The 72089-nt window shown below is 41.8% G+C and overlaps 1 protein-coding gene across 7 annotated transcripts; it reads right to left on the reverse strand.

Annotated features, from left to right (window-relative positions):
- Positions 1-2038: 2038 nt before the first annotated feature.
- WDR89 (WD repeat domain 89) lies at positions 2039-54449 on the reverse strand. Of its 7 annotated transcripts, XM_069856848.1 has the most exons (3): positions 53784-54449; positions 41967-42056; positions 33362-39683 (listed from the first exon to the last, which is right to left on the reverse strand). In XM_069856848.1, exons 1-3 carry the CDS (start codon positions 54330-54332, stop codon positions 39132-39134), a joined length of 1191 nt encoding a protein of 396 aa, XP_069712949.1. In that variant the 5' UTR covers positions 54333-54449; the 3' UTR covers positions 33362-39131. The 7 variants fall into 7 exon arrangements, with proteins under 7 accessions (XP_069712947.1, XP_069712953.1, XP_069712950.1 ...); XM_069856846.1 differs by lacking the exons at positions 33362-39683; positions 41967-42056 and adding an exon at positions 2039-3598 and having other exon boundaries at positions 53784-54436; XM_069856852.1 differs by lacking the exons at positions 33362-39683; positions 41967-42056; positions 53784-54449 and adding exons at positions 2039-3598; positions 21076-21097.
- Positions 54450-72089: the final 17640 nt, after the last annotated feature.

Genomic DNA, 72089 nt, shown 5'->3' on the forward strand with positions numbered 1-72089 from the left:
TCTTTCCATTGCTATTTATGCTACGTATATAAAAGGAGGAAATCAACTACTTGGGGAAGAGCATGGCTTTAACCATGATAGATATTGATTTGTTATGCATCAGTCTAATTCAGAAGCATGATAACAGAGGTTGAATACTTCGAACACCTCAGTACTCCCATCTCTGTTGCTTTAGTTTGCAGATAGCTGGCAAAACACAACAGAATCTTGCTGAACAGACACTTTGAGAGCAAACGGAGGCAACCAAAAGCTCCTTCACTTTGTGTTTTATACGCAGCACACAAAACTGCCTTCAAGAAATCAAGTGTCAGACAGGCCCACTGACTTAACTGAGTGTGTCAAGATATCAGGAAAAAGAGTGAGTTAACACCTAAAAATCAAATATCCAATGAAACAGGTTTCAGAATCATCCTCTAGTTCCCCATCCCCATCTACTGGTACTGGAGCAAGTCAGGCCCATGAGGGCATCACGGTGAATTCAGAGGAGTCTGGAGCTTTTGGTCAACTCAGTTGCAATCTTGAATTCCACAGAAACACACAGTAACTAGTGAATTTAGAATAAATCTTGAAAGGGCACAGGATCCAGATGCACCATAGTCCTAACACTCACTGCTGTTGTCTCAATATAGCATAAAGTAATTTGAAAAGCAACAGCTAAGGATTTTGGATGTTACTTGGATTTAACACAAGTAGTAAAAAGAAAGAGAGAAATGCGATTTTTAAATTGAAGCTGCAGTTTTAAATACCCAGCAGCAACAAGAGCAAATGAATCATCTTATTATCGCTAACAGGCAGACCCCAAACAACTGTGGATGCATAGTTATGGCTGAAGGACACAAACAGTTTGTAAAACATGCCACGTGGAAACTTGATACTTCTGGTTAAATAGGATTCATTTATTGAGATGATGAGGATATCTCCAGCACAGCTGTGACCATACACCAGAGGTAGCTCCTGTATTGCCTAAACAGTTCCTGAACTTTAGGCTAATCCTCTAAACCTGACATTCAAAACTTGTTTTTAAGGAATTAGCTGTCTACCCTCGTGTGAAAAAATAAAGCCAGCCTCTCCTAACTCCTTTGACAACAACTCTATAAAAAGGTGATTCTTAAATACCCTTGTCCGGTTTTCAGTTGTAGTCCACATATGTTAACTACAGCATCACCACCAGCCATCACTTGTCTGCAATGGTCCTCAGAATGCTGGAGGTAATTGTGTGTGCAGAGCCAGACAAGAGCGTCGTCTGGAGCAGAGCAGAATAAGCATAAAGACCCAATAGTTTCAGAAATGCAGGGTGATTTTTGCACCACTGAACAGATATTTGACTGAACACTAAAATAAAGCTGTCCTAGGGAAACATCTAAGGATAAAACCTCTCTGCAGAGAGAAAGAGTTCTTAAAGGACACACACTGACCTGTAAAACATTTTGCTAAAGTCTCCCCATATCGAACTGTTACTCCGTAACTCCAGTCTCAGAAGGCAGTGTTCATTTCTGGGTTTAGCACTGCCACTTAGCATATGAATCATAGAATCACCAGGTTGGAAAAGACCCATCGGATCATCAAGTCCAACCATGATACCAGCTTATTTCAAATGCAGGATTTGGGATTTTCAGCACTGACAGTATTACTATACCTATCGACTTTAACTCATCAAAGGTCTCCCCAGTCTTCCAGGCACACCTCCCAGGATGCACTTACCAAGAGAGAAAGAAGCTGCTTGCTAGATTCTTGGATGTTTTCATGCAGGAAACGTGCCCTAAATAATGCCAGTTTAACAGTTCTCATACACCTAAAAATTAGCTGCTTGGAATCACAGCTTCCTGTTTGGTTGCATGCATATCTTTGCTATAAAATATACGGCTCTACCAACTGCTTCTTTATGAGCTTGTAATAAACCAGTGACAAGACAGTGCAAAACAGGACTTATTTTCACTTTCATCAAGAAGCAATTCCTCGGGCATTAAAATGTGACATAAAATCTTTTAATATATGGAGCAATCTCATTAAGTTCTCTGTAAAGAAAGGAAAATACAGCAAGAGATACAAAAGCTTTTAAAACATGCCAGGGAATTTCAGTGGGAAGGCAACAAATTATGCAAACCACAGGCATATATAACACATTAAAGATGTTGGCCGAGACATGAAGCAACCACAGAAACGTTTTTTTATAATATGATTTAACACCTATTGTTCATGAACTAGAAAGCAAACATTTGCTCCTTTCTGATTAATATTAGCAACTCAAAAAAAGGGCATTCTTCCAGTGACTGAAATACATTCCCAAGCAGCATAGTTCTTTCTGCAGAAAAGCTTCAACTAAAGCACAGCCAAGTATTGCCTGAGAGATTGAACACCAGGAAAACTCTACACAGCAGAGATTCCCACTGTCAGATTTTTACTTTTTCCTGCTTTTGAGGGAGCTGTTGTGAACTCTTACTCTCTTCTGTACTGAAGAAGCAATCTTCATAGATGCTTTCTTTGCAAGGGACTGTTCCACAGCTCCGGGTTTCCATAGCAACAGCTGAGCATCCTCTCCACCCGTCAACAGAGACTCATCCATCAGGTTCCAGCAGAATGAGCGAACAGTGGCCGAGTGTCCTCCGCAAAGGGTACTCACCAGGCTTAGTCCGTCAGTGCCACAGCCAATTAGGTGAATGTTTCCTGTGGATGTTCCCCCAATAAGGAAGAGTTTGTCTGCTTTTTCATGGTACAAGCCACCTACCAGGTAATGCAAGCTGTCGTTTTCAATGCAGACTGCATCTCTGACATCCAGAACATGTAACAGTGTTATGGGTTCCTCGGTATCTAACTGAGCAATGTCCCACCAGCAAAAGCTCTCATCATGTGTCGTGCAGTAGACCTGCCTATAGTCTTTCCCAGACCAGCCAATAAAACTTACCGATGAATCTGAATTGCAAGTTGATATCAAAGCATCATCTTCATTATCCTTGTTAATGTCGAACACGTTAACCAAGCCATCAGTTGAACCAGAAACCACCAAATTGGGTTTGACAGGATGAAAACTAATTTTAGTGACATCATCATTGTGACTTTCAGAATAGACTCCCAAGGGTTCTTTCGTTGCCCTGGCACAGTCTGTAACGCCTCTCGCATCCCAAAACACCAGAAACGTGTCCTTTTCAACTTCTTCTGTTCCAGCACAAAGTATGAGATCACTGCAGTTGATATCAAAACTGATGAAAACGTTGGAAGGATAGCCACTAAATACCTGCACAGCTTTCTCAGTTGCTAAACGAATATCCCAACATTTCACTGTCCCATCGCTGCATGCTGAGAACACTAAGCTGTCACAAGCATGTGCAAATCTGACTCCACTAAGTATCCCAGGACAGCTACTGTACTCTCGCAGGAAGTTTAATGTATCCCTGTTATAAACTCTAATTGACTTATTGGAACATGAAACCGCCACAAAGTGACTGCCTTCAGATTGAGCAGGTGTGGAAACATCTATATCCAGTAAGTAAGCAGGTTCCTCACTTAGTGTAGAGCGTTTTGCTATGCGCAGACTAGCAAGCTGCTCCTCTATCTTCTCCACTGCAGTCATCTCAAATGCTGATCCTAATGTTGCAGAAACCTGTAATAAATAAAACCCAAGGTAAGTTTTAATGATGACATTTTGAAATAACATTAACTTTAAAAATATGTATGAAAAAACAACTTGCACAGAGATGACAAATGAAGTCAAAATTTAATTATCCTGATGTCCTACCCACTACAAGCTCATTTACAGAAAGAGAGAACTGGAAAGGGCTCCCTGAGTTAAGAAACTCAAGTCTCTTGTGACTGTAAGCTACACATCATATAATCCCCCTTAAAAGATTAAATAGTCTGTCTGTGAACCGTGTGAAAGTCACTTAGCTATATTTGCTTTATTATTTTTATAAAGCAAATAGTAGAGTGACGTTCTCCAAAAGTGGAAAGAAAATCAAGTCATCGCCACTACCTGAAGAGGAATAATTTTTGTTCTGAAAAGTTGCTAGCAGGCACAGCCCACAAATAGTTGCACCAGTACAACTGCAGGAGACTTCTCAGGTGAACTCTTCTGCTGGGAGACGCACAAGAGGCAGCCAGAAAACAAGACCAAAGTTATGTAGAACTCCAGCCCAAAATGGCCAGATGAGATAAATTTTACAAGTATTTATGTGCCCAATGATGCACGTAAACACCTGCCAGCACAGCACAGACCACTGAGACAGGCTATGTGACACCAGTGGAATCCACTGGAATTCAGCACCTTTGGCTTTTTCATCAATTCTCCAAAGAACCTTAAAGGTTTTTGAGGCTCCCATAAAACCACATACCTCTGGCTCTTAATACAACTAATGAAAATCTTCCCTTCACAGGTAATTCCTCTCTGGCACTACTGAACCCTCCTAGAAACCCACACAATTTCAGTGATGCACACAAATTCAAATTCTACCAAGCAAAACCAAAATTTTAAAATATTTGAAATACATTTTAAAATCTTCTCATACATGGATTCTCTTCTAAAGAAATGGTGTGCCCTTAAAAAAAAAAGAAAAAGAATTCTTTTGCAGTAAAGGTTTTCATCAACTTACAGTCAGAAAAACTACTGAAGCATTTAAACTTAAATGAGATCTTTGCCACCATGAACAATAGGTGGGTTTAGTGAGTTTGCAAATTACAATAATTTTTAAAAGACAGATGTAGGTGGGGTATGTTGAGTAAGCAGAACCATCCACATGAATGACTTCTGTTAAAATTACAGGTCCAATTAGCCCATTCTTCTATATTAAAAAAAAAAACAACAGTGAGGGAATCCCAGCAGGTTCTAACGGGTCAGCACTCCAGTGATTTGTCCCTAGTACAGATTCTTCAGGTTAAGTGTTCAAAAATTGCCTTATTTCCTTAAGGACTAGGCCAGCACCCAATCCTAGTCACCACATGCATGACAGGAGGCTTTTTGAAATAATCCAAAGGGAGTACAAATCAGGCAGACTCAGAATGCAAAACAACCTTCTCATGCCTTCCCAGCTGTCCCATCATACTTTTATCTGCAAATTCTTCCTGCTGGATTTTTAGAGATGGAATGAGGAAGTTCCTATGTATTCCTTGTTTTTGAGTAATTATTTTAATGGTCCACAAGAGACCAGCAACAAAGGAAAAGTCACTATGACAAAACTGCATTCTGCATTTCTTTCTTCCTGGTGGTGTTTGTAGTTTCAGGGTTTTGCTTTCCCTCCTCCTGTTTAGTGCACAGAAGTATTCATGATGCCATACGACAAACGAGCAAATTCTTAAAAAACAGCTTAAGTAGGCACATTCATAAAAGCTTAATTCCTAAATCACAAATAATCTCACTAAGCTATTTGCCTCAGTAATATCCTGACAATGAGGTCCCCAGGTTAATCTTCTCCATCAAAGCAACCTTTCAGAGCACATCTCCAAGTAATTTCTGCCATAAAACACAGACATCCTGTGGAAACTCCTTTACCCTCTGAGGAGGAGAAGTTCAACGTGTTTTCTGGCATTAGCCTGTGCACAACCCAACCCACAGAGCTTGCTCCTTACTCACTTTTCTGGGTATGCCTTCAAATAGAACAAGCTTTTACTAGAGCTATTACATAAAGCAGACTGCTCTCAAATACCACTTGCTATGTTGCTCAAGCAGAGAGCTATTTAAACTCCGGTGCAAATTACTGATTTAAATTTAAGATCTAAAATATTTTAATATTATTAATTGGGACAACTTCTACTTAATTCAATTTATGGAAGAATTATAATGGAAGATCCCATTTAAATACTATTTCATAAAAAATGTTTAAAGGTGGAGAAAGGAGTTTTCATAAACAGCTACCCTGTAGTGTTCTAGTTATAAAAAAACACTAGGTTCTCTCTGTAAATTCTTTGTAAGAAAAATGGGGTTTACCAGACTGACTTGAATTTCAAGCTCCAAATATTCAGACTTTTTGCACTCAAAAGGACAAGTAAACTCAAACAGATACGTTCCTGACAAATACAATCCATTTGGAAAGCAAAATGCAGTTGTTTAAATATTACTTTGATAGAGAATAGTGTTCATCGAGCAGTTTCTACAAGACTCGTGCCAGAGCTCTTCCTGCTGCGGAGGGGAGGGAACTCTTCAGGTACCCATAAGGTGTAAAAAGCCCGAGTCTGCAAAAGCATGTTCATTCAGATTTAATAACATTTTCTGGGAAATAAAGTTAGTCCAAGATAGCTCTGGAGCTTTCACCCCCCAAGTGACACAGGTACAGCTATTCTGAAATACCAGAAAATGCTGGTCATGCTCCCAGACAGATGTGCAGTTTCTAGCATCAGGAAGCTGGAAGGTACAGTTTCCAATTCTATTTCCACTGCAACAGCTAAGAAGCCTTAGAATTCCATTTGATGGCAGCCAGTTTTTTTGCTAAAGATTCAGTAAAACATCTACCATAGCAAGAAAGTCTTCAGACTCTTATGAAATTGTGACTGAAAGTTATATAAACAATTCTTGCTCAGACTTCAGGGTGTAGCTGCCAGCCCTTCCTTTTCAGAAGGGGAAGTCACTGTTGTATTTTGATGGGAAAGTTTAAATGGCAGGAATTGGATCTGTGTTAAATTTACGAGACAAATAGGAAACAATGGTCTTCCAAACACAATAGAAGATAACTAAGCGTTGGACTGCAGCCACCTACAAAGCACACGCTGCTCTGTTCTGCAGAAGTGAAAAACTTCTAGTTTAGCACTCCTTAACTTACAACACAGGCATCAGTTTTGTGATGGTCACCAAGAATCCTTTGGCAAAGTAAAGATCTCTGAAAGCTGACACAATTTGGAGATGTATATGTACTTGGCACAACAGCCAGTTGCGATGATCAGCGAGGGGAATTACTCACACCAATGTGACAACTGTGACACAGAGCCTTCGCGGGGGACAGACAGCTTGCTCTCCAACTGTTCCAGTCTCAGAAGGAAGGGCAGAGAGAGCACTAGCAAAACCTCTTGTTTCCCCAAGGTACCTCTTGCTCAGAACATGAGGTAGTTAAATTCAGGTCTTACTTATTCCAGCTCACAATTGCTCATTGACTGGATCTGCAGCCTCAACACAGACAAAATCCAGGTGATGTTAAAGTGTCAGGCAAACACCACCATGTGGATGACACACGAGTATCTGGCTGAAAGTGCCTGGCTACGGTTGGTCACTTGTGTTTGAAACAGAAGCCCAGTCCCATCCTCAGTGCCACCTTTCCTTGTATGTAACAGCTGCCCCTCTCACCTGCATTCACATCTGCATCCCAGACAAGGTAAAGTCCCTTCTCCAAGTTAACTCTGGCACTCCTGTGCTGCTGCATCTAGTCCTCCAGATGACACCCATGTCATCTGCTCCATAAATTAACTTCACAGATAAATGCAACCCTGCACGCCTCCTTGATACCACAGCTACCAGAAACAAAAAGCTTCTTGAAGGATACTTGAAACTCATTGCATCTTGGAAATCACAATATTCTGAAACAACCTAAAATATTTTGACCTCCAGGGCATCCCATAACGCTCCTCTAAAAACGAAATAAGCTTGATTTTTTAGAACAGAAGTCATGAAGCAGAAGGGACACCAAAGAGAAGGCTGGATGAGGCTTTGAGCAACCTGATCCAGTGAGAGGTGTCAATGCCCATGACAGGGGGTTGGAACTAGATGATCTTTAAGGTGCCATCCAATCCAAACCATTCTATGATTTTCAGAAGCCTTTGTTATGTATTTCTCACTAATCTAGAGTGGAAACAACCATACAGCCAGACTTAAAGCAGCCAGGCAGGCATGCCAAAAGCAGAAAGGTGAGCATCCATCCACACAAGCTAAACATTTAGTATTGCCTCAGCATACACTGCTGTGCTCTTTCTGCAGTACTCTAAACATCACAGTCTTTACGCAGCCAAGAGGCCCACGTGTCCTCTTTAATACAGAAAGTTTTTTAAAAAATAAACCAGCAAATCACAAGTTATTTTCCTTCTCCTTTCAGTTGTGTACACAAGATGCTGCCAAATTGCATAGTTCTCATTTCCAAAAGGGAACGTTAGCTCACCAACGTATCGAAACATAAAATTACCTCTCTGACAAATGCCATGGAAAATGTGGGAGAAACAGAACTTTGCCTCAAAGATTTAATCAGTAACGTAAGAGTAACTTATGAGTAGGAGGGTAAAACACACATAAAAATGAAAACAACCTGTAGTATTGGCAATCTTCTCTGCAGAGGTCAAATACCAAAAATAGCAAGGGATTTGAACGGCAGCAGATGAAATCTTGCACCGTTCTTTCCTATTATAAACAATACAAATTGACCCTACCTTTATTTTCACAACTATCAAAAGTTCAAGAACAAAATGAGAACCAACCTGGAGCTCTGGGCAGAGGAAAGCAATTCATGCATGCAACATGACATGTGGTTTGCATTTTAAAACAGAAATGCAAAGTACAAGGTTGGCTGAGGAGAACACATTAGTACGCTGCACTTCACTAATGCAAAACGTCTTTAGAGACCTCTCCTCACTGGCACCACTTCACAATAGAAGATGGATCAGCCAAACGATCTAAGTGCTGAGGGGAAGCACAAAACACCCATCAGGCATGCATAATTTCTGCAGGATACAAACTCCTATAGTTCATTTTGTTATTTTATCAAAGCAGAGAGATAAGGTGCTTTTCCAGCATTCCCACAAAGCCATTTTAAGGCAAAAAGAAAAGGATTTAGTCTATCAGGTAGGTAGGGAATAAGATGCATAAGAGGCTATGCTAAAGTGCGGAGACAAGATATAAACTGCCATGAGAATTATTTCATCTTTCTGAATCGGCTACATCTAGTTTCCAAATGTAACGCACAGCAAGAAAAAACTCCACATAATTTCATATTTGCACTACAGAGAAAAATATTACATCAGGAAAGCAGAAAGGAGGAAAATGATAAAACACTACCACAACAAAGTCTATGGGAAGAGCAAAAAAAAATGAGGTCTACTGAACTAGCTGCATTCCATGAAATCAATCCCATCCCACCCTCCCACCCATTACAGACCTCAGGGTTTCAAACCTTCTCAGTAATGGAGAGAAGAGCTGTACGTAGGACAGATCACTGAGGAAATAGCCTTAAACAACAATATTGGATAGAGGAAAAATGACGAGTCAGAACAAGGAGAGATGGAAAAAGTCACAGGTACTCAACACTCTGGGGTTCAATAACGCAAAAGAAAGGAAATCAACTTTTGCGTACTCATCTTTTGGGGGCATAGGCGGGTTTTCCTGTCAACACAGAAACAAAGCCACTTTTTGAATATTATACCATATATCTGCAGAGAGAGAACACAAACCCAACTTTTTAATTTGAGCAGGTGTAGGTTTAAATGCATAAATAGTAAAAGTCACACATTGAATATTTTCAGCAGAAGAAAACTTCTAAAATTAGGGGGGGTTTGGTATTGTATTTCAACTAGAAAGACCTATTCTGATTTTGTATCCAACACTGAGAAATATAGTGGCGGCAGGCAAGGTTTGGAAAATATAGGGATGTCTTCAGGTCCAAATGGCAACGAACTGACACTCAAACTTGAGTAAGTGAAAGCCTTTTCATATAAAGTCATGAACCAAAAGAGTCAGTAAAGAGCTGCAAAGGACCCACAAAACAAGTCATCGTAAGAAAAAAACTAAGTGTAGAACAATCCAATGTACAACTGAAAAAAAAACCCAAAAATAAGCCAGGAAACACCATATATTAAAAAAAATAAATAAATTTGCCTTCAACTTTAAGCAAAATCTATTAAAAGTTGATGCTCAGCTAAACTACCTTCTCTAGAAAAAATCTGAGGCCAGCATAAAACACAAGAAACACTTTCTAAATACTCTAAGAAGCTGCGTCAAACATTGTTTCAAACATGTTGGAGAATTTTCCCTTTTCAGCTTTCCTTTTAGATCCAACTCCACGCTAGCGACACAGACCTACCGACAGAGGAGCAGCACAGTTAGCTCTCTGTCACCGAAATCATGCTGCCTTGAGCAACTGGATCCAGCGGAGAACTTTCTGGTGAGGGGGCCAGTTCCTAACTGTGGCCTCAGCAGGTAGAGGATGTTACTGCATCCAGGCGTTGATGAGGCATCCATCCAATGAAGGAGACTGCAAAGTCATTTGAGCATAAGAGATGTTCTGTTTTACTCCTATGGCTGTTCTCAGATCAAGCTGACAGAAGCTGCTGCAGAAACAATCCTATCTTATTAAGGCAGATCCAAGAGATTCACAGATAAAAGTTAAATTACAGAAAGAGACACTGTAATTGGGACATTTACCTCCTACATATTCTCCTTTATTTTTTGTGAAGAATACTGTATTTTAAAACCCTCTGTGAAAGCTTACCTAAGCCTAAACTGCACACTCACAGCCTCTGAAGAGGTAAGGGACAAACTCTGCATCCTCAGGTGGATCCTACAGAACAGGCAAGAGCTGTCAGGCAAGCTGTCCTAGTGCTGGACCTTGCTGTTTGCATCAGAGCAAGTCTGACGTGGGGGTCAAATACCAGGTTTGTGCTTCTGCTCCTCCCAGGAACACAGTTCTGAACCTCACTGCAGCCCCACAGGCTGACAACACATGGGGTGAGGCATCCACACCACCTCCTAAAAGAAGGATAACCATCTAACAGGGAATTCGTGGTCAGCTCTGTGACGCTCTAACAACCACCTCCTCCTTCTGACAGGACCCAAGATATTGGTTAACACTCCCACAGGGAACAGAAGGTGGATGTGTGCACCCAGCAACTCCACAAGACTTCATTGTCCTAGGCAAACATCAAGGCTCCCAACTCCAGCAGATGCTGGATCACTCACAGCTTCAGAACACAGCACCTTTGTGTCCTGGTGTTCATCTGTAACGTCACCACGGCTATCCAGACAACCCACTGCAAAACTTGAAGAGAATCCCAAGTCTCAGCCTTCTGCATTTGTGTTTATCTCAACAGACCACAGTGACCACAGAAGAGTAATTTCCTTTCTCTGCGAGTACCTCCCACCGTAGACACCACATTGACATTACTTTTGGTAACCACAAGCATAGGAAAGAAGATACAAAACTACTCAGTCTCTCAATTATGTACAGTCAGCAACTACTGGAAATCATACATGTAAGTTCCAACGTTCTCCTGTGCGTAATATTTTTTCTCCGCTCCCTTTTGCACAATATAACCATGAGCAGATAAGAAAAGGTCCATAGCTTTCTCTGAAGCACTCCTCATACATCTCATTGCTGACACCATTTTCTTTTGTTAAAAAGGTGAAAGAGCTTGCTGTTTGACTCAGAACTAGATCTATGCACCAAGATCATCATCTCACAGGAAAGGAAGACAGAAATAAAGATATCTGTCTAAGCGGATCCGTACAAGACCCTAGCTTACACTTACTAGTCCTGGCTCTGGAAGAACAGCTTACTAAGTAATTCCCAGCAAGCTGAAATGTTCACTCTTTACTTTCTTAACCAGTGAAATAAAGACAGTATTTGCCTAACTCATAATACCTACGTAAACAAACACTCGTCAGCATCAGCCTTTTGAGAAAAAAAGCCTTTTTTTACAGCATCACACTGAACATCTACAATACAACATAAAATGCGAAAGTCACAGTAATGCTGCAATGCACCTGCAAATTCCACAATCAAAAAGTGTTTTGATATCCTTTCAAGTTTGGGATTACATGAAAGAACTCCAAGAGTGATGATTTTCAGGGCCATTTTAAGCTGGACCACCACACAAATGGGCAACTCCAATGATCTACCCTACTGATAAAGGTAAAAGGAAAAAAATACTTATGCACCTGCATAAGAGTCTGAAATAATATTTATTTTCTTTGATTTAGACATCACCACTTGGTACCAACGTCATCATATTAAAAATACTGGAAATAAGTCAGAAGAATATCAGTATCAGTAAATGTTGCTGAAATTCTTCCAAAGAAATTGTTTGTGCACGACAGGAAACATGGGAAATTTCAGCCTAAATTTAAAAGCAACTGGAATAAAAAGATATAAAGAAACTTAGCTACAGCAGGAAAAACAGCTCCCACTACCCCATACCGGTGCCAAAATACCTATAATGAGATAAAATGTTTTATTTACCAGAATATTTTGGAAGTTCCTTCACAACAGTAATTTAGCTTAAGTACGCTTCATTACCAGAGCTCATTCTTCAAAACAAAGACCATTATGTTTTCAAGACTCTTTTCTTGAAAAACCACGCTTCAATCAGCTACTACGATTATCATCTTCATGATGGATGCTGCTGGTGAACCGATAAGGTGTTCTTCTACACGTGCAGATTTTCCAATCATGACACTTGTGTGCCCAGCAGTTTTTAACACGATGCTAACGTCACTGCCTAAGCAGTTCTCTGCAGTTCCAGATGTATCGTGTGAGCACAAACACCAAGCAAGCCTCAGCACAGGAAACAGCTTCTCATTTTCCTCATCTGCTTCCCCAGGAATATGCAGATCACTACGATACCTTCGCCAGCCACATCCTATAGTATCCATTTTTGATAATTAGCTAACTCAGAATATCACCGCATCAAGGTAATTTGTCAGACTCTTTCCAGTATCAAAGCAACAGGAGAAATTGGAGGTCCGTGTGTGCCTGTGACAGTTCACAGACTATCAATTTCCAAAACATGCTCTGTGTGCACAGCCTGACAGCTGGAGGCTCTGCTGAAGCCCTATCATAGAATCATAGGATCATAGAATAACCAGGTTGGAAGAGACCCACCGGATCATCGAGTCCAACCATTCCTATCAAACACTAAACCATGTCCCTTAGCACCTCGTCCACCCGTCCCTTAAACACCTCCAGGGAAGGTGACTCAACCACCTCCCTGGGCAGCCTCTGCCAGTGCCCAATGACCCTTCGCATGAAAATTTTTTTCCTAATGTCCAGCCTAAATCTCCCCTGGCAGAGCTTGAGGCCATTCCCTCTCGTCCTGTCCCCTGACACTTGGGAGAAGAGGCCAGCACCCTCCTCTCTACAACCTCCTTTCAGGTAGTTGGAGAGAGCAATGAGGTCTCCCCTCAGCCTCCTCTTCTCCAGGCTAAACACCCCCAGCTCTCTCAGCCGCTCCTCACAAGGCCTGTTCTCCAGCCCCTTCACCAGCTTTGTTGCTCTTCTCTGGACTCGCTCCAGAGCCTCAACATCCTTCTTGTGGTGAGGGGCCCACAACTGAACACAGGATTCGAGGAGCGGTCTCACCAGTGCCGAGTACAGAGGGAGAATCATGCCCTTAGCTCACTCTTCAATGCTTTGTAGCAGAGAAATAGAAAAAAATGCCTTATAAGTGACAACAGTAGGACGGAAGAGGCTGAAATAAAGGGGTTTAGGAGCTATGTTGACTCTATCCTGTTCAAGAGAATTCACCTTTCAGTCATAAAGCATGCTGAGGCATCGAGTACGTGCACATTGCACCCATGCAAGGCTCTCTCTTTAGCACTTTGTTTTCAAGAGCCGTCAGGCAGTGTTTACACTTGAACTGCACACAGCACTCCAGCGCTAGCTTCACCAACGCCAGACACATAAAAAGGAAAAATTACTTTTTATCCAACATTTACGTGCACTGTGATTTTCCACCACATTGCTCTGTGTGTTCACATTCAACTTCTCTTTCACTACGAGAGTGACTTAGGATTCAGTCATAAAAAGTGGAATAGCAAAAGGGAAGAGCAAAAGAGCTAGCATGTAGGTATTGATACTTCACCACTTTCTGATTAAAAGACCCATTGCGTGCAGCAACATAGACAATCCCTGATGGCAAATCACAAAAACTGTACCCTCCTTTTAGCACCCATATGAGCTGGGTGGGGAGTTTATTTTTGAGACCTACCCAGCATCTTCAACAGACAGTGCTGTCCTGAAACAAGAAAAGGATAAAAAGCAAAGTCTACAGCTTTATGCATTTCAATAACCCTGCTCTCAAGCCACGTTTGTTCTTGAGGCTTTAGTCAATCCATATATCGCAGGGTCACAGCAGGTTGCCAGCAGAGCTCTTTGCTGAAGCCAATCTCATGATAACTAAACCATAATCAAGTACAGGGGAGGATGGGTTAGATGATCCAGGGATTGAACTGTTTATTTTACAAGAAGTAGATGGGATGCTTTGCCTTGTATAGTTGCCAAAGACAGAATGAGAGGGGATACAATTACTATCTACAAATACATCAAAAATAAATGATGAGAAGGAAGGGGAGCTACTCAAGAACAATACTGGCACAACATTTTAAGAGCATAAACTGACCATAAATAAAATTTAGAGCAGAAATTATAAAGTTTATCTTTCCAAATGGTTTCCAATTAAAACAGTAGAGGCAAAAACTTTGACTGTCTTCATCTGCTTTTATAACTGCATCAGCCTGGCACCCACAACTGCCCTTGCACAGGGCAGTTCTTCTTGTGAAGAACACAAACAGGAAGGCAGACTGAAAAACATGCAACTATGAGGTAAGACGGCCCATCATTTCTTTCTGGAAGATACCACACTGCCAGACAGGCAATAGCAAGACGCAACATTTGCTTGCTGTGTAGTTTCAGAAGCAGTATTAAGACCATACTAACAGGATATGAACGTGCACAGACAGAATGCAACTTTCCATGTAAGGTGGCTTTCCGGCCCCCACCTCCCTGAAACCATCAGGATAAAAGTCCAAGGACTTGAGCAGGGCCCTTCCAAACAAGCACATCTTTTTTTTGCAAAGGCTGTTGGGTGCGAGATGCAATGCCTCCTTCTTGAGTTTGAATGCTTACCAGTCACTGCAACATAGAACCATAGACGTTTTGTCCTGTAGTGACTGCACTTCTCAGTCATGACGCCAGCGGGGCTGAGAACACGTGCACTAAGGCAACCCCACAGCCATTTCCAGTTCCACGGTTTGTCTGGTGGCAGACGTTGTTATTCTGCACTCACCCCACTTGATGTCAGTAACAACCACTGCTCCCCAGCCGCTCAGCTGCTCTCCATAAGCAGCAGCCACAGACTCACACGAGCACCTGCTCTTTATATCACATCTACAGATTTTATTTGGTTATGATAAGCTGACTATCTCCTTAAGAGTGGCATTCAAGGAAACAAAAACTTGATTTATAGTCCAAGACATAGGAATAAAGCCTGAGGTACTGCAAAGAACATTATTAAGGTACTGGCATTTTTTGATTCCTTTTAAAAGCCCCAGTTTCTCAAATCAGATTGTTAATGAAAAATCACAGCCTTTGCTTAAAACTGTGTAGCACCAAAAACTAGAGAAGAAATCCTCAAATTCAACTACACTGCAACTATCTGATTTGTCAAAGAGATGAAAAATAAGTTACAGACTAGTTTTTTTAAAGTCTCGTTTTTGTAAATTCCCTTCAAAGCTTTTGATCTTTCAAACTTCCTGACAATGCACAATGAGACTCCCATATTTCCAAGCCCACAAAAGCATATAGGGAACAACTGACTTTTGTGGACTTATATTTGCTATTTAAGCATCCAGCAAGTGTCAAGTCCAGAAACACCTATCACTAAGTTTTCCCTGGAAAACCAAATCAAACCCAACAATTAAGAATCTTTTCCCCTCTCAAACTGCAACACTCACATTTGGCTCTTCCAAACACTCCTGAAGTAGGAATATTTAACGTATGTACACCTCAGACATTAAACCACTACAACTCATCTTAGAAGTATTTTCCCCCCTTTCAAAACTGAGTTATGTACTTATTCCTTGAATATTTTGACAGATACCAAGTAAACCAAAGTCAACTTCACCTCAAAAAAAAAACCCAAAATCATATACAAACCCAAATAAGCCAGGTGTGCTAGTAACAGAGCTTTATGTTTCTAAACAAAAGTTATTGCTTCCACAGCCACCTGCTTGTCCCTTCTGACTCCACAAAGGAGTAACAAGACTTAATTCCAGCTCTCTCAGTCATTCCCATATCAACAGGCGTTGACAAAAGCCTATTACTAAAAGATCCTCAAATTATTTAAAAGCAATCAATATCTGAAGCTTCCTGTTCCAGGTACTGCCAGCATAGAATTCCATCAAGCAGGCAGTTGGCCAGTTTTACTTAAATGCTGGACTGTCTTTACACCAATTTAATGGCTTACTAATTGTACAGCACTTTTAGATCTTCTTATTTTTAATGAGAAGCTGAGCGACGGTTTTGCCTTGAAATAACAAGCAAGGGAAAGAAGAAAGATCATACTAGTTACATCTGGCTGCAGAAAGGAGCAAGTGAGAAGTCGCGAAATAACTGAAAAGCAAAATAAAAAAGACAGATTCTGCTGAAGAAAAAAAATTTCAAATTTTCAAATTTAATTGCTGCTATACAAAAGCACAATACAGCAAAAAATCATTACACCCTAAAGTTAATTTTCTTTGGGTCAGCATAAGAAAAATTAGTGTTTTAATACATCTGTTTTTTCACAGCTAGGACTCAGCTGCTATATTAAAAGAAGAGTTTCCAGAAGCCTTTAGTTTTGATTTTTTCATTAAGTTTTCATTAGCTGGGAAACTAGAGGATTAACAAAAAATAGCAAGTGCCCTTAGAAGTTCACAGTAAAGTCTTATACAAAACAAGAAGTCTCAAAGAGCAGAACAATAGGGACTAAACACTGGCATTCCTCTGTTTGTTGCAACTTTTAGTCTGAAACTAACCATGAAGGTCACCTCAAAACATTTTCAACAATACAAATAGCGTAAGAAAAATAATAATGAAACTCTGAGAGTGTTAACATAGTCTGCAAGAAATGCCTTCAGATTACGTGAAAAGGGGAGATAAATTTGTGAAGTCTATAAACAACAGTGCAGATGGTTTGTCTTGCAAAGGAGATCAGCCGAGATAATGCATTAGTCCTTCTGGACCTAAATACCTGACATGACAAAACAGAACAAAGCCATATCAGGCAGAATAATTTTTAAGTAAATATTAATGTGAACTTGTTAAAATGGACAGCTGCACAATATACGGTTTCTGCCATAACTCACAAAATATTCTGACTGTTGAAACCCTTGGATATACTGTAGGGCCTAGAAACAGGACAGAAAACACATTCTATGCTGGGACCTTCAGAACAACCGAATGAAAGCACTCGGTATTTATCTTGCAAATACTGAGCGCAATTTTTTCCATGTTACAGGTTGGTTTGCTTTCTTTTTCCAGTGAGCCATCCACCCCCATCTCCTGCTTTCTCACTGAAATATTTTGTTCAAACTCGCATCCAAGTTATCAGTTAAGGCAAAATACATCACAGATACAATTCATCCCAAGTACTGAAATGTAACCTGAAGGTAACATTTCAGGTGAGACATTCTTCACTATCAGTCTACAGCTTTATCTATGAAAGCAACAATTTTCTATACACAATTTCACAATCCCTCCCCCTCCCGTTTATTTTAGAAGCTGATACAACACACACTGGTTGGTTACATCCATGCACCATTACCTCCACATCTATTTAACTAACCAATACAGAATTAAATGCTCCAAGCTTCTCTACAGACTGCACTGAACATGTCTCATCTGTACCCAGTGACTGCACCAGCCCCTCAAACTTAAAACATGCTTCAGCTAGGGCTGAACCCGCACAAGTTCTGCTCTGTGCGTAGGTGTAAAGTGCTGCAGTGGAGCTGCCCTTTCCTGGGGCTTCAACAGCTGCAAGTGGGAAGGAAGGAACAGTCTGGGAGCAGCTTAGAGAGGAAGAAAAAGGGAAGGAAAAGAAGGCGGCAAGAAGAAATAAGACAATGCAGCCACAAGAATTTATTTAACATTTCTTTTAAAGAAAGAGACGGTAAAGGAAGAGGAGAAGGGGAAGAGCTAAAGGAGAAGTGGACAGCAGCTAAGGTTAAAGTCTTAAGAGGGTACAGGCATGTTTAAATTTGAACTTGATAAACCCACATGGCTATAGGAAACATGCTCTTTTCCTGTTTTCTCACGTCCATCATTGCCCATCTTCATCATTGCAGGTCTTACGAGGAGTGGCTGAGAGAGCTGGGGTTGTTTAGCCTGGAGAAGAGGAGGCTGAGGGGAGACCTCATTGCTCTCTACAACTACCTGAAAGGAGGTTGTGGAGAGGAGGGTGCTGGCCTCTTCTCCCAAGTGACAGGGGACAGGACAAGAGGGAATGGCCTCAAGCTCCGCCAGGGGAGGTTTAGGCTGGACATTAGGAAAAAATTTTTCATGGAAAGGGTCACTGGGCACTGGAACAGGCTGCCCAGGGAGGTGATTGATTCACCTTCCCTGGAGGTGTTTAAGGCACGGGTGGACGTGGTGCTAAGGGGCATGGTTCAGTGTTTGCTAGGAATGGTTGGACTCGATGATCCGGTGGGTCTCTTCCAACCTGGTTATTCTGTGATTCTGTGATCTTGCACCTTAACTACTCGCAAGTCACAAAACACATTCACCTCCAAAATTGGCCTTGCCAAGTCTCTGACTCACAAGACTCAACACTTTCTTCTAATGTCCGGTGTGAAACCTACTAACAGACCAGTCACCACACAAAAGAAGCTGTCCCACATAGGAGACATCTTTTCATCCACCAATTAAAATCAAGTCCTAAAACCCTGCACAGGCAACTTTACATCAACATGGCTAATTGGCACGATACTGCAGATTTCCTTCAGCTTTGCTTTCTTTCAGAAAAGCTCATAATCACGTTATTTGTATAGTTACAGTAAAAGCACACCAAAGGTGCAGAACCCAGCTGGGAAGTGCTGCCAGCTCGTAACAACCCAAGCCTGGTTTTAGGTGAGACTTCCCACATAGCCAGGTATAGACCAGACCCTGGCTCTGCCCAATGAAGGACTCTTGCCCCAGGACTGATGCAGTGAAAGAAAGAAAACTTTAAAACAATTACCTTGTATTTATACAGGGCATTTAAAAAGTTACCTGAACATCATAGGTCATCCCATGTTCAGCAGAACTCCTACGTGGCAAAACAGAAGAAACTGTTCCCCAAATTCCCAATAACACACAAGAAACAGAAGAGGCCCCACATCGCTGCCTACCTATGCAAAGGCTCCTGAGGAGTCCTAGGCCCACCTTCTCTACTGTTCTTTCCCCCGTAAAGTGATGGAAAACGCAAACAGGCACCCTAGTCTTTAACCCTAAACAAACAGAAACCAACATCTAAACTTTAAACAAACATTATGTAAAATTAGCTCCTAGAAAGCAATCTTTGGGATAGACAGGAACAGAAATCTTTACAGTTACTCTGTAACAATCCTATAGGACCTGCTCTGCATGCACATCGCATGGGAAAAGGTTCTCAAACACAGCACATCTTGAAATATCAGTTGGTTACATAAAACATTATCTAAGGACATCATCAGTATCACAGCTTTGGCAGTAGTATCTCTAAGTGTTCTTCAAAAACATTTTAAAGTTTGTTTTCAATTGTCCCCAAGAGAAAAAGGCAAACTTAAAAAAAAAAAAAAAACAGATCAAAGCATTTATTCCTTCTCCCTTTAATTTCTTTACATTTCAGACTGCTCCTGGTATTAAAAAAGATCCCCATCTTCACCAAATGTAGGTGAGGTCAGCTGGCACTTGCAGTGTAAGTGAAGCAGTTCTATTCACACTTCACCAGCACCACAACCAGCAAAACAAGGCAGATGCTTCAGTTCAGCCAAACAGAAAAAAGAAAAGGCAGTGATTAGGGAAGAGAACCTCAGGAGCCCCCTTTCTCCTCCCCACCACACAGGGCACCACACACGCTAAGAGGCGTCCAACCCCAATGCACAAAGGCTGCTGCAGAGCCCGGACGAGGCATCTCTGGGCACCTTCTCCCCCAACCCAGCTCACTCGCTGTGGGCAGCCCCCATCCTCCCCACAAAGAAATTCACAGGAGCAGCCCCTGCCAAACCCACAAGAGCTTCCTAAGGTTCACCAAATAACAGGATAAACTCACAGCATAAACGGGGCGGTCCTATTCACACTTTACCAGTGACACAGACAGCATCACAACCAGCAAATCAAGGCAGATGCTTCAGTTTAGCCTAATGGAAAAAGACAAGGCAGTGATGAGGGAAGGGAACCTCGAGAGCCACCCTTTCCCCTTTCCACCGCACAGGACGCCACATACACCAAGAGACACCCAACCCCAATACAGAGGGGCTGCTGCAGGGCCAGGACGGGGCATTTCTGAGCAGCTGCTCCCCCAAACCAGCCCACCCGCTGCAATGTGAGTCCTTAACATAACCCAACATTAACAATTCTGCTCCTCACATCCCACCGGCAAAGATTAGACGGCAAACCTCATCCTCCCTACACACAAACCCACAGGGGGCAAACCCTGCCAAATCCACAGGAGCCCTCCCCAGCCTCAAGAGAGGGGACTCTCCTTGAAGAGGTGATCCCCCCAAAGGGGCACCCTCCCCACAGCGACACCCTCATGCAGACACTACCCAGGGAAGGCTGCCACCTCACCCCAGAGAGACCCCCTGCACCCCCCTCCATGGTCCCTACCCTGTCCTTACCCCAACCTGGCCCCTCCAGGGCTTCTGCAGGGTTCCTACCCGCATCCCCACCCCAGCCTGGCCCCGACAGGGTCCCTACCCACATCCCTACCTGCATCCTGGTGCCTCCACAGTCTCTACCCCCATCCCTACCTGCATCTCAACCCCTACCATATCCCTACCCGCATCCCTACCCCATCCTGGCCCCTACAGGGTCTCTACCTCGCTCCCTACTCGCATCCTGGTGCCTCCAGGATCCCTACCGGCATCCCTACCCCATTCCAGCAACTCTAGGGATACCTCCAGGGTATCCCTACCCACATCCCTGCCTGCATCCCTACCCCATCCCAACCCCTCCAGGGTCCCTACCCGCATCCCTACCCACATCTTGGTGCCTCCATGGTCCCCACCCGCATCCCTACCTGCATCCCAACCCCCACCGTATCCCTAACCGCATCTCTAGCCCATCCTGTCCCCTACAGGGTCCCTACCCCCATCCCAGCACCTCCAGGGATACCTCCAGGGTATTCCTATCCCATCCCACGGTCCCCACGAGCATCCCTACTCCATCCTGGCCCCTACAGGGTCCCTACCTCGGTCCCTACCTGCACCTTGGTACCTCCATGGTCCCTAGCCCCATCCCCACCTGCATCCCAACCCCTACCATATCCCTACCCGCATCCCTACCCCATCCTGGCCCCTACAGGGTCTCTACCTCGCTCCCTACCCGCATCCTGGTGCCTCCAGGATCCCTACCGGCATCCCTACCCCATTCCAGCAACTCTAGGGATACCTCCAGGGTATCCCTACCCCATCCCAACCCCTCCATGGTCCCCACCCGCATCCCTACCTGCATCCCAACCCCTACCGGATCCCTACCCGCATCTCTACCCCATCCTGTCCCCTACAGGGTCCCTACCCCCATCCCAGCACCTCCAGGGATACCTCCAGGGATACCTCCAGGGTATTCCTATCCCATCCCACGGTCCCCACGCGCATCCCTACTCCATCCTGGCCCCTACAGGGTCCCTACCCGCATCTTGGTGCCTCCACGGTCCCCACCCGCATCCCTACCTGCATCCCATCGCCTCCAGGGTCCCTCCCCGCGTCCCGGCCCCCGCACACTCCCTCCCCGCCTGCCTCAGAGCCGCGTGCTCCCCGCCGCCCCCGCCAGCCCCGCCCCCCTCGCGGCGGCCATTTTCCCTCCGCGGCTTCGGCGCAAAGGAAGCGGCGCCGCGAGGAAGGCGATTGGGCGCGGGAGGGGGGCGGGGGGCGGGGCCACCCCGCCAATCGCCGCCACGGGATTGGCTGCGCCGGGCCGGGGGGCGGGGCTTCCGCCGCGGGGCGGGGCCGAGGCGCCAATGGGCGATCGCTGAATGGAGCGGTGACAGCTCCCACTGGGTCAGATTATTCCAAGCCCCATCCAGCCCGGCCTTGGACACCTCCAGGGGCGGGGCAGCCACAGCTTCCCTGGGCAACCCGGGCCAGTGCCTCACCACTCTCAGGGTGAAGAAATTCTTCCGTATATCTAGTCTAAATCTGCCCCTCTCCAGTTTATACCCATCGCACCTCATCCTATCACTCTAGGCCTTGGTGAACAATCCCTCCCCAGCTTTCCTGTAGCCCCTTCAGGTACTGGAAGGTCACTATAATGTCTCCTTGGAGCCTTCTACAGGCTGAACAGCCCCAACTCTCTCAGCCTGTCATCATCTGGAAGGTGCTCCAGCCCTCAGATCATCTTTGTAGCCTCCTCTGGACCCGTTCCAACAGCTCCATGTGCTTCATACGTTGAGGATTCCTGAGCTTGACACAGGACTCCAGATGAGGTCTCGCAAGAGAAGAATGGAGGGGCAAGATCAGCTCCCTCAATTGCTCCCTCCCTGCTGGCCACGCTTCTTTTCATAGAATCATAGAATCATAGAATAACCAGGTTGGAAGAGGCCCACCGGATCATCAAGTCCAACCATTCCTATCAAACACTAAACCATGTCCCTCAGCACCTCGTCCACCTGTCCCTTAAACACCTCCAGGGAAGGTGACTCAACCACCTCCCTGGCAGCCTCTGCCAGTGCCCAATGACCCTTTCTGTGAAAAATTTTTTCCTAATGTCCAGCCTAAACCTCCCCTGGTGGAGCTTGAGGCCATTCCCTCTTGTCCTGTCCCCTGTCACTTGGGAGAAGAGGCCAGCACCCTCCTCTCCACGACCTCCTTTCAGGTAGTTGTAGAGAGCAATGAGGTCTCCCCTCAGCCTCCTCTTCTCCAGGCTAAACACCCCCAGCTCTCTCAGCCGTTCCTCAGAAGGCCTGTTCTCCAGCCCCCTCACCAGCTTCGTTGCTCTTCTCTGTACTCTCTCCAGAGCCTCAACATCCTTCTTGTGGTGAGGGGCCCAGAACTGAACACAGGATTCAAGGTGCAGTATTTTGATGCAGCCCAGGACACAATTGGCCTTCTGGGCTGCGAGTGCACGTTGCTGGCTCATGTTGAGCTTCTCATTGACCAGCACCCCCAAGTCCTTCTCTGCAGGGCAGCTCTCCATCACATCATCCTCCATCCTGTATTGAAATCGGGGATTGCCCCAGCCCATGTGTAGGACCTTGCTCTTGGATTTGTCGAACCTCACAAGGTTCTCACAGGCCCACTTCTCCAGAACAGAAAAGTCCTCATTTTGTGATATTTAAGTAATAAATAAAGGAATAAAAACAGCAAAGGCTGCAGAAGGCTGGCATCTGGCCAGCACTTCAGGAGCCAAAAAAGATGGGAGGTGAAGACAACCTTTATTTCAAACTCTTCAAAGAGGGGGAGATGCCAAAGAAATAGAGCAGGGGGCTGCTTTAGAGACCTCAGGCTCAATAAAGGACCGTGGGGAGCAGGCACCAGGAGGACACCTATTGTAATTGGTATTGGGAAATGTGATTAATATGCATGATTTTTATGAGAAATATAATACATATGTATAAATGCAGTGTATAAAAAACCTGCTACTTGTAATCACCAGCATATATAGTAGGAGGCTCGATCCTCCCCTATATCTGTGCGAGTAACACTTATTCACTGGTAAAATATTGAAAAGGACAAAGTCTTTGAAGCAAAGATGATAATATTTTTATTTTACCATTCAGCACTGAATGAGATGCCCTTCTAAATAAGGCGTACTGTCTTTCAAAAGCAGTAGGTATATATACTAGTTTTAGACAAAGAATCATATTAAGTCCTCAAAGAATGTTTACTTTTTGGGGTTACCCAACCATGGCTGGAGACTTCCTTTAGGTTATCTCCTGCACCAAGACAACTACATCTTAGAAGACAATTAAGCATATCAATAAATTCTTGCAGCTCTGAGAGAGTGTTTATTCTTTCAGGTTATTCATCCATGTCTGGAGATTGTCTGCATATTCTCTCTTGATACAAGACAGATTTATATTCCAAGATAATTCAACATACAAACCAGCTGTTACTTTGGAGGCTTTTTTTTTTCATGTATGGTGCATTGAAGACAGAAAAATATCTAAGCGTGTGACATCAAAGCACAAAGACCCAAATTACACGCTTACTGCTTCCACAGTAAATACCTCCCATCACTGTAGCGAAGCCTGCTCCTGCTGAGCCCAGGACTGGTCACTCCTCACACTGCTGAGAGCTGCTCTGAAAATTTCCTAACAGGATGCATATAATTTCATTTAAGACGATACTGTATTTAGCACAGCATACACTGTAATACTTAAGGCTGTATTGTAAATGTCAGCATTACAATGAAAAATATTTTCACTTAGCAGTTTCTCATCTTGAGTTTCCTGGGCTGGTTAGTGTTGCCACAAATTCAACAAATGTCTTCTGTCCATTGTTCACATAGTAAAAACAGCTGCAAGATCAACTGGAATGTGACACTTCTGCAGCCAGGGATTTGGTATTCAGTATTGCCAGATGAATTCCGGCTATGTCAACAGAAAGGACAATTTTCTCTGCTGAGTCAGTGTACAACAGGTCGAAAAGCATCCGTAAAGTTCACCACAGAGATTGCACAGCGGTTGCTCCAGGTATCACTTGTAACTGGACAGATAGAACTTGAAACAAAAGACATTTTTAGGAAGGAATCTTTATGACACCCACTGTAAAAGAAGGTGAAACAGTCTGAGCAAATCCAAGTTTCAGTGCCATGCACTCTAGGACTGAGGTTAGATCCTCAAACCTCACATTCGCTAGAACAAGAATTTTTTTTCTGTGTGTTTGTTATACCACAACACGTGTTGTGACACAGCTGTATTGCCAGCAACTTCTGGGTGCTGCCATTATGCACCACAAATATTGTTTGCATTTTGTTGTTGGTTTGTTTTTTTTTCTGGGTTGCATTGCACAAAATGCAGGTCAGCGTGAACTGAGATTCTTACCCCCAGCAAAATTCAGTTAAAAAAGGGAAGGGGCAATGAAAGTGCCATTATTTTTAGAGTCATTTCATGCATAGCATTCAAAGCAGAGGAAGAAATGTGAGTACCTAGAAGTAGCTGAAATTACTGTTACCAAGACACCTGTCATAAATAATGTAAGGCTTGATAATTCTGAATGTTGCTTGTTTTGGTTTTAACTGGAACGATTCAGGTAGTCTATCAAATCAAGCAGCTATACCTCACTCCTTAACTATCTATCTACTGAGTCAAGATTATTTTGTGGTAGTAAATTTCGTCCACCTATACAAACTTTTAGAGTACAGCAAATCGTAATTAACTTGTAAGTACATGTAGCTCAAGTATTACATACCAGGGATCAATGAACATAATTCTATCAGCAAATTCCTCCAGCTGAAGTAGCAGAAAGGAATGTGATTTGCTGGAGAAAGAGGGGTTTATTTTGAATGTCTTTAAAAGTCACAGCTTATTCGATTGTTTCACTTTTCAGTTCTCATCTGTTTCTTGGGAGGGGGACTTCTCTCGGTAACTTTTTGCAATTCTACCTGCAGAACTTGATACAAAATGTAGAAATGAGGTGAATTTATTATGATTGATGATTATCAAGGTCCTGGATTTACCGAAAATACTTCAATGCTTAATTGCCACTTAGTGCTGAACAAGCGTTTGATAAACCAAAATCAAATGTTGATTAAACGATGTACTCTAATTACATAGTACAATAAAAGGATGTTTTGATTGCAAAGTCAAGTTGTCAGATAAGGACACTATATTTTAGAGGTCAGCTCAGAGTTAACAGCTTCTGACTTCAGAGAACCTAAGCCAACTTTCCACATCCTGTCGTGAAAGACTTGTTTCCACCATCTCTCTGGTGCAGGAATTCTTAATTTTAATAGCAGTACTATTGGTAACAATGCTCACAATTTCTCATGTCCTGCACAGAGTGCCAGCCTGAGATTTTATATCTGATCCTGCCAAAGCTGAAAATCAGGCCGTGCACCATGGGCTCCTCCTCATCCTCACCAACTGTTCTCTGCAAGTATCCCTAAAAGGCTGAGTGGGTGTTCCAAGCTAATTCAGGTTGGGAAAATAGCCTGTGGACAAGAATTTCTGTTTTCCTGGTCGCCCGTTCTTTCTGAACACCCATGCTGGGGGATATGTGTTGAGATTTGGGTTTTTATTGGCAATATTGTTAGTGATGAGAATTCCCCGTTCCTGAAGCAGAATGTTCAAAACTGGACCCTGCAGCAGGTGCCTTCCACCTGAGCAGTAGCACCCATGGTGCACGGTTCACCTAACAGCAGTCTTGGTTCTTTTTGTATTTGTATGGAGACTAAATGGGATAACCTAGCTTGAGCCATTACCCTTCTTCCTGGCTTTTCCCAAGCTCAGTATTAAGGCAACACATTCATGTGCGAGCTTCCTGAACACAGCACAGACAAGCATTATGAAGCAGCTCAAATCTGCTACCGAACGGCTTTTGGGGTGGGTGGGGTGTGTGTGTGCAACTTCTTAAGAGCACGGATTTGTTTGTCAGATTCCGTATGCTGTATTTTTATTATTTTTTTTTTGTTGGGGGGTACCATCTTTACCTTTTCTTCAATGTCTGCTCTTTACATTGCAATTGAAACTGGTTGACACTGAGATCAATTGCAGAAGACTTGCTCCCAAAAATCCAGGTTCAGGAGAGAGAGAAGCACCATCAGACTAGATGCATATTTTAGAACTGCTGTGTCATAGGTACAGTGCTTGCATAACTACTGAAGTGTCTTACATATACATTTTGAAATAGACATTTATCAGCATCGACAAGAAAGAAATCTCAACAGCCAGATGGTTAAAAAGGTGCCTGGACATGCATCTAAGTGAAAACAGCCAAACTTGACTGTAAGATTTTTTTATTCTTCTCTTGATGAGGTATTAGTGAGGTTCATTAGCCTGGAGTCAAGACACAAACCCAGTACTGTCACAAGGCCAATGCATCAGGAAAGAGAACTGCTGCTGCAAGGCAAGCACCATGAGTGCTAATTAACACGGGCATAAAATCAGTCTGAATGCTGAACTGGTTGACTTTGTGCTTGTACCACCTTAAAGATGTTAGCAACTTTTCCTTCTTCAAACCTTGTTAAAAATTATTAGAAAGCATCATTAGCCTTATGTCTTATAAACATCAGAATGTAGAAAATATTCCAACTCTTAAAGCAGTGTTACTTTGAGTAACAGCCTCATTTAATTTATAAATCCAGCATCTGCAACTGATCCTCTGTACTCCACAGCAATAACCGCTAAGCAATTAGTAGCCATGGCAGCATGAACAATGCTGGAAGCAGTAAATCACCAAAAATGAGTGATTAAAGTACATGCATACAGCAGAAGCACAGGTAACAGCCTTCAGTTTAAATATCTTTGCAGGTTATTAAAAATCTGGGTCATCATGTTCTGAAATCTAATCATTCTGTACAAGGCAAACATGATTTCATCCCACTGCTTAGCAGCATGAGAATTAGCAATTGCAAAGTAACTCTTCATAACAGGTGACTTATTTTTAATTTCTGCAGTCTTCCCAAGGCAGTTGTGGGCTTGATTCAGCACCAGGACTGAATTTTCTATAGCAGGAATTACCTAAATACAGCTACTGGCTTAACAAGAGAGACAATCAAACATGACAGATAAAGTCTAAAAATTCCTTGAATTTAAACTGATATGGAAGCAGAACGTACCTTCTGCTTATGCTTGCTAAACTATTACATCAAATCAACCTTAAACATTGAAGGTGAAAAGAACTTTAAAAAAAAATACTTTTTGGGCTTGGGGTTTTGCTGTGGGCTTTTTTGTTTTGTTTTGTTTTGTTTCAAATATTCTGAGATTAACTTCTGAGTCCACCTACAAACTCAAATCCGAGGCTACCTGGAATCAAATTGCATTAGAATTAATACTGGTGATGGGACTGTTCTCTAGCTGCCATAACAGGTGACCAGAACTCCTATGCCAAAATAGCTCCCCGCTCTCCAATTCTAGGAAATTCTAACTAGTTCCTTTTTTGAATATTATTTATATCCAGGCACACTGCATATTAGCTACAAGAGAAAGAAGAAACAAACAAAAAAATAATTAGACAAGTTATTAAAAGACTATTAGAATGGATTCCTAACCCCATGGATGTTCTGAAAAAGGCTAAGGATTTACAGCTCACGCCTTGTTCGCAGCTCTTAATTTCTTCCTCGACTTACTACTTCAACATCTCTGTTAATCCCTTATGTGCTCCCCTTACCCAAACCTTTTTCTCTTCCATATGCCAACACCTTAACTGCTACACGGAGATTCTTCTCCCCACTTCTTTCTACAATGTTCTAGTGACATACTTTCTTGCTATTCCTCATAATTTCCAATCTTACTCTGCACATTTCAGACCTGCCACAGTATTTAACACAGAATGGAGATGGAAGCCAGTTTGGCAGATGAATGCTCTCTGCCACCCGGTGAAGGGCCCTTGTGCTGTGACATATCACTGAGTATGAATTATGGCTGTAAAGCTTGGTAGGATGCCAGTCTTCAGAGCTACTTGAAAGGAAAAAGGTGAAGAGTAGATGAGAAATCCATGCAAGCAAGGAAAAGTGGCTTGTAGCAAATGGGAAGGCTGCACATAGTAAAGCTCCAGATAGGTGCAAGTGGACACTTGTACAAAATCAGGAACTCATCGCTTTCCCAGCCAGAAGAGGCTGATCAGAGTCTAGCTGGAGGGAATTTCACCTATTGTGGACTTGCTGTTTTCTTTCACTAATTTGTAGAGGTTTCCAGACTAGAATAAATGCTCTAGTTCTGTTGAAATAACGAGTTTAGGTTAGTATCCACAGAAATAAGATTCTCCTGTCTAAACTTCACTATATTTCACTATGAAGCACCTATGTACACAGCAGCCTTTCACTGATTTTTATGGCAGCATAATTTAAGTTTGCTGCTTTCCCCCCGAGGTTAAGAAAACAAGTTTGCCTCCCCTAAAAATTGCTGCAATCTACATGCCGTTGGGGGCCCCATTGGAAACAGACCCCAAAGATGCACAGCTGATTTATAAACCTCTCTCCTACCTAAAGGATTTATTATGTAGTTAAAAAAGGAAAGATTTCCTTTTAAAATGTGATCCATGTTCAGTAGATGTAGGGACAGAAGAAAATATTGTCAGAAGGGGGAGGGAGGGTCAGAAAATGAGCAGTAAGTAAAAGGAAGCACAACAGCCATATGTAGAAAATATCTCTGCATCCAACTGTTCTTCATAGGCTAAATTTAAAGCACAGGGAAGGTTCTGTTACAAAACGTGAAGCGGAGGAAGGGAGAATTCCCAGTGCAAAGCAGGTTTAAGTTTTCGGACAGTAACTTGCTTTCACTTTCCGAGGGCTGGGAGCTCTTCAAAGGGGTGGTCCTAGCAGCTCAGGAGAAAGCCATCCCCGTGGTCCGGAAAAAAAGCCGGCAGGGGAGAAAGCCAGCTTGGTTGAATAGAGAGATCTTGAGGGATATCAAGAAGAAAAGAAATGTTTATGGCCTCTGGAAGAAGGGACAGGCCTCTTGGGTGGACTACAGGAGGGAAGTGAGATTGTGTAGGGAAAAAATCAGAAGGGCTAAGGCTCAGCTAGAAATTGGATTGGCCAAGTCAGTGAAAGATAACAAAAAATCTTTCTACAAATATATAAATAATAAAAGGCGGACTAGGCAGACCATACAGTCCCTATTGGACTCAGAAGGGACAACAGTAACAGGGGATGAGGAAAAGGCTGAGGTACTTAATGCCTTCTTTGCCTCAGTCTTTAGTCGTAAGGAGGGTCGTTCCGTCTGTGTACAAACCCAGGAGCTAGAGGAGCATAATGAGGCTCCCATGATCCAAGAGGAGGTGGTCAGAGCCTTGCTAGCCCGACTGGACAGTCACAAGTCTATGGGGCCGGACGGGATTCACCCTAGGGTACTGAAGGAGCTGGCGGATGTGCTGGCCAAACCCCTTTCCATCATCTTCCAACAGTCCTGGAAGACTGGGGAAGTCCCACTGGACTGGAGGCTGGCTGATGTTGTGCCCATCTACAAGAAGGGTCACAGGGAGGATCCAGGGAACTACAGGCCTGTCAGTCTGACCTCAGTGCCAGGGAAAGTCATGGAGCAGGTGATCTTGAGTGCAATCATGAAGCACATGCAAGAGAACCAGGTGATCAGGCCCAGTCAACATGGGTTCACAAAAGGCAGGTCTTGCCAAACTAACGTGATCGCCTTCTATGACAAAGTGACTCGGCTGCTGGATGAGGGAAAGGCTGTGGATGTATCTTCCTGGACTTCAGCAAAGCCTTTGACAGAGTTTCTCACAGCATTCTGCTTGAGAAACTGTCAGCCTCTGGCCTGGACAGGCGCACACTCTCCTGGGTGGAAAACTGGTTGGATGGCCGGGCCCAGAGAGTGGTGGGAAATGGTGTGAAATCCAGCTGGAGGCCAGTGACAAGTGGGGTTCCCCAGGGCTCAGTGCTGGGTCCAGCCCTGTTCAGTGTCTTTATCAATGACCTGGATGAAGGCACCGAGTGCACCCTTAGCAAGTTTGCAGACGACACTAAGCTGGGTGGAAGTGTCGATCTGCTGGAGGGTCGGGAGGCTCTGCAAAGGGATCTGAACAGGCTGGACCGCTGGGCTGAGTCCAATGGCATGAGGTTTAACAAGGCCAAATGCCGGGTCCTGCACTTGGGGCACAACAACCCTGTGCAGTGCTACAGACTGGGAGAAGTCTGTCTAGAAAGCTGCCTGGAGAGGGACCTGGGGGTGTTGGTTGACAGCCGACTGAACATGAGCCAGCAGTGTGCCCAGGTGGCCAAGAAGGCCAATGGCATCTTGGCTTGTATCAGAAACGGCGTGACCAGCAGGTCCAGGGAGGTTATTCTCCCTCTGTACTCGGCACTGGTGAGACCGCTCCTCGAATCCTGTGTTCAGTTGTGGGCCCCTCACCACAAGAAGGATGTTGAGGCTCTGGAGCGAGTCCAGAGAAGAGCAACAAAGCTGGTGAAAGGGCTGGAGAACAGGCCTTATGAGGAGCGGCTGAGAGAGCTGGGGTTGTTTAGCCTGGAGAAGAGGAGGCTGAGGGGAGACCTCATTGCTCTCTACAACTACCTGAAAGGACGTTGTAGAGAGGAGGGTGCTGGCCTCTTCTCCCAAGTGACAGGGGACAGGAAGAGAGGGAATGGCCTCAAGCTCCGCCAGGGGAGGTTTAGGCTAGACGTTAGGAAAAAATTCTTTACAGAAAGGGTCATTGGGCACTGGAACAGGCTGCCCAGGGAGGTGGTTGATTCACCTTCCCTGGAGGTGTTTAAGGCACGGGTGGACGAGGTGCTGAGGGATATGGTTTAGTGTTTGCTAGGAACGGTTGGACTCGGTGATCCGGTGGGTCTCTTCCAACCTGGTTATTCTGTGATTCTGTAATTAGCAAGCAAAGTCAAATCAAATTACACAATCTATATGCAAATCATGGCTCAACTGATGCAAAAAAATCTATTAAAATTATTTGTACCTATAAAAATTTAAGCAGTTCTGTATCTGGTCCACTCCTGTAATCTAAAAGTCTCATGGAAATAAGAGCAACTAACAATCCACAGCTGAGGAAGATGCACATCTCAGGCCTATGGAGATTTAGTTACCAGTTCAATAATATTTGGCCAGGATGGACTGGTCAGAAGAGTTCCAAGTACAACTTTCTAGTTTCAGTTCATGGCATAAACTAGAACTGCAGTGAGTCTACCAATTAAACTCCATCAGCTGTTTAAGTAGAGAAGGAACTTCTCGAAATTACTTTATTTAGAACAAAGAATTAGAAACACCAAGCATTTATGAGTCATTTTATGAAGCAATGGACCAGAGCTTTGCTTTGGTAACAACTAAGTCCCCATAATAAACCTCTGTTTCCCTAGCAAAGGCCATAAATAGTTTCAAACATCAGAGAATGGTGAATTAAAATCTTGACATCAGAGATGTGCAACTTAATTACATTTGTTGAGGTATTCATCATGTATCGAGTTTATTCTTTTTGGCATTCTTAAGAATGTTGTTGTTTGGGTTATTTCCTTTTATTGTCCCTGCATCTTCTAAATTACCTTGAAACTTGCAGAACAAACTATTACGCAACAGATCATGTATTTCTGTGGTCCTTACAGCAGCAGAAAAGAAGCTTGCTACTTTCCTCCCAAGATCAACAGAACAAGTTTGGCTCCTCTGCCAAACTTGATTATCTATATTTTTACAGCAATCTCTGCAACTTGTAGGAGATTTGCTTAGCATAAAAGCATGAGTCCTTATCTTACGTAAAAAGCAGAATCTTGTGCACTAGCTCCACTGGCTCCAGTTAGCAAAACAAAGAATCATAGAATCACCAGGTTGGAAGAGACCCACCGGATCATCGAGTCCAACCATTCCCACCAATCTCTAAACCATGCCCCTCAGTATCTCATCCACTGTACAGTGCCCAGTAGTTGAATTTGAAATAGTGTTACAGCTTCCTTTCAAGGCGTAGTTCCCACCTCTTCTAGAGTGTTCTGCAATGCTTTTCAGATACATCACTTAACTGCTCAAACTTCCTCACTGAGCATTGCAGGAAGAGAGGAAGCAAGAGTTATGCCAACTCATGTTCTCTTGCACTTCCCTCAGTTACTTAAAATTTAATACATATATACAAATGAACTAATATTGTCTCATGCTTGTACACTACAACGCAGATAAAGCATCTTGGGACCATGGTAAGACTAAATTCACAGCATTCGAAGTTAATAGTATTCTGCAGTTAGCCTGGTTTACTAAGGAAACAAAAGCTCATGCAAATACACTGCCTACGAGCATTCCATGAAAATATGTAGCTATTCCATAGTCTGGGAAAAAACACCCACAGTTGGCCAGTTTTCAAAGCAGATCTGTGAAGCAAGAAGTTACTGGAAGGCGATCCAACAGGATACAAACTCACAAAGTTGTTTTCTGTGAGGACTCCTATTTCAAATGAGAATTGCACTACCTCATTAAACTAAAATTGCCATCAGATATCCACCAGAAACCAAAATTTCAACAGTTCCAGAACTTGTGAAACTATTTCTTCTTCCCCACAAGATGCAATTGCCTAAATGCAAGTTTCTTGTCAGTTAGAATACGAGCCATATTCTCTTACCAGAGCGCAGTAAGTGACAAAAGTTACAAAGATACAGCTTAAATCTCTGTATATAGTTTGATCAATAGTTTTATTATTATTGAGTATGTGAAAATAAACAGTCCAGATTTTAAAGTAGTGGAAAAAGAAAAAAACTCATTATTCTTTTTTCTAAACTTTTGCATCTACAGCCCACACCCTAAAAGACAATGTTCTAGCAATTACTGCTATGTGATAATACGAAAATAATTTTTCTGTGGTCAGTGTTTTACACTTGTGGTGTCTGCAACCCCGTGTCCATAAGCACTGAAGCAATAATGACAACGTAACACATTTGAATCCAACAGTAGTTTATTACCCACTCATTGCAGATGAAGTTAAACACTTCAGTTACCAGTCAATATGAGTTTAAATATTAGTCGACAACTGCAGAAAGTGTACAATGAGTACAAAATCATTAACAATAATATAACAAAGTTCCAATGCATTAATTTTTAAAACATCAGTTGTACACTATTATACAGCAACCGTTACATGATCCTCAAGTAACTTGGGGCTTGCATTTGAAAACACCTTTTTTTAAATTAAGTTTTTAAGGGGTTGAGAAACTGGGGGTTACAACTGCGTTGTTACCCAAAACACTACTAACATACAGCCTTACCTTATACAGACAAAGCTGGTTTATATTTTATGAATACTTGCTTTTATCAGAGAATACAGTAACAAGAAAAAAATATATACAAAAAATTGAAACTCTAATATGCAATATATTTTATATCTCTCTCTCATAATACAGATTTCATATAAATCAAGTATAGGCCAAATTTTGGCATAATTTTTAAGTGCATTAAGTTTAATAAAGAAATCCCCCTCAAGCTTTGCTCTTTCTTTTCAGGTTACTAGCTCCTGAACTAATCTTTTTTCAGTTATGATACTTTAGACATCTAGAATTGTCTGAAGATCTAACTTCCATTTCAGGAATATCAGCCTTGTCTCTCATTAGGCTTTCTAACAAAAATAAAGTTGTGGGAAAAACTTAGCAACTAATTCAAAGTTTAGTGACTAATAACATTCTTCAGCTTGACGGGACTTTTTATTTGCATTTACTGGTCAATACCTTTAATGGAGTGTTCTCCAAGGCACCCTCTATTCTTCTTCAGTCCTAAAGGAAGAGTTACTAATTATACACTGTAAGCATATACTGCTTTGCATCTTTTAGGTAAATGAACTCTAACCAACATGCAAATTATTTCTGGTGCAGAATGGAGTGCAAAGAAATTTTCCCGATGCATAGTTAAATTTGCTTCAACTCTAGCATGTGATATTTGCTTTTTAGACAACATCTGGAGAGCAATATCCTCTCTGACACACAACATCACATTTTGTTTCCAAATTAAGCTTTGTTTGTCTTTGTTTCAAGAAGTATTCTAGGAAGAGAAACAAAATTAGTAACCCAACTAATCTATCAATTTAACAAATACAGTATTTACAGTAAATATTAAAGTGGGTTTATATATTTTTGCTCAAATAAAAAGGCCACTTAAGCTTTCCACTAGATGAAAGTTCTGGCATGAAGTCACTCAATGAGACTTCCACAAAAAGTCAGAGATTCCTTAAAGTCATCTGTGTAACCCAAAACCCAGGCTACATTAGACCAAAAAAACACCCAAGAATCAATTACAATAAGCTGAGTCACAGTATCCCAAGAAATCAATTCTCCTGTCATCATTTTACCTACTGACATTACTCTGGGATCTCATCATTCAGGACAATTATGGCACAGAGGGGAAAGCACTGATTAATTGTTGCAAATGCACAGCGAGTTCCAGCTACTAAGAAACAGATTCCTAGTTAAGCCCTTTAAAAGCCTTGTAAAACCTGGGTTAAGTATGATTTAAAGAACAATCTCTCAGACCTCAAAAGCAAGGATACTACACTTATACCTTAGGTCAATGCCTGTGCACATGCCAGAGAACAGACACTATCTTCAGGGTTCATTCTCAGTGTCATATGGAAGGAATGAGGCGCAGAACTCCCAGTAAAGCTACCAGGAATTGGACAGCAATGCCCCTTCAGACCACTGAATTATTAAATACCTTATGTATTGCCTGTGAAAAAAAAACAACTCAATTTTGTATTGAGAAAGCAAATACTCAAATAGAAACAACTTTTAGCACAACAGATGTATTTACTTACAGCATGCAAGGTTTGTTTTTATGTATTTGAGCAGCTAACAGCCACTAACAGCCCTGTAGTATTTACAAGTTCAAAGTTACAATCTTCATCTAAGTAGCAATTGCTTAGCAAAAGTTCAGGACACTCCCTAGAAAATAAATGGAGTAAAAAAACACTGAAGGCAGTAATAAAAATTAGTAGCAAAGGAAAACAAAATAGCCTTTAAAATCCAGACAATTTAACACTGCTCTTGTAAAAAAAAAACAAACAAACAAGTAAGCAAGCCACATATCACATTTAGGGATGCCACTTTAAAAGAAATGCATCTTTCTGGGGGTTTTTTTTTAGAAGAAAATATGTACATAAGCTTAAAAAAAATTACAAGTAAATAAACAAAAGATAACTCCCCTTTGGTTTGCCAATTTACCTTTAAAGAGTTTCTCCACCTCCCCCCTATTTGCAAGGTAAGTGGTAAGGCAAATGTGATCAGAGGCTGAAGAGCTTCACGGGTGGTTACACAGGAGAAAGATGCTTCAGCCCCAGTTCACAGCATGGGAAGCAAAAGTAACAGCTATTTTATAAATGTGAAACTCAGTTCAAAATAATAGATTCTGAAACCTACCTAAAATGCAATATATATGTTAGTTCTGCTTGCGGGTCAGAAACAGTTCTGCTCCTATGTTTAAGGCAGTCTAGGAGTAATTCAAGTCCCTTCAGCCTCTTGGAAAACGCAATTTTGTGCCAAATTACATTTTACACGACTGTTAGTTTAAGGGTTTACTTCATACAGTAATCAAATAAAACAAATTTAACTTGTAGCTATTTAAGAAATATGTATTTATATCTGCTGCTATAAAGTAGCAGCATTTCTCTCTTTAGGACTCCACAAGCTGGATTTGAGGAAGTTCACTAGCAGTGACAAATGAATATGTTTTTGCACCACTTCATGAAAGGTTTCAAGTGTATCGTCCTCCTGAAAAGACATTTAACTACCTTTTAAAGCTATGTTAAATAAATTTAAGTAATTTGGTACCAGCTGATGCTCATAATAGAAACATTTTTCATGTTCAGCTCTAGGAATAGCTTAGGGCAAAGAAAGTGCTCTAGTTTTACCCGCTGTTTTGTTATGCCTGATTTGAAGGAATCTTAGCTTATTATTAAAAATATACTAAACTACAAATATTTATGGTGGATTTTTAATTTTTTGCATTTATTCTTTATACTACAACAATATTCATATTGCATGATATTTTGTGCTAAACTGCCCTCTTGAGCCTACCCTGTTATAAAACATGAAAACAGAATCGTAAAACTTTTTATGTAAACTTCAGTAAAGTAGTTGCAGTCCTAGAGATCAGGTTGTAAAGGTGCTGTATAAACATTCTGATATACATTTCACATGTACTAGACCATGTGGTACATGGAACCTGACATTTTGAAGTTACCCAATGTAATGTATAAAAATATAAAATATATATTTATGAGTAACAGTAGAATAAGCTACAGTGCAATTTTCCTTAGCCTGTTGAAAGCCCTACCTGCATATGATTTTTTTTACCCATTCTAGATCTTCCACCGTAGATTTTCTTTTCCCTCAACAGCACAACAGAGCAAGCACAGCTAGAAAAGACAGCTTTAAGAACACTCTTATGTTGTAAACTTGAAGTTCCTAGAAGTCAAATATGTACCATAAAAAATTACTTTTCTTTACTTGTCCCTTATTTTCTAGGATTTTTTTTTTTTTGCTATAAACTGTAAAGCTAGGATATCTAAGGAGAATATGCACTAAATTTTAGAGAAATTATCCTATTATTTTCATCAGTTGTCACATTTTACTATAACTGGAACTACACCACCTGCTCAGGATTTTAAGTGTAAGGCATTTTGTGTACGTTCCCTCCAGCTATTTATTCAATGTCTATCTTAGTGTGCAAAACCAAACCAGTGGAAAGCCCTCCCTCCAGACCACAAAAACCAATTTACCTTTTACTGCACATTCAGCATTAAATTGCAAATGAGGAACAGACAGAAAAATCAAATCCAGAAATATGCACTGAAACAAGGGAACCATTTTCTACTAGGCAAGGCCTTTTAAGCTACAGAAGTTGTTTAACACACTATCAGCTCTGAACACATCAGTTTGAACACATTCGTAGCGGTGCATCCTGAATGCACTGAAAACACGCATCAGAAAAGTTAGCTTTTCACATCGTCTAGTGCCAGCGTACCATAACTTCGACTGCTCTGAGGAAAGAGATACGAAGTTCATTTTGTTAATTTACATATTAACAGTTTGGAGATACAAGCTCCAATACAAAAAAACCCCCTTCCTATTCCAAATATTGTTTAGAAAACAGGTAAGCTTTGCATTCTACCTAATCGCTGTACTTCCCAACCAAATCATGATTTTCCTGAAAAAAAAAAAATGTACATCACAAAACTAAGTAATTCGTATCTGACAATACAATAGGCCAGCTCTTGCTGCAATATGACAGTTACTGACATGGAAATAATAGATTAGGCAACACATTAACACAGACAAAATGAAACACAAAAGAGGCACATGAAATTACAGCTGAAGGGTCATATTCTACGTATCACTGGAAAAAGGATCATGAAAAGCTGAAAAGTGCATAACAGCTTAGGAAAACTTAGATATGCACAAACCATTTACGCATCGACCAGACTTTGCTCACAATCTGCCCATCAGAATGATTAAAAATTTAATTTGATCATTGTTTTCTTATGCCTATCTAAATTGAGTAAAAGTGATTATCACCTTTAAATATAGCATGTTAATGCATAAAAATACTTTTTATTCTAGAATAAAGATTATATTTTCTAAGCAAGTGTCTAAGAACAATAGTGCTTCTAAATTAGTTTGGAATAATAACCGAGACCCATTTCTTTGCAGAATGGGGTGTTTTTATTGTTTATATGTTTAGATAATTAATTTTGAGTATCTGTCCACTGTATAAACAATCTCCAGAAAAATATATCCTCTTCCAGTAACTTACAATACACATTAAAAATACTTACAAAAGGGATTATTGTCCATTTAAGCCATCGTGAGCTTAAGGACACAACTCTTGGATCATTTAATTTATGTAATATTCATCAGCCTAAACTGAATATTCTGGTTAATGTGAACCATACCAGCAACATGGACAATGTAACAGTTAAAAATATCCACCTAATTAAGTATGATTTTAAATAAAATTAGGCATTTTTACATCACAGTATATATGGCATTTCCTAATTATGTAACAGAAAGGCACAGTTATTAAACCATAAAATACAGTACCGGAATCAAACATACTCTAGTGATATCTACCAATGCCAATCCAGACATTTCACTCTGTAGAGCGGGCTAAAGAAAAAGGTTTGTTTGGGTGTTTTTTGGTTTTTGATTTTTTTTAGAAAAATTCAACCTCATTACAAGTTTGGTCCATTAGAAATGCTGATTAGTTGAAACATCTTTAAGTGGGACTTCAGCAGAGAACAGAGGAAAGCAAATTTAGCAGTCTATGGTCCAACAACTTGAATAAATTATTATGAAATGGCCAACAGATGATGAACAGAGATTTCTGATGAGCTGTCAGACAGAACTGTTAAAAAGTCAGTGCATCCAGGTACAGAATGATAGACATTCCAGCTACAGTCATTGCATCACACACACAGACTTTGTTACAGCAATAAGTCTAGACATAGCATTTATAGAGTTCAGCACTTCTCCCGGACTGATATTTGACTTCTGGCCTGATACCATACCCAAAGACGTGCAAAGTTCTTTAAATGCTTTGCCTGCTACATATTGCTGTTAAAGACCCTACTAAAGCCAAGCTCACTGGCCTTCCTTTAGCAAACTAGTGCACCTCTTCAAAAAGCAACTAGCTCTGTTCTCTCTAATTAAAGTGATAAAACTGCATCAAGACAGACCAATAAAATGGAAGAGGCAAGGAACAACAAACATTAGGGAGAACCCAACCATTCCATATGTAATATAACGATAGGGAAGCTCAACTTCCATGCGCTGTCTTGCTTTCCGGACATCATCATGCGGTATGCGAAATATTTTACATGCCAGTGGAATAGTGGCTTTTTTCATCGCTACTTTTGTTAACAGCAGAACTATTACTCCAATCAACAACCGCAATATGGCTTTTCCAAACACAGTCACAGTGAGAGAGGAAAGAGATAAAGGTAACGTCTCGGGAGGAGGATCCAGGTTCAGACCCATTATGTAGTTAACATGAGAGCCACAGGCTACCCCAGCACCGCAGCCCAAGATCTGAGCTGTGTCCCCTCGCGATGTGCTCCAGGTGTCTAGAGTAAAAGAGAAGATGCCCAGGGCTAAATGAAGACTGATGATAATTAAAGGTGCATATTTGTAAGTTAAGTTGAAGTTATCAATCTGGTCCACAAGTGGATGGAAGACAACCAGGATAAGAATAGCATACAGAAATCCAGCAATAACATCCTGTTGAAGAAAGAGAAAGATATGATTTCAGTGTAATAACTATTTTAAAAAATAACTTAAGTTTCATTTACATGGAGATAAGCCTGGTTGCTCTCTTACTAAAAGCAACTTGTGGATTCCCATCTTTCCTCATTTACCATATAAATCTTTTTCATGTTAAAGATATGGTAAGGAATTGCATTTGATCATCTATTAATAGGATGCCTGCCTCATGATTAGATCACAAATGAAGCTACGATCAAATGATCCATAAACAAAGTTGTAGATCTACAGACTTTTTAGCAGGGCCTGTTGCAATAGGAGAAGGAGTGATGGTTTTAAACTAAAAGAGGGTAGATTCAGACTAGAGATAAGGAACAATTTTTTCACAGTGAGGGTGGTGAGACACTGGCACAGGTTGCCCAGAGGTGGTGGATGCCACATCCCTTGAAACATTCAAGGTCATGTTGGACAGGGCTCTGAGCAACCTGATCGAGTTGAAGATGTCCATGCTCAGTGCATGGGGATTGGATTGGATGACTTTTAATAGTCCCTTCCAACTTGACTGATTCTGTGATTCCTTTATGATTCCATCTGCTAGCTACAATGGTCCTTGTTCAGGACCAGGGCACTCCAGCCTAGAGTCAGCACGAGGTTAGCCCAGCTAAAAAAGCTCTGCCAATGTAGTTTGCTGGAACAGATCGATGCTGATCTAAGTGCCCAGCTGCCAATACACAGGCAGGCTGGCAGAACAGCTGATGAGGCAGTCAAGGAACGCCACAGCCAGGCATTACAGGAGCTTAGGCTTTCCACTCCAGCTTCAGAATTGACAATACTGCAAGAATGGACAACTGTTTCCAGCTACTAAAGGAGAGGAAGAGGTAACTTCCGTGGCTTCACACTTGATTTTTGGTTTTATTATTGTTTTAAAAATGTCTTCTCTTAATTAAAAGGTTACCCTAATGATTTTTATATTTATCATTAAATTCCAGTTACCACTCAGATGCACAGAATTATCTGCAACTTTTGTCACCTTTAGTTGTTAGGAATAAATTTATTGAAAGCTTTTTAGAAATCTAAGCATTAGAAACCAAACCAACTGCATTCACAGGCTTATCAGTTTTTCCAGATAAGCCAGGACGCGTGACTTCTGTCAGAAGTACTTGTATTGCTGTCTTCAGTGGCTCATTTTCATTCACTTCTGCTGATCGAATTCTTGATACAAGCTCTAACACATTTGACTGACATGGAAGTCAGACTTGCTTATTTCAGAAGGAACCACTACTACCTTCTGCCCTATTTGCCACCGCACCTGCCCCCATCTTAGGCATTGTGGCCGATTTATATTACAGGTAACATGGTTAACTGCATTCACTCAAACACTACAGAGAATTCTGATATGAAACTGCTGAATAACTTAAGTGTACATCATGCATTGCTCTTTGTTGCACAACTTTCTTCTACGACGTTACCTGTCAGCTAACATTGCCAGCTAGAATACCAGTTCATCACACCACCCACAAGTGGTTCTGACTTAAGAAGCCTCTTGATCACCAATGCAAGCGTCATTAAGCTTTTATGAGCTGCCTTATTTTCACATGCTTCCTTTACACTATGTTCATCTAGCAGCTCTACTACTCACTATAAGGCTTACTGTTTTCTGTCTGTTACCTTTTCTCCTTCTAGTAAGTGATCCTCAAAAACCTCTTCAGCCATCCTTACTAGTGGGCTTGCTTTCTGATTACCATTTTGTGGTGTTCTTGTTTTGCCATTTTGACACTAGATGCATTTGTGTTTGATATTTTCGAATCTTTTTTATCACTTCAGTGTTTTTCAAAGATGACAGCTTTGTTATGAGGTTCTTCAGAAACCTTGACAGGTGAAACCCTAACATTTAGCATGGCACTCTAAAATGCGCATGCGTCGAGTAGCTGACATGCAGCACGAGTGGACACTAGTAGTCACACTCATCCTGCAAAATTATTTCTACTCTACAGAGGAAAACTTAGCCTGCGCTTTAGTGCAGTCATCAATTTCTGCTCTAAAATTGCTATTAAACATCAGGCAAGTCTCCACTGTAGAATAAGTTTACAAAAAGAATGTAAATTAACACACATTTGACATCTACTTTTAGCTATTGTATCAGTTTTGCTGCTGAAGAATTATAAGTATTCTGTTTCTACGTGGTAAGGCATTAAAAAAAAATCTGAATACAATTACTGCACTGTAAAAACTGAAGTGTGATGGAAGTTTATGAAATCAGAGAAATATTAAAATAAAAGTTTAGTAAGATAATTTTCTTACCAAAATTGAATGCATTCCCATATAAATTCGACTACAGCAAACCAAAGAACACCAGCAGAATGCAAGGATCAGTCCAAACATAAGGGGATACTGGTAGGGAAAAAACAGAAAGATTGGATTAGAATTTGCAAAACAAAATTGAAAAATCATCACTATAAGAACACGATAATTAGTTCCAATTAATGCAGCTTATGCTTACCCTTTTCCTTGCCAGAGCCTAACTAAGTGTATTTGGCCACCTCAAGTAAGTCCGCTTTTCATAAAGACAAAATACTATTAAGCCAAACTTTTTCTGCCCCCTCCCTTCGCATTCAGCGTATACAAACTTCAGGGCATTGGTCCTATTTCTTCAGACAAAGCACTAAGAAGTTAATAGATCTTTGTAGCAGTTAGCCTTGCCATGTTTTGATATCTTGAATTGGCAATATAGGCAGAGACAAGCCTTGTGTTAACTGTGGAACCACTTTACACTGGGTGAAGCAGCTACATGAAAAACTAGTATTGTTAATGGTTACACAGGCAAAATCTAGTAGCTTCACCTTTCTCCTGAAAAGGAAAAGCTCACAGTAATTTGCAAATAAATTCAATTGCTTATACACTGTTTTAGAGTTTCTGTAATCCTTGACTCCATCTCTGAACATCAGTATGAAACTCCTAGAACAGACACCTTTTTGTTCTCTACAAACCCATAAAATTTTCCTCCTACAATCCATGTTTATTAAACACAAAACCCATCAAATTATTTCCAACTATTTCCATCTTCTGGCAGAAGACTTTTTATTAATAAGGACTGTTTACCAGGCACAAAACCACCTTTCCTTTAATAAACACATATCAGAAGGTAGAGAAACTTACTATTTTATCTTTTTAGGTTTTGGATAAGAGTATGCTAATTCACATAATCACACAGTAAGAAATACTTTCCTCACTACCATATTGCAAAATCTTGTACAAGACAGGACACAGCTTCCTTTTTTCAGTATTAAAAATAATTATTAGTTCTACAAAAGCATCAGTCACAAGACAACATGGCATATTTCCAAAATTTCTTTACTTCCTACAGGAAAGCAACGATAAACATTTTCAATATAAACAGACAGCCTACATATACTCAAATCTCAAAATAAACACTAAGAATTACAGTCAGTTTTCTTGCCCTTTCCCTTGCTCCTTTTATGGGTAACTTGAAGGGTAGAATATCCAGCAAATTAGAGAACATATCTTTAACCTTATTGGATAAAGCTCTATGTCCTCTGCAAAGGTCACTCGAAAGACTGACAGGCCTGTCTTTCAACAAGAGGTTTGAGAAAAGATTATCAGTCTTCTACATTATTTCAGCATTCTTTGAATTCTCAGCTCTAGGACAATGTCAACATGACAAACCTAAAAAAAAAGTATCAAACTAACAGAAAATCAGGAAGCTTATGTTTCACTTAAAAAACAAATTTTACATTAAAATCAATTCTAAACACCCAGCTCACAGTTGTGTTGCATCTAGATTAAACTCCAATTCCTGTAGTAACATTTCCCGTTTCTATTATACAACATCCATCTACAAATTGTACCTAAACAAGATTATGTACTTCATGATACATTTCTAACTGAAAAGATGAAGACACAATTCCAGTTTCCTGCCTTTCAGAACTAGGCTAGCAGCCACAAAAGTGATCTTTGCACCCTTGCACCACAGCAATAAGTGTAGCCCCATCCCCGTTATGTCTCTAGCATGCTCTCCATCAATCTCAGGGTAGAAGCAATGCTGTCTGCACCAAGAAGACGTTCCAGCCACGCAGCCTCCATGCCTGGCGCCGCTCCTCTCTCCCAGCAGCGGGCTGCCAAAGCAGACATGCGGTGTATCCAGGTACTGGCACCTCTTCACACACTCTGCAAGATGAAAGCCTGGGAACACAGACTTGTTCATCAGAGATTAGCAAGGGAAGATTTACTGCCTACAGAAGCAATCCAAAACTCTCGATCAGAAAATTTAATAGCATCACAACCACGTGGTGGTAGGAGCAGCTTTTATGTTTGACACACGTGTCAAGTTTCAAATGGTTTTGCCCATCACTTGATAACTTACACCCATTTCAGATTCCTGGCACACATCTTTTGTGCTTCCAGGCTCCAACCAGGGGTGAGGCTTTTCTTTAATAAACAAGGACTTTTCCTGTGTTTCTGAAATACCTGACAGAGCACGTAGAGCTTTGGGGGAAGACCACTGAAGTGCCAAGCTCAGCAGGCAACTGCAGCTAATAATATTGCGGGTAAGAAGTTGGGATTGTGAGGGAGATGATGTTGGAGCAGCTAAACAGCAAAGCATCTGTATCTAAGAGTCCAAACACTTCCCTATTGTGTGCCCAATAAAAAGCCAATTATACATTTAACCCTGTTACATATATTTTGAAAGTAATGAAGTATTTTTAACTTAAACCCAGATATACTGTTCTCACTGAAATAGCTTTAGCGTGACCTGTCTGCAGCATTAAGTACACGCTAATTTATGGTGTTTATAATAGATGATAATAATAATCTCAGAGGTCCTAAACCCAGTTTCCTTCACTACAGGATACCCAGCTGTACTGTATTCAGTCCACTGTAAAAAAAGCACAAGATATAATTATACTAATAACCTCCAGAAGAGTATTCCACAATACAACAGTTGATGTTTGTGATTAGTTCCCATATCAAGCATTCCCCTCTATGCTCCCATTATGAAACCAGCACCCTAGGAGGTGTCAGTTTATGTTTGAAGCTTACTTATCAGGAAGTAAAATAATTACAAGTTTAGAATATGACATCTTTATATATAAAGTACAGAAATTAAATTTTATCTAAAGGAATTTTTAAACTTACATCTGTCCTGGTTTCTTCTAATATTATACCCATACCTTCCTGTGCTGCCCCGTTTTCCTCCCACAACCCCACCCATGGAGCATCACCAAGCTGTAGGTACCCTTTGGGGCTCCAGTTTCCACCAGCCTCGTCAGACACCAGCAACAATCAAAAGGAATCCCCTACTTCAACAAGTAAAGCACAACACCCTGCCTGCTCCTTGGCCTGTGTTCATTCGTACCTGCTAAAGGCAGCCACTGGGTTCAAGAATTCCTAGAACACTGAACTGATAGCACCTGCTTGAAATCTGCCTTGAGGTGATAAGGCAACTGCATATTTTGTCCTCGCATGTAGGCATAAGTGTAAAGGGTGACTAAAGATGAACACTAACACTCCCACACACCTTTTAGCTGAACAAGACTGCTCAACAGCATGCCAAATCTTAACACCAACAGGGGCATTATCTTGATCCTTACAAAAAGAAGCTGATGCCATAAATTTACTTCCAAATTATTAACTGAAAATAATACAACACTGAGGTACCAGTAAGCATTTTTTTAAAATGTTGTTTCATCTAGAAAATGACTGCCTGTTTGCATTTTTCATACACACATCAGGTATACCATGGTTGTGTATCCATAACCTCCCACTGACTAGGTATACAAAATCCCCCCACATACCAAACAACTATTATCATTAAGAGTATTAACATTTATTATGAGCCCTGCTTTACAAAAAATACTGGAGTTCACAAAGCTTCTCTCCTAGCTGCAAATGAATCTTCAAAGGAAAAAAAATTTCGTGAAAGATTAATGTGAAAACTTTAATAGAAACTAATCTCAAGTGTTCATGAAAGAAAGCCATAAGCACCTTTTTTTTCATGTTTGCTTGGGTCTTCTGTTTTGGAAAACACTGCACTTACAAATTTGACAATTAACAGTTACCAATATCTTTCAGTTAAACTTCTAGATCTTTTCTATATAGTTGTATATAAAGACACAGTCCCTATTTGAATGAAAGATATTAATGCAATTAAAGCAAGACTGCTGAATTTTAGCCATTTTAGTCCCATGGCTCCTCACGTGCCAAATCAGACCTATAGAAGTAGAAAGGACAACAGATCACAAACTGACTTCTACCCTCTTCCCATTTACTTATATTCTTACTCATTTAGGCATGAAAGGCATCCTTTCTATCCATCCATCTCCTTTCCGATGAGGCTCTGAAAGACTGGCAGAGAGAGGTAGACATAAACACGTTTCACTCTCTCAGCTTGTTCTGATAATAGAATTTACATATCTTCATTCTTGACAATATTCAAGAGATTCGGGAATAGTCCATTTTAGAGAAACATCTCAAAACCTACCTCCATGCCCTCAATTAAGACCATCCTATCTATATCCTCAAAATCTCATCATGCCTCCATAGCTACTACGTCACCTCAACAATTTAAAGTATGGGGAGTATTTACTGAACTGCATAGTGCTTTCTTTTTCCTAAATTAATAAAATCAGCTTGTGATTTGAAAACCTTAACCTTATAAAAAAATAAAGACACTCACATTGTAATGGATCTGAACTTCAGAAATCACACGTGGACTGAACCAACATTAACCTGGCACTTTTCTCCTTGAGAAAAGCTCCCCACATTCTATACAAGATCAAATCACAGATATCAAGCTTGTGCAAATATTTTTCTGAAGGCTGGAATGAAACTTTGATAATATGCATAAGCATGTAGTACTAACACAGTACTAGAAGATGAAGTGGAGGCAGATAGACTTGACAAGGCAGAGACTGGAGATGGAGAGAAATACAACACACTGATTAATAAGATATTGAAAAGCCAAAATCGACAAAGGTGTTTGAATGAATATTTTTTTTAAGGGATCATACCCATTACGAAAAGTGTCACAGTCTTAAAGTATATGGCTAAGGGACAGACCACCAAGCAAGTTATTTCTTTTAAAAAAAGAGATAAAAACGGTTAATTGATTTCTCAAATTCACATACTAAGTTAAACAAAGACCTAGGAATAAAACTGATTACTGAGTAGACTACTGATCTTCTCTCAGGCCTCAATATTGTCCTCATACCCAGATTAAACTGGTCATATTTGGAAAATAGTAGTAAAACTACTCCCAGTAAATATTTGATACTTTTATGCCCTCTATTTTTAATTGGAAATTCCCGTTTTAGTTGATTACATGCTCCGAAAAGGGCTTGCAAGATTCTGACTGGATCAGATAGAAAACGTTTCCATCAAATGCCTATCCTCCTCCCTCTCCTTAATTTGACCGTTTGCCAAGAATCTTAACAACATAACCATTGTTTAAAAATGCTCATAAGGAAACAATCTGTCCCAAAAGCTTTGACCTAGGTCAGAAAATTCCCCTTCTTTCATAATGGAGCATTCTTAAAACACACTTTAGATGCGCATTTCTTTACTTTTTAAAAGCACATTTTACACTGAAGTAATTTCCAGCACTCACAAAGGGTTGCAAGCTAATATTTTCAGTGCCCTACAGTATTACTTAATGATTTATTTTTTTTTTTAAATCATACAATAGCTCAGAAGACCAGCTTGAGTTTAAAACAACTGGTTTGGGTCAGAGTTCACCGAAAGAATCTAAGCGGCACTTGCAGAATCATGCTTTTAATAAGCTATCTGGGCTATGTATTGGCAGTAGTCATATGAAAAGCTATAATCAATGTTTACAGGAATGGCTGAGACACTAGTTGGCCAGAGGAATACAAAAAGCTTAACATATAAATGATTTTCTGAAGGAAGCAGAAGTAAAGTAAGAAGGTGGTGGTTAACAAGGAGAAGCCACGTACAATTCACATTAGGAAAAACAAACCAACAAAAAACTGTCTTTTCAAAAGAGACCAAACAGTAAAACTGATAAATGCAGCTTAACCAGTGTATTTCCTTCTTTCTTACATAGATCCAACTTAATATCAAACAGCATAAAAATTAGAGAGTGCTATACATTATTTCAAGAACCCCTTCTTTAAATTCCAAGACAAAGATTTGAATGTCAGCCCAGCAGGGAGTTAAAAGGTTTAACTTTCTGCTACACATTGTCTGAGAAGAAATTAAGTTGCAACAGGAATTAGAGTTTGTTACTACTTCTCTTCCCTGCAATCATTACCAAAAAAAAAAAAACAAACCCAAAAAACCAAAAACCCCAATTCCTCCCTGAACACACCCAGCAAAAATCCCCTAGAGCTGCTCTGCTTATGCCTCCAACACCTAAAAATTTTTCTGCAATCTTTTCTCAAGCTTTATCAACACGCCCTAAGTATGCGGAGTGCTTTACATGTGTGCAGTCCCACTAAGGAAAAGAAAAATTGCAGGAGATGTAAAGTATGCCTTTTGAATCCTATCTTCAACAAAAACTCAGTATCTAACCTTACAGCATTTTTACATATTCCCCGCTCATCCAACACAGTTTAACAGAACAGGCTGCTGCATGCCTCTAGCAGAGGTTTCCCCAATGAGATTTGTTAGAACTGACTACACTTTTTTCAAACTTTTAAAAGCACCCAAATCAAACAGGTCACACAACTTTTTCCAGATCGCTTTACAAATAAACTACAGGCATTAACACAGCCCACAAAAGACCTTACAACTCAAATACACAAGACAAGACCAGTGCTGCTGAGCATCCAAATTCCCATCATTGCTTTTCAAGAGCTCTTCATTGTGTGGGCAGTTCTGGGGTTTTTAAATCATCTTTTCAGCTCTGCTCATAGCAGAGAGGTTTCGTTTCTTCGTTTAAGAAACACATGTAAGGAAACCAATTAGATAAGCACAAATCTTTCTGCCTAAGCTTCTTCACAACATTTTAGTATTTTACCAAAATCCACTCGGGCATCTCAAAGATGAGGCATCACTTTCTGAAAGGAGTCTGTACTTGCTCTTGCACACAGACTTAATGTAGAAGAGAGTCCCCAATGTATAGCTGCCAGTTTTATCATTACATCTATCTTACTGATAATGCAAGCCTTTCAATGAAGAGAGACACTTAAAACTAGTATTTACCCACCTTCTGTAAAATTCACACTATAGCAGGGTCATGATTAGACTATTCATCCAATCTGACAAACAACTATTCCCCATTCCCAGTGAGGATCTGAGAGAAGTCAGCCTTTTCAAATGAAAGAGCCGGCAGGTAAATCTAGAGGTAATATTTATTAGTGTTCCGTCAGAATCACAGAACAGTGAAGATCTCTCTGAAATACAGATCCTGCCAAACCCATCTCATTTGATTAGATTCATCAGCTTTGGTTGATAAAAATAATGGTGAGGATGGAAGATTTCTGGAAGAGTGTTTGACGTGGCACCATGTGACATTATTACACAATTGTACTGTGGAGAGTCAGTAAAGCACCGAGTAAATGAAAAATACTTCTAGGTGTGTCAGTCAAAGAAACCATTACAGGATGGATGAACTCTACTGTGCGTTTAGCAGAAGTGATTATTAAGATTGCCATTTTCATCAGAGGAGTGGTTAAGACACCTGATGATAGGATTTGCATATAAAACATTGGCAGACAAATACATAGGGAGGATGGTATTTAGAGATCTGAACTGCTTCAGAAGTTCAAAACAACTTTGGTTAACACAGAGGCCAGCTACTCATCAGTCAAGGCTCTGGGCTCTTGCTGAGTATCAACTTAGAATCTGTTCCTGACTCACCTCATTAAGGCACAGCTCAGGCAGGAGTGCAGACCCATCACTTCCCAATCCAGGAAACTACTGCTAGAACCAGCCTACATTCCTGGAGGAACTCTGTGAGAAAAGCATATTTTCTGTCTCCTTAATGTCTTTTTTCCCCTCCTACTCAAAACAGAACAGCAAGGTTGCGACACAGTCAGGTGCCATCCTAACTCAAGCACCATTTGTAATAAAATGTGCTGATATCTGCTTGAAATCAGCAGTTCAAAGTAAAGAAATAAAATGTAAGAGACTTTTCCCAATGGTCTCAGCCTCAAGCTTTTGGAGATTTTGTAGATAACTAGCAGTTCACACTAGCTCTTCCTCCCCACTCAGGACACAATATAAGCCAGCCCTGCTCAAACTGTCAACAGTTCAAAGAAAGCAGATTTTCCCCTGGGTGATAAAGGCACACTTCTTCCTACACTGTATCAATACCTATAACCTCACTGTCTTTTAAGAGTTTGTCCTCCTCCTTCAGGGTATCAGAGCTTCAAAGATGGAAAGAAGAATACCAACATCTAAAACGCTCCCGAATTCTCATAAGTCTTTGGCATAAGCTTTATATTCCAAGGTTACTGAATCGTCTTTGAAACAAGTGGTTTTCCCTGCTGAGATTTAACAATAAAAATATTTATATAAAGATAACACAAACAGAATCAAAAGTGACAGGCAGGCTCTCATAATACAAGGAGAAATTGAAAAGTTATGTTCTACAATGTACAGAAGACTTAGCTGTTACGAAAATAATCTTAATATTTGTTTTTTGTTTGAAACTCAGTTGCATTGCATATTCCCTACATTTAAAGCCTCTAATTGTTAAAATTTGCCACAACAATCTTTAAAATATATCATCTCTGAAAATAACTTACTTGAACAATTCCGTTTATAAGCAAATATTTTAGTTTTAAAATGTATAGTCAAAAATCCTTTTGAGTACTACATGAAAGGAAACTGATTGTGATAGAATTACTGTAAGGCATTGAAAACTAAGAAAGCACAAACTTAATTCAACAGGTTAAAAGAAAACTTACTAAAATTCAAATTTTTTTGTTTTAAATGTCAATTTGGGTCATACCTAGAAAAACAGTCGCAGACTTGCTCTGTTGAGGGAAAGACTCACAAACTGTTTTTGATAGAAAAGAACTATTACACAATAGTAGGAAGTCATAGCCTGATGAAAGCAAACTCCAAGTAAACTACACAGGAAAGTAACTTCTCACTGGAGTAACCTCTCTCAGAGTAAGAGCCACTTTATTTGCTTTAGTATAAGCTTCAAAGTGACAAACTCGGGTAACGTTACCTGTATTCCACGAAAAACGCCCCTGCAGACAGTTACAGCTCTATCAACTTCAACTCGCACTCAGTTTTGCTCCACTGTGATTTTTTCTGAACAGTCTTAAGATGTAGCCTTATTGCGATCAGGGTCTATGTAATGCTTGCTTATACTGAACATACAGAAAGACTGCACCTAAACATTTGCCAAGTTTAAATCTAATCATCTCTATCTACTGATAAATACGTATAATTTAATAAAAATCAGAGTTGCTACAAGCTCCCTTACCACTAACAGCTTTCCAAGAAGTTCTGAGGTTGGTCTTTAACACCCTCCTTTTCCAGAACAGCATGACAAAAAGTTGCCATGCAGATTCTACTCCTTTTCAACACTGGTAAAATATGGAGAACAGAAGAAGCATTAGATGGAAGTTTAACTCTCATTACAGGTGAATGAAAAGATATTCAACATGCCACAGGTTAACCTTCAATTAATATTTAGAAATAATTTAAAAATCAGAAGGGATCTCTTTTTAAATTAACATTCTGAAATGGTTAAAGTTGATTTCAGAGAGGTCTGTTACTCAAACTCATTTCATGGGGGAAAAAAAAGAACTAAAATTACGATTCAAATAATTTGCTTGTCCATTTCTTAGGTTCCAAACTGATAGCAACAAGGCTGAATGTTTAGGATCTGATGTTTAGTCAAGGAGCACTGTATGTCACAGACTGCAGTTGCAGGTCTGGTCAACCAATGATCAGACTTGGTTCACCGGTAAAAAAAAAACCAAACCAAAAAAACCCCCAAACTTAACACACCTTGCCAGTTTGCTAGTTTGCAATCAAGCTGGGTTCTCCTTTGTACACACGGCATCAGTCTGTGCAAAGCTAATTGACTGATACTACTAAACGAGGCTGCCCACATGCAAAGAAATAGAAATCCAGTTCAGTTTTCCAACTGACATGAGCCCTACGTATCTAGCAAGTAATAAACACATATTCAGCCTGTAGTAATTTAAAAAAACAAACACTTGAAAACATCAAGCATCTTGGTGCCAGAACTCCAAATGTTTATTTCAAACACTCACAACACATAGCATTACCTAGTGCCTGCACAACTCCAGCAGTCACACTTCACATCTTCCTAGGGAAGAATATGACATCTTAATAGCTTTGTTTTGGGCACACTGCATCTCCTTGCAGTAGCACATACATAAACTTCGGTTACAGAGAGGCCAAATACAATCTCTAACCTTCAACCACTTCTTTTCTTTAAGGCACCCGTTCTATACCCTGAGATATGGCCTCAAAGCGTCACACTGTGACAGCAGATAACTGGTGATTTGTTAACAGCAAGCAAGAAGACAAGAGTTCAGCCCCTGCATAAAGCTGAAAAAGAGAGCTCTCTCTAACAAGTTGGCATACGTTTGTCTTAAAGTAGGCAGGTATTATAGAATTCATAAACATTAATATCTTAAAATCAGGCTTTCTGCATAACTTCTTAAACATTAAACACACATCCTTCAAAACCCTACACTGAACACCTCTTGCCTGGAAAAGACTTCCCCCTCACTCAGGAATGAAACTGGTACAGTGATTTAGAAAATTGAGCATGTGTTGTGCCTTCTTTGGAGCCCTTATTTACTGTTGCTCACACTGCTAACAGCAAGCAACTAAGCACATGCCACAGCTTGCACAAACCAGAAGATCAAGCGTTACTTTATCTATTGACCCAAAGGGCAATAGGCAGACCTTAAGATTTTGCTGACTGAAGGTGCTGAAAAGATCAGAAATTATCAGTTCTGGCTTAATTTTAGCACATTATTAGCTGTAAAACTGTCTGAAAGAATACATACTCCTCAAAACAGAAACAATAATTTCCAGTTTACAGGAAATGAAACGAAAAGTCAGCATTAAAGAAGAGGGTAAGATAACAGTGACACGAGCTACAAAGTGACTCAAAGCAAAGAAGGATAAGCAAAAAGCCCTTTAGAATCATAGAATCACCTGGTTGGAAGAGACCCACCGGATCACCGAGTCCAACCATACCTATGAAACACTAAACCATGCCCCTCAGCGCCTCATGCACCCGTCCCTTAAACACCTCCAGGGAAGGTGACTCAACCACCTCCCTGGGCAGCCTCTGCCAGTGCCCAATGACCCTTTCCGTGAAAAATTTTTTCCCACTGTCCAGCCTGAACCTCCCCTGGTGCAGCTTGAGGCCATTCTCTCTCGTCCTGTCCCCTGACACTTAAGAGAAGAGGCCAGCTCCCTCCTCTCCACAACCTCCTTTCAGGTAGTTGTAGAGAGCAATGAGGTCTCCCCTCAGCCTCCTCTTCTCCAGGCTAAACACCCCCAGCTCTCTCAGCCATTCCTCATAAGGCCTGTTCTCCAGCCCCTTCACCAGCTTCGTTGCTCTTCTCTGGACTCGTTCCAGAGCCTCAACATCCTTCTTGTGATGAGGGGCCCAGAACTGAACACAGGATTCGAGGAGCGGTCTCACCAGTGCCGAGTACAGAGGGAGAATAACCTCCCTGGCCCTGCTGGCCATGCCGTTTCTGATCCAAGCCAAGATGCCATTGGCCTTCTTGGCCACCTGGGCCACTGCTGGCTCATGTTCAGCCGTTCTCAATCAACACCCCCAGGTCCTTCTCCTCCAGGCAGTTTAGTCCCTGGCTCTCTACCGAATTCTCAGTCAGTCCGACCAAACACCTGTAAAACTATCAGGCACCTTTCCATATACAACAGACGCTGGAAGAAATCCTCTCCAAACCAAAATACAGATCGTTAAAGCTTTTAACGCCTGAAGTTCACAAAGTCGGCAGCACGTCTGTTCAAGAAGAGAGGAAAGAAGAAAAGGAGAAAAGAGGGAACAAGCCAAAAAAAAGCCCGAATTTCACATTTGACACAAAATCAGCCTCTTTTCTAAACGGGAATCAAGGCTGTCCCGTCCTCGCCCGCCGGGGGGAAGGCAGGAGGGGGCATTACCTGCCAGCGGCCGTAGCTGAGCAGCAGGAGCGCCAGGGGGATGGCGGTGCCCGACATGGCGTGGGTGGAGGGCATGCTGTACTCGGAGTTGTAGAAGACTTCCAGCTTGACCACGGGGGGCGAGGCGGGCCGCGGCCAGCGGATCACGTCCTTGGTGCACTGCCCCAGGTACATCACCCCCACCCAGATGATGATCAGCCTCCGGCCCAGCCACGCGTCCAAATTCCAGATGCAGAAAGGGAAGAAGAGGATGTAGAACAGCTCGTTGCCCAGCTCCGTGCCCAAGCTGAAGAGGTAGTAGAGGAAACGGCTGCGGGTGGAGAACTCCTGGCTGCCGTCCTCCTCCGTCAGGGAGTTGCGGCGGGGCCTCCTCCGCCACCGCGGCCCCCCCGGCACCGAGCCCTTCCCGGCGGGGTGCCCCCGCCCTCCCGGGGGGCCGCCGTTCTGCTCCGCGGGACCCTCCACCCCGCAGAGCCGCTGGAAGGCGGCCACGCTGCGCGGGTCCCGCAGCCGGGCGGCCAGGCGGGCCAGGCGGCTCCACGGGGCCATGGCGGGGAGGGGGGGGCGGTTCGGGGCGCCCGCGAGGGGCGGCGGCGGCCGCGGGGCCTGAGGGGGTGGCGGAGAGAATCCGCGGCTCCTGAGGAGGGAACCTCTCAGCGCGAGGTGTCGCGGAGCCGCCGGCGCCGCCCGCCCCGCGCCGCCACCGCGCCTGCGCGCAGCCCGCCTCGCCCTCACACCGCCCCACCAGAGGGAAACCCCAGAGGGGCGCGGATTGGCTGCGGCTCGCCCCGGCCACGCCCCCCTCCGGAGGAAGAACCAATCAGAGCGCGGCTGCGTCCAACTCGCCCCCGCCCCCACACCGCCCTCCGCGGGGGGAAACCCCTGCGCGGCGCGGATTGGCTGCGGGTCGCCTTGGCCACGCCCCCTCGGGCAGGAGAACCAATCAGAGCGCGGCACCGCGGGAGGCGCTGGGCCGCGTGCTTCGGCCTCGAGCGCGAGGGAGGCGCGACTGGCGGCTTCTTGAGGGGCTGCGGCGCTCGCCATGTTACCTCAAGTCAATAAATAAAGGAAACTCTGAAAGCAAAGTATCTTCATAGAATTGTAGAACAGTTTGGATTGGAAGGGACCTTAAAGATCATCCAGTTGCACCCTTCCTGCCGTGGGCAGGGACACCTCCGACTAGATCAGGCTGCCCAGAGCCCCATCCAGCCTGGCCTTGGACACCCCCAGGGATGGGGCAGCCACAGCTTCCCCAGGCAAAGTGATCCAGGGCCTCACAACCCTCATAGTAAAGAATTTCTTCCTAATGTCTATTCTAAATCTTCCCCCTTCCAATTTAAAGCCATTGTCTCTCGTCCTGCCACTCCGTGCCCTTGTAAACAGCCCCTCCCCAGCTTGCTTGTAGCCCCTTCAGTGACTGGAAGCTGCTCTAAGGTCTCCCTGGAGCCTTCTCCAGGCTGAACAAGCCCAACTCTCTCAGCCTGTCCTCACAGCAGAGGTGCTCCAGCCCTCTGATCATCCTTGTAGCCTCCTCTGGACCCATCCCAACAGTTCCATCTCCTTCTTATGGTGAGGATTCCAGAACTGGACACAGGACTCCAGTTGATGTCTCACAAGAGAAAGAATCCCCTCCCCCGCCCTGCTGGCCACGCTGCTTTAGATGCAGCCCAGGACATGGTTGGCCTTCTGGGCTATGAGCACGTTGTCAGCTCATGTCAAGCTTCTCATCCATCAGCACCCCCAAGTTCTTCTCCTCAGGGCTGTTCTCAATCACATCATTCCCCATCCTGTACTGAAATCAGGGGTTGCTCTGACCCAGATATAGGACCTTTCACTTGGCCTCGTTCAACCTCATGAGGTTCTCACAGCCCCATTTCTCCAGCCTCTCCAGATCCCTCTGGATGACATCCCGTCCTTCCGGTGTGGCAACTGCACCACTCAGTTTGGTGTCATCTGCATCCTGTTCAGGGTGCCCTTGATCTCACTCTCTATATCCTTGATGAAAATATTAAACAATACTGGTCCCAGTATGGACCCCTGAGGGACACCACTCATCATGGATCTCCATCTCGACCTTGAGTGGTTGACCACTAGTCTTTGAATGCAACCATGCAACTAATTCCTTATTTACTGAACAGTCTACCCCTCAAATCCATCTATCTTCATGAGAGGGATATCAAGGAGGAATATGTCAAAGGCTTTACAGAAGTCCAGATAGATTACAGCTATTGCTTTTCCTGCATCCACTGATAAGAATCATAGAATCATAGAATCATAGAATCATAGAATAACCAGGTTGGAAGAGACCCACCGGATCATTGAGTCCAACCATTCCTATCAAACACTAAACCATGCCCCTCAGCACCTCAAACAGTCACAAATTCTCCGTATCTGATATCCCTTTCCGTGTTTCATCACGTTTTCAGCCTGGAGTCAATTAACCACAGAGTTGGTCATTTTCTTAAGATTAAGTGAGTAGAGGCCATCCCTGAGTAGGGGCCAGGATGTTTATAGAAGATATTAAGTGTCTGCACCTCTGGGCAGATATTTGGGTGTTTGTAGATTATGTTATGTGTCTGCATCTCTGGGATCAGAGTGTTTGTGTTAAACAAACAAGGTAAACAAGGTGCAAAATCCATTCTCCTTAACCCCTTGGGTAGCAGCCTCAGCCACTGCGTCTTAGCATCAGCATCCCCAGCTGTCTGCTGTCCTCACCTTCCTTCTCTGACTAGATCAACTCCAGAAGCCTAAATCTGGTGTGTAAACATCAAGGGAAAAGCTGATTTTGAGCGGAGACTATGAGTGGGTTTAGTGCCAGCAGTCAGGCTTGTGAAGTGATGGAAGCGGTGGGTTACCTGCAGGGATACGGGGCAGAAGCTGCTCAGGGAGGTTTTAGGTGGGTGCGAGGAAAGGAGCTGTGCTTTATCCCATCTCTCCATATCTGGGAGGAGGTTCCACATCTGGATAGGTGTGTATGGCTTTATAGTTCAGCGGGACCGAAAAATTTGCTGTCAGGTATTTTAAGTCCACAGTTGCTGGGTTTTCCATGTGGAAATGCCATGGGAAACGTGAGCTTTGGTCACCAGTGCTCTCTGATGTTTCTGCCTGTCTGCTGATCTATCACTTGCTGATACTCTGATGTATTTGTGTCTTGTCTTAAAATTGGGAGATTAAACAAGTAATAAATGTGCTGGTTTGTGCCATTTTTTGAAAAGGTGAGATATGTTGCCCGAATGACTTGTTAATATAACAACTGTCCTGACCAAAATATAGATCTGATGTGGAATTCAAATAAAAAAAGTTGAAGTGAAGGAATATAATTCAAGTCTACACAATGTTTTAGTAAAAATTGCTATTGGTACTGGTTTGAGGAGGTACTTGACTCTGGCTTGGTGCTGCATGATATTAAGGTTGGGTGCAGGCAGCACTAATAAACCATGCAAATGGAATTTGCTTCCAGATCTCAAGAAAAGGAAGCCTGTAGGAGAACTTAGTTGAAAGAGATGGTGTCCGAAGAGATTTCAGTAGTCGATTGTACCTTATTTTTAGCAGTGACGTGGAAGAAGATCTAAACCTGCTGCTGAAAAAGTTCAGCTTCTGGATTAATGGAGTTGTAAATAGGGTGAGGATGGGGCACTGATCAGTATGGTTGGTAGAATGAGCATGTTCAAACGCAGTGAATTTTAATCCAGCCAACTGGATTTGTCTGTCTTAAGAACCAAGTGTGGAGGCTGTAACTGGAGAGTAGAAGACTGCAGCCTGGAAAGGTAATGACTTTGAGAAGGATTTAATTTAAACAAGCAATCAGATAAGAGCTCTTCTATATGCTGCTCTGGCAGAAGAGGATTAATCAATGTACAAACAAAGGAATAAAAGAATGTTTATTTTACTTCCCATGTTTGGGCTCTACGAAACCATCCATGGGATAGTGTGTACAGTTCTGGCTTTCAGATTTTAAGCAGCACTTGGAAAATAAGAGAAAGCAAAAGAGTGAAGCCAAAGAGTGAAGCAAAATGTGCTGATGGTTGAAGAAAATGCATTACATGGGGAGGTTTTCAGAGCTCAGGATGATAGAAGTTATCTAAAAAAAGGATTGGGAAGTGACTGGATTGTAGTGTATGGTAACATTCCTGAGGGAAAATACAGGATATTAAAGGGCTCTTTAATCTATTGAAGAAAGACATAATAAGAAGTAACGGCCAGAGGCAAAAGCCAGCCAAATTCAGATAGGAAATAAGACACACATTTTTACACGGTCAGCCACCAGAACACATTCCCAAGAGAAGCTGATGATTTTCCATCATTTTAAGTCTTCTGTGGAAGATTAGATGTATTTCTGAAAATTATTTTTTAGCCAAGCAGAAGTTATGCTTTATGTTGTTGGATGAATACAGGTTGAAATCTGATGGTCCATGATACACATAGTGTCAGGTTAATCTTGTGAGACCATCATGGTGTAAATATTAAATGCCAGAAGCAGACATTGCATTAATAACCATGAACATTAGAATCAATTTTTTTTGCCTTGCAATACTTACACTCCATAAAAAGCTAATATGAATTAAGCTTTTGGCTGCAGAATATACTTACTCAGGCAATATTTAAAGGTTTTGGCCTCTTGCTTCCTAAATATACACTCTTGGGATCGCTTGGAGAAGTTTCTTTACATTTCCATTTAAATTTCTAAAGGAAGATCCTTTCAAGAAAATTTCTTATCGAGACTGGATAATAATCCCCCAAACAATATTTCACGATATGAACATCAGTTATGTGAAATTGCCTCAAGGCAAAGAGAACCAGAATGCACCAAATGAATCCTGATAGATTTACTGTATTGTACTTTTTATGTATTTATGTGTTGTCTGTGTTTGCATCATACAGTCTTAACCTCAATCAAGGCATTATCATGACATAAAGAATTATATTACCAATGGAAGAGCTGCTATTACTGAAAGACCAATGAATGGAATATAAATGAGATTTCAGGTCAGCAGCTTGGCTGAGAAACATGATAAAACCACCCCTGAAATGGTACATGATCAATTTTTCTGTCTTGAGAATGGAAGGTGTGCTGTCATTTCTCTGCCTTCAGAGAAATGTATGATCCTGCAAGATATGTGTGCTTCCTAATTTACAGAGTTCCTTATTTTTCTGGCTATTAAGCAGAAAATGCAAAGGCAGGAGCTGAAAAACAAGCTCCTTCTTGAGCCAAGCCGCAAACAATCTCCCCTTAAACACAGAACAAACTGAAATCTGCTAATTAACTTGATGAATTCTGGAATGAGATCTGAATAGCTGTACAGGTTAAAAAAATCACAGTGATTACAAAGGATAAAGTGAGACTTGTCTTTGTGGTATGCACTTGGTGACTCTTAAAAAAGCAGGAAGTGTTTGTGTGTGTGATTGAAACTTGGTTAATTTGACTTTGAATTATTAGTGTGAATATTGCATAACACAATGTAGGACCCAAGTGCAACGTCCTATACCTGGGTCAGGGCAATCCCCGCTTTCAGTACACGAGGAGGGATGACGTGACTGAGAGCTGCCCTGCAGAGAAGGACTAGGGGTGCTGGTTGATGAGAAGCTCAACATGAGTCGGCAACGTGCGCTCACAGCCCAGAAGCCGACTGTATCCTGGGCTGCATCAAAAGAAGCGTGGCCAGCAGGTTGAGGGAGGGGATTCTGCCCTTCTATTCCTATCTTGTGACACCTCAGCATAAGAAGGGTATGGAACTTTTGGAATGGGTCCAGAAAAGGGCTACCTTCCATATGAGGACAGGCTGAGAGAGTTGGGGTTGTTCAACCTGGAGAAGAGAAGGCTCCAAGGAGATCTTATAGCGACCTTCCAGTACCTGAAGGGGGCCTACAGGAAAGCTGGAGAGGGACTATTCATAAAGGCTTGTGGTGACAGGACTAGGGGAAATGGGTATAAACTGAAGAGGGGCAGATTTAGGTTTGATATAAGGAGGAATTTCTTCACCATGAGAGTGGTGAGACACTGAAACAGGTTGCCAAGGGAAGTTGTGGCTGCCCCATCCCTGGAGGTGTTCAAGGCCAGGTTGGATGGGGTTTGGGCAGCCTGATCCAGTGGGAGGTGTCCCTGCCCATGGCAGGGGTGTTGGAACTAGATGATCTTTAAGGTCCTTTCCAACCCTAGCTGTTCTATGATTCTATAACATTAAAACTGAAGTAGCTTTTAAATTCCCTTTGTGCACTTGCAGTTAATAACCATTGCAGTGGGGAATCCAAGTGAGGTATGGAGTGCACCTGATAAAATAACTTTTCCAGAGAATGTGTCCCTTTTTTCTATCTGCAGTAGATGGCCCCAAAGCTTTTCTGAATACATTTCAGCATGCCACACAAGTGCTGTCTGAGTATGACACCTGTGACACATGCCTTTTCAAGGGTGCTTGGTGTTGTGGTTTGAGCTAAAGTAGAATCAGTTTTCTGACGTTAGCTAAGTTTCATCTAAGTAACTTCATTTTCTGAAAGTTAACTGCATGTTTTTCAATCAGTGTTTCTCTCTAGAAGTGATAACGTGAGACCTTGGTATGCAGAAAGGCCACTGCTTATACTTACTCCTATAGTATCCAAGGCCATCCTTGAGCTGGTGGAAAGCTGTAAGCCAAAGAGGTGAAGAAGGTTGAACCTGCAAGGAGGGGCAGACAGGACAGGTGACCCCAAAGTGACCAACAGAGTATTCAGTCCCATATGCGTCATACTCAATATAAAACTGAGAGATCACAAGAGTCTCTTTTTTCTTTGATGACCAATGTCCAGTGAAGACCTTGTCTGTCTTTTTGCCCCCAGTCCCAGTTCCTGAATCCAGTTCCTAAGCCCAGCTCCCTCCTAGCCTTGGACCCTTTCCCTCGTGTCTGCTCTGCAGTGTTTGTGGTGGCATACAGTCATTGATGGCTGGGGATGTGATTTCATATATTTGTATATATTTTATTACTTTGTTATTACTAATACTACTATTACTATTTCATTAAAACTGTACTTTTAGTCCCAAACTGCAAGTCTTTTCCTCTCATTTCCCTTTCCCCAGGGGTGGTAGGGGGAAGGGAATTGGGAGCCCAACTGCTCAGTTTTAGCTGCTGAAATTGGCTGAGATTGGACTAAATTGTGACATCCAGCAAACCAATGTACTCAGAGCCAAGCTCCCACAGGCTGTATTTGACAAGACAGCTGTGAGACTCGATAGCGGATGAGGTGCAGAATACATCATGCTTACAGCTGCCACCGTGACCACCCTGCCCGAGTGGTAGGAAAAGAACCAGAAGTTCCTCTTTGAAGCAGAACATCTCGCTTGGCATCCATTTGGGTGGCCACTGGTTACTGAGTGTATTTAAGGTTCTCGTTGTAAAGCTTCAAGCATTTGGAGGCTGGCTTATCTGAGTCACTGGCAGCCAGCTGTTTTTCTCTCCCAATAGGAGAGAAAAGGAGCAGGTGGCAGGGTGTTCTCCAGGATTGTGGAACTTGTTTTCTGTCATCATCTGAAATAGCTTGAATCTGCTCATCTTTTTGTGCAGAAAACGTCTGTTTGATAACATTTTGTAAAGTTAAATTATTTCCCAGCATGATGAAGGATGGAAAGGAGTATCTGTAGAGGTCTGAATGTCTAGTCTCCCGTGGAAATAATTATTCTAATGCTGCTCAGGTCTTGTTATATTATTAATGATGTTCAAGTGCCTACAGTCAGGGGAATGCTTCATTTTAGATCATTCTGAATGTAAATGAATCACATGTGCTATTTGTACCAGGTTTATTTTAATTTTTTAAGAAGTTTGCGTGTTGAATACACAGATTTGAGAAGGTAAGACTGTATTTATCGTAAGATTTATTCTTAAAAAATAGGTGGGAGAATAAGAAAATGTATATTATTTCTCATTAATATGTATTGCTGTAAGCAAAAAAAAAAAACCCAACGACTCAGAAAGTGCTTTAATTTGTTCTTGAGTATGAGCTATTGCAATAGGTCAGCAAAGGAGCTCTGATGAATTGCTAATGTTGCATTACAGCAGTGACAGAAAGGATGTACTGAAGGGGTGTCAGCTTGCATGTGCTGTTCTTGGTCATTGTTGAGCACTTCAAAGTCCTTTCTTAGTAAGCAATTTAGGGTATTAAAATATAGCTTACCTCTGTACAATTTACTCCTACAGCATTCCAATGATAGATTTTTTCAACAGAACTTAAAAAAAAATAGCTATCTTTAGTAAAAATCTATTTAATGAGCTAGTGTAACAGTTCTCTTAAAGAAAGCCTAACAACTGTGTTACTCTCCATGGGCAACAAGAAGTTAAGTAGTGTGGAAAGAATGAAGTTTGGTTATTGTCTCTTTCTTGTTGGTGTTCTGATTGCTATCCTAAAATCTTTACCAATAAAAAATGAGTCCAACGACTTGCTGCAGTCCCCTGAATTTATTCCTGCAGGATAATACTCAAAGTTCCATATGTAAAAGTTCTTTTTATTTTTCATTTGGTCTTATAACTCTTTCCCTGTATAGTTTGCTTTTGTAAATTTGTTAAATTCCTCAGGCACTACTAAATTGCTGTAGCATTTGGACGTGTTAGGGAAAAAACACCGGGTACCTCAGAAATCTGGTCCACTGGCAGACCAGGTGAATTGAAATGGGAAGGTCCATATAACATTAACTTAGCAGTAGCAGCATCACCAACAAAAGCAGAAAGTACAGGCATTTTCATAGAATCATAGAATCACTAGGTGATTCTATGTCTATTGGTGACTAGGGAATTGTATGCAGATACAAGGTGTACCATGTTCTGATTTGTTATAATAAACAAGAATAAGCAAGCTGAAAATAAGTAATAAAAGAGACTGCAGTGATGGAGCCTCTGTGAAATCCCTCTAGGAATGCAGTTGTTATAGTCTTTTCATTCTTCTGTGAACATAAATCCATGTGTTTAACCGTGCCACATGCCATTTCAAACATCATTCAGATAACATGACATTATTTAAGGAGTGTTTCTATTATGTTAAAAATTAGATTGTTCCATTTTTTTGCATTATCTCAAATTATTATATATCCTCAATTATAGCATGAGAATACCTTACAGTCATTAATTAGTAACTCTGAGGGAGCAGGTAATTCCCACACCCTTCATTTTACCACTGGGAAAGAGATACAGGTTTGGCAAATATTTTGTTATACTTCCATTTATTCTGGTTTTTTTCACGTTCCTGTAATTTTATTTTTTTTTAATTTTGTTATCTACTGTCTGTAAGGTGAGAAAATGGGGATTTTGTTTCCTATTGGATCTCAAAGGGACTGGCAAATTCTAAAGCAATAACAATTCCTTGGTCTTTTTGCCTCTTCCTCCCAGGATTTGGAATTAAGTAAATGAAATTAAATTAAGTTTGGGAAGGTGAGTGGGGGTGGGAGGTTGGTTGCTTTGTTGGTGGATGGAGTTTGTTTGCTCTTTTTTTCAGAAACAAGAAATCAAAAAAAAGAGGAGGAGGTTTACATTCCTGCTTTTCCAAAAGCTTGGGTTAATAATATGTAGTTATGGATGTGAAACTATTTTTTCTGGTAGCTGTTTCTTCACAATTCCTTGGTTTTACTCAGGATAGCTGACCGTACTTTCAGTCCCATGTTCTCCTTAATTATCTGCACCGTGTGCCTGTGGAAGAGGCGTGTTTCTAACCTGGTGCCTGCACCTGTTTGGGTACCATCACTGCACTGTTTTATAGCTGTGTGTTTTTTCTAGCAAGACGACAGAGGAAGGGTGGAATAAAAACACCTCAAAACTTGTGCATAGCTCTTAATCAGCCTAGAGCCCAGAATGAGAGGGTTCTGTCTTCCGCACTTCATCTGAACTTTTGGGGTTATACAACACTCGCAGCCCTTTTAGCGCTGTAATTTCTGCAAATCCTTTATTTGTCCCTTAAGAAAGGAGTAAGTTCTTGCAGTTTATGCAATTTAGCATTAAGTTATTGCACATTGGATCAGATTCTGTGTGCAGGAGTGAGAGTTACATCAGTGTCTGCAAGCCAGCTGTGCTGCAGGGGCAGGCAACTGCCGAGAGCCCTTGGCAGCAGGAAAATTCTTGTTGGAGCATGCCAAGAGCAGCAGGGATCCCAGCTCCCAGTCCCCCAGCAGCAGAACGTGCTTGCTGATGAGCCGGATCAAAGAACATTTCCCCAGGTCAAGGATGAAAACAAGCCTCTTCATAGGGCATTTTAGAGTTGGGGGGTACCTAGGACTCCCGTCAGAAATAAGGTGGTGATCACATTCTAGGAAAATTGAATTTATTGAAAATAAAGGAAAAAAGTGCCTTTTCAAGAGGCTAGAGCCATTCTGATTACACAAACTCATCTAAGGGATGCAACCCACACTACACTGACTGGAAGGAAATCATGGGAATGAACCTGAATAGCAGGAGCAGAGAGTTTACCACGTGGCTTCTCAGGATATAAAAGAGAGGAGAAAGGTAGCACGTTCAATCCTATGATCAGGCTCAAAAGTTCATGTGTGGGAAACTAAGTGAGGCATGTACATGCCAATTGAATCATTTGGAAAGATATGATAAAAGAATCAGAATGCAAAGTATAAGATATACAATGAATGGAAATGTGCAATTGCATGCAGAGATGCAAGTTTTAATCAGTTCTGGAGCTTTTTCTTGGAAAATCCCAGACTGCCAAGATGATGAAATGGAGCCCATTCATGTTCAAGGGTGTGTCAAGCTACTCATTATTAGAGGAATAGTGAAAGCTTCCTTGGGTTTTTTTCTCACAACATTTATTCATTTTCCATCCAGAAGTGGAAAAGAAGCCAAAATTTAGGGAATATGTTCATAATTCTTACAAGTTATGAATCCTCTTGTGTTTCAGGAGCACCGTTTGTAACCATAGCTGCTATTACAAATGAGGTCATCCATATTAAAATGAAGATCTGATCTGCAGCCAGTGAAAAATATGTGTGAGCATGTTAAACACTGTAGTATTTTCAGTTTAACTCTTAACTTTCAAATTACAATCTATAGGCCAAAATTAAGCCGTTTTTCTCCCTCTGCAATTCAGTGGAAAAGGCAGATACCTTGACAGAGAGACCAGCAAGTCTACACACTGATGAGAGAGCTGTTTGGAGTTAGCTGATAGCAAACCAAATGCAAGGATGGTTCTGAAACTCCACCCTACACCTCAGGCAGGGCTGCCAGTGAGATACCTTGAATGATATGTGATAAGGGATCCATTGATGGTAGCTAGTTAGTTACGAGTGTTTTTAGAAGTAGGTGGGTCAGTCTCACTTTTTTTACAGGATAGGATGCCCAGTTTTGATGTAACGGCCTGGTAGTTAGAGCTCTTGCCTGGGAAGGACCTTTGACAGGACAAGAGGAAATGGCCTCAAGCTCCACCACGGAAGGTTCAGGCTTGACATCAGGAAAAAATTTTTCATGGAAGGGGTCATTGGGCACTGGCAGAGGCTGCCCAGGGAGGTGGTTGAGTCCGCTTCCCTGGAGGTGTTTAAAGGACGGGTGGATGAGGTGCTGAGGGACATGGTTTAGTGATTGATGGGAATGGTTGGACTCGATAATCCTGTGGGTCCTTTCCAACCTAGTGATTCTGCGATTCCAAAGCCCTTTAACAATGTGATAGTTAATATTAATTCACTCTCATTGTTTTTGGCAGGTGAATTGAGAACATCCACGTTGTCACCGAGAGCCTTCTTTCAATCTGCTGAAAATGCCAGTGAGCCACCTCCCTCAGTCTTCCATCTTCGGGATGTTATGTGCTCCGAGTCCTGGGAAAGGTCTCAGGCAAAGGCCAGGTGTGCTCAAAACACATGATGATACATGGAACAACTTGCTTGCCTTACCAGCGTGCCCTTTTCTAGTTAATGCATCCTAGGGCAATTCAGAACCTGTATGACAAGTATTTTGAGCGTAACCAGTAGTTCTGCAGGCTCTCACTCTCAGGGTAACATGAACATTGCTGCTTTTCTTAATTATGCAGAAAACACTCAGAATTATGTGGGCATCTGAGACATTTCCTCAAATGTAAATTAACCCTTAGAGTATCATCATGATATAAATTTTAAAATTTGAGGGGTTTGAGAGGTAACACAGATAGGGTTACATCACTTGTCCTCAGACATCCAAGTCCTTAAAGAAGTGCATTGTCATAATGGATGAGTACTATAATATTTATTTTGGGCACCAGAAATGGGACTTGGGGTTCATTTGGTCACGTTCAAGAAAACTAACCATAAATCCCCTGCTGTGGCAGCTGTCTGACCCTGGAGGTATGTAAAAATTACTGCTGCTTACTCTTTTGTCCTGGCACTTCCCCAGGTCACAGGTGACAGTGACAGGTAGAGCCAGGCTGTTGGGCGAATCCTGCCATGGTTCAGAACAGGGAAAAGACATGCCTATATTCCACCTGAATGCCCAGAGAAGCCCACTCAAAGCATGCTCAAAGCCTTGTAGTGGTGAGTCCAGCACTGTTTGCAGAGAAATCACAGCCCTCCGTGAAAAAGGTAAGGGAAGAGAAGCACCAGAGATTGTCCTTCCCATAAACAGCTTAATGATCATAGTCAGGTGGGGAGTGGGAAATCTAAGTTCAAATCCAGCTTAGCCTGATGGGATGCAATCCACTCATGACACAGAAAACTGCTGTAGATGCTAGGTTATGCCATAATCCAGAGCATTGCATCATCCACCCCTCCTCCTGAATTTAGACTGTTGTTTGTAAAATGCAGAGGGCTAGAAAGGATCTAGCAAGGCAGTTTGGTGATTGGAATATGGGAGACCAGTATTTTATGGAGCTTAACTGCTTTGGCTGAAAGGGGCACTTGGTTAGGTGAACTGAATCAACAGGTTTGGGGAGTTGCAGTACTGCTGTTGGAGGACCCTAAGTACCGCCCTGGGATGTCATTGAGATTGGTTGTGCAACAAAAGTTAAGCAGCTGTAGATTTGGAGTTAGTGTATGTAAGTGGTTGGCCAAGAACATAAAACTGCCGATTCACAGAGCTGTGGTGCAACTGTGCTTAAAGCATAACTTAAGGGTGCAGGAGCTCTGCGTTAGTTTGCCTGTATGTCTTCTGATACAACCTTGTGATTGCTCTGGCTCCTAAAAAGCAAGCAATTAAATATGATGTACGGTAAAAGAAGCATTTTTGGGAGAAGTTGTTAATTTTGGAGACAATAGGAAACTGCGTATCTTTTTGATCACTGTATTTTAGAAAACAAATATTTATAACTAAGCATGACTGGAGGAACTTGCAATATAGGTTCATCAGTTAAGAACCTGAGTGTTTTAAAGTTTGTTTAGTTTTGCACCTTTATTGTACCAGAAACTACATACTGCTGATGAAGGAGCTTTTGAAACCAGCTTAGCCAGACAACAAAGGAAGACAAAACACTACTCATGAAGAGGCTGGAGCTGTCGCAGTCATCTCATCTTAAATTTTGCAGATTTTCTGGCTAATCAGGTGGTTTTCTCCTTATCTTGAAGGCTGAAAATACTCACTTTCTGTGATGTGGTTTTGCCTTAAGACTGTCCTGCTGCCCATCTCTGTATACCTAGATATAGATGTACATGTGTGCATGTGCACCTTTTTTGATATGTCTTGATATAATTAGCTCTATCTGCTTTCTCCTCTGCATTTGTTTGGTGGATACTCAAGCTGTGTGTGCAATTAGAATAACTCTTAAAACTTGCTTTGGTTTTGTATGTACTGTCTCTGGCAGAGCTGCTGCAACCACAAACCGTACAAACACTTCTGTGCTATTCTTTCATCCTACCAACCCTCATTTTTCCAAGGGAACTTGGACTTTGTTAAGAAACTGTGGACACAAAGTCAGTGGGACCCAGTTGCTTGAGGACGTATCATGTGTCCTTGGACAAGCACGAAAATAAATATCCAATATTGTTTACACAACCAAATCATAAACGAAGCCTAACTAAAATAGTAAAGCTTTGTAGACAGAATCACAGGTTTTTGTGTATCATCCAGTATGTAAATAAAGTTTATCCTTCTGTCCTAGGGAAATTTCCAGCCTCTGAGTCCACAAGATATGGCATTCATGCTAGTAGCATATTGCTATGTGCTGTGCTCAAAGAATTATGGAGAGAATAAGACAAAAACAGCAGAGCAACAGCTAACAAACAGGCCTATTTCAAGTGCAGATTTAGTAAGAATGCTTCTTAGCTCGACAAAATTACCGCTTTCCAGCAAAACTCTCACTAAACTGGGACCAGGACTTTGGTACCCAGAAAGACATGGTGTCTAGATGGATAGATGAAGCAAGAATGAACTGTTCGTTATCCTGCTCTTCCATATCACACTCAGTGAAATCCTAGCAAATAGTGCTTCACCCAAGTGGCAGATGCTATTATCAATGAATCAATGAATACCTGCATTTGAGAATCATTTCCATGTAGCCTTTCAGATGTAGGAACCTTGGCACCCATGTAGCAAAATAATTATTACATCGAATCCACTGATCTTTCCTTATTATAAAGGACAGGACAAGAGGGAATGGCCTCAAGCTCCGCCAGGGGAGGTTCAGGCTGGATATGAGAATGAAATTTTTCACAGAAAGGGTCATTGGGCACTGGAACAGGCTGCCCAGGGAGGTGGTGGAGTCACCTTCCCTGGAGGTATTTAAAAGACAGGTGGATGAGGTGCTCAGGGACATGGTTTAGTGTTTGATAGGAATGGTTGGACTCAATGATCCCGGAGGTCTTTTCCAACCTGGTGATTCTATGATTCTGTGGTTAAAATATGAGATATAAAGTGCCAGCATAGTCCTTGCTATAACAAAATTGATACCTTGCAAAAGCTGTTTTCACTCTCTTCCCCATATGGTCTAACCACACTCAAAAGAAAATAACTGAGAAGAGAAATATAACAATATTTTTTTTTGTTGCGCTGTAAAAGTGATGTCGAAGTCCTGTATATGTCCTCCAGTTATACAAAACAGTAAAAAATATCACACCACAGCATGCACGTGTCCCATGTTTAGCATAAAACTAATTCACAAAGTCATAAAACCAAAGAAGATAATCCTGAAGATGACAGGAAGGAAACTTTCAAGAGGAATATCTAACAGAAATATCCTACAGAAAGCATACAAAATCTTCTCTTGGCCAAGAGCCCCACTTTCTGTAGTGGCTGTGTCTGAGAACTGGGAAAAGAGCAGGTCCCGTGTGGGCAGGAGGTGGCCCTGGCCCCAGTGGCTGGGCAGGGTTGGGAGAGGTGTCTATCTGCCCCTATCTGGGTGATGCCTCCTCTGCCAGGGCTTACGGTCACTGACAGCTGTCACACCGAAATCCCTTTGCATACCCTGGCCTGATGAAAGTCAAGGAACAACCCTAGCATGGAGGTCCCATTCCTTATGTCCTGCAGCTCTCTGCTCCGGCTTGTGAGCATAATGAGTTAAAAGCAGATAAAGGAAATTCATAGAATCATACAATGGTTTGAGTTGGAAGGGAAATTAAAGATCATCCATTTCCAACCCCCATGCCATGGTGGGAAGAGTTTAGAAACCATGCAGGGCTGGTGTCCGTTTGGTTCCACAAAGACTCTTCAGGCCTGTGAATATAGCTCTACGAGTTGAAGAGTGGAAAAAAAGAATGTTTCACCTGAAAAAAGTTCAGTACATAGAGCAGAGCTGAATGAAGAGTACAAAGTTTGATTAAAAAAATTATCACAGAACAGAATTTCTGGACTGTCAGTGCAAGGTGGGAGGCTGCAGAATCTTCAGCTAAAAGAAGTGAGGGAAAAGAGGTGGAACTGTTTTTTTAATTATTCTGTCTGGGGAAGATTATATAGAGATTAAGGGAAGCACATGTTTGCAGAGGTAATACCGCTTGAGGGACAGCCAAGAGATCAGAGGTTGTCCAGACCTTCACCAGTCATCCAGTTCTTTCAGCTGGTGAAGGCATATCCTGCAGAAAAATACTGCTGGCACGGGCTGGCAGGGCTTTACATTCATGCAGATGCTTTCAGCTGTGCCCAGCCAAAGCAAAAGCACAGATTATGATGAAAGGACTTGAGCATGACCAATCTAAACTGCCAAATTTCTTTTTGCTAGGATTATTGTTACTTAAAGGTCACTCTAGACGTGCACCTGTCTGGTGTCTTGCAGGCAGCTCTGGGCATGTCGGCATGGTGGGTACTGAGATGCTGCAGACAGCTCTTGCTCTGTTCCATGCCCACTGAAAGCTGTGTGTCTGCAGTCGCACGGTGCTAAGCTTCAGCGGAAAAGCCCCCTGCGAGCAGAGTGTATTGGCTTTGAATCAGCACCAGGCTAATGTGTAACACGTCTTTTAGTTGGCAGCACAGGTAGAGCTCACTTGGCTCTGAGGGGATGATCCCATGGACGGTTACACTATACAAAGGCTGCTTGACAGTATTTGTGTAATGAAAAAAAGCACCACCTATTCCTCATTTATTCAGCAATTCACTACCCTGTTTTACTGAGAGCCAGTTTCCTCCAATAAATTTAACTGTTATCCTCCTCTTCCCTCAGAAATCTGCTGTTAGTTAGGGCATCTGGGAAAGCTGCATATCAAAACTAGTTGTGTAAAAACCTGGCTCGTACGATCTGGGCAGAGACTTGGATCAAAATGATGCAAAGTGGCACATGGCAACCCAAAGCGAGTAGTACTGCATCAATGCAATGCAGCTCTGAGTGCGTTTTTCTCATCCTCTTACCAGCCTGGGTCCATCTTTGCTGATTATCTGGAGGTGGGAACCAGCTTTTGCACAGGTAATCAAATCCAAATGGCTTTCTGCTGTTTTCTAAAGCAGGAACTTTCTCCAGACTTCTCAGCAACAGCTGGCTTTCCCTTTTTGAAATCTTACCTATTGATGCAGCTTTTCATGCTGCTGAAGGGTACCCGTCAGGAGAGCGCTCCATGGTTTCTTTCCACAGAATATATGGCTGTATCTGTAATAGAAAACAAGAGTTAAATAAATATGTGAAAAGGAAAAATGTCTGAAATGAATGAAAAATACAAATCCTGAGTTTATTTGCCAAAGTTTTAATGTCTCTCGGTCTGTCTCCCCAACTCAGATATATTGAGCTTCAAATAAAATACTTGCTACTGAACGTGGCCAAACTTAAAGAAAAAGTGTGAGAGACGAGGGTATTTTTTTTTAACACAGCTGTGGATTTGTGACCTCAGTCTTTTCCCACATTCTAGACTATAGTCAATGAGCCCCTTGGTGCTTTTCTTTTTGGAAAGAATTTGAGACATTGAGTGATGTTTGAAAAAGATATTGTCAGTAGCCAGACATTTGCAGTGTTTAGGTGCAGAGCAAAGATTTGTAGTTAAAACCAGAATAAAATATCTGAAAAGGCAAACCTGGATTTATTCTTCCTGAGAACATGGTGAGACAATGCATTTCATTAAGTAGCATGCATTTCGTTTCTATTACTAATTGGTTCACTCTGATGAACTACTAAGTGTGTATCATAAAATTACACATGCACTGCTTTGCAGAGTTGCATACCTGTACAGTTACATATTTGAGCAGGTACCTTAGCTATTCAAAATCTAGAAGTTAGCTAGCTGGCTGTAACTAACTAGGAACAAAGCAGTAGAAGGACAGGCAAGGGTTCGGTAAAGATTCCTCTGTAAAAGTGTGGGGAATTTAAGAATTCATCTGCTGAAGGATGCCTTAGCTTTGTTCTCTCTTTTCCACCAGTTTGATGGTTGCACTTAGGAACAGATTCATTGTATTTGTAGTGACTTTGAAGAAAGAGGTAGGATCTACCGGGTTAAAAAGCCACCTAGTGGTACGGAGAAACGGTGCCAGGCAGGAGCAAGTTATCTCTGAATCTCCTGGAAAGATTTGTTCTCACACTGGGCACTGTATCTGCAGCATGCAATAGAGGATATTTGGTATTTCTCACGGGTGTCTGGAATGTGTATTACACACAAGCAGGAAGCCCACAAACGTATTAAATAAATTTTCTAACGGTCACCACGACAAAACTTTATGTTGGATTATTGCCTGTTTTATATATGCTGTGTAAACAATAAAATATCATTTACAGCTGTCTCAGAAAATTAAAAGAGCATGAATGAGTTCACTCCATTTTTCTTTCCCCCTTTCCAAATAAATGCAGGAGTTGCTGTAAGTCCAGCTGTCCAGACCCCAGAGAGAGCAAAAAGCCCATAAAGCAATTGCACCATTTATTTTAAATAATCTTCATTATGCCATGGCTTTAAGGCAGAACACGTAGTGCATTTGCAGAGCTAAAGAAGAGCACTGGTTCAAAGCTGTATCTCCATTCTGGATCCCACTCGTTGCTTTTTTTTTGAGAATA

This window comes from Phaenicophaeus curvirostris, chromosome 5, assembly GCF_032191515.1.
Source record: "Phaenicophaeus curvirostris isolate KB17595 chromosome 5, BPBGC_Pcur_1.0, whole genome shotgun sequence".
NCBI lineage: Eukaryota > Metazoa > Chordata > Aves > Cuculiformes > Cuculidae > Phaenicophaeus > Phaenicophaeus curvirostris.

What these genes read in the sequence shown, in the direction of transcription:
- WDR89 (XM_069856846.1), bottom strand. Translation starts at nt 54,332, where the DNA reads ATGGCCCCGTGGAGCCGCCTGGCCCGCCTGGCCGCCCGGCTGCGGGAC. An exon ending in TCAGCTACGGCCGCTGGCAG is followed by an intron (nt 3,599 to 53,783) that starts GTAATGCCCCCT and finishes TATTTATTACAG; the next exon opens with GTTTCTGCAACATTAGGATC.